This window comes from Equus quagga, chromosome 1, assembly GCF_021613505.1.
Source record: "Equus quagga isolate Etosha38 chromosome 1, UCLA_HA_Equagga_1.0, whole genome shotgun sequence".
NCBI lineage: Eukaryota > Metazoa > Chordata > Mammalia > Perissodactyla > Equidae > Equus > Equus quagga.
In genome coordinates, this window is record NC_060267.1 from 178,172,745 (window position 1) to 178,244,833 (window position 72,089).

The 72,089-nt window shown below is 37.6% G+C and overlaps 1 long non-coding RNA gene across 1 annotated transcript; it reads right to left on the reverse strand.

Moving 5' to 3' along the window:
- Positions 1 to 35,277: 35,277 nt before the first annotated feature.
- LOC124249865 (uncharacterized) lies at positions 35,278 to 51,952 on the reverse strand. The gene is made up of 4 exons (XR_006891476.1): positions 51,806 to 51,952; positions 41,295 to 41,361; positions 40,788 to 40,886; positions 35,278 to 37,011 (listed from the first exon to the last, which is right to left on the reverse strand). It is a non-coding gene; the product is annotated as an uncharacterized LOC124249865 (long non-coding RNA).
- Between the last annotated feature and the right edge of the window lie 20,137 nt (positions 51,953 to 72,089).

Genomic DNA, 72,089 nt, shown 5'->3' on the forward strand with positions numbered 1-72,089 from the left:
CATATTTCAATAAAATAATTATGGTCCTTTTATGTAAATTTAGTATTACTTGATATCACCGTCCTTTCCTCTCAATTTTTGTCTAAAAGATGTTTATATATTTAACACATCTGTTGGCATAGAGTTATAGTATCAGCATTTTCCCAATTAATTTACCATGTCAATAAAGAATTGAATTAGTTGAAGTGCATAGACAGACATGTTAGTACAAATATTCCAATATGTTTAAAATGGAGAAGCATCTTCAATTTTTTTTAAAAAGCTGAAATCTATAGGAACGTGGTTGTAATTCACCAAGGCCCTTGCAAAATCATTTGTTTGGTGTCACTGCTTCTTCTCTGCTGTTCCAAGTAAATGCAACTTTTTTAAAATTCACAATTGGCGTTCTGTGAAATTATTCATTCTGAGAATCGAGAGTCAGCCTTTGTCAGATGCTTGGTTTCTCAGGAAATGAGACGCTCGAGTTTTTTGATGTTGCCGTCTCTAATTTTCTAAAGTGGAACAGATGTTCTCTGGATATAATAGATATGTATGTACATGAATCCTTCATTTCTAAAAACAAACTTCCAGAAGTATTTGTCTTCATGTGGAAAAAAAACCACCACTCTTCCTGTAATTGTTCCTCATAAGCACTACGATGAAACTTACTCAACAAAAGGACATTTGTTTAGAAAAAGATTTAGTTAAGATAATTACTGTTGATATTGTTTTTGCTATGGTTACTTGGAGCTTGTATCTCTAGATAATCATCACTGTATCAAAGAGACGATACTCAGTGTACTAGGTGATTTATTAGAAGCCCTTGGAGACAGTAGGCAATGTGGCAAATACACAGGATCAAGTCTCTGAGGGAACTGCTACTTCAGAGATAGTTATTTTGTCACTAAGTGCTGTCAGTTCGTTTGACATCATTCACAATGCCCCTTTCATTTGTTTACTCCCTGTCTGACTGAACTGCCACCCCTATAGGTTGTCAGACTTTTTCCATTTCACTGTCATTACTGCCACCGCATCCTCATTACTCTCTCTGCTTCTCTTCTCACTGTGGTCCAGCCTATCCTGAATACTGCAGTTGAATTCATCTTCCCAAAATACTGGTTTAATTGAGTAAACTTTGCCACCAACTGCTATATTTCTAAAAGCACAAATTATAACTAATTTACAAAGCCTAGCACAGTGCTTTCAAAATTTTCCTCCTACCTCTCTAAAATGTGTCCATTTGTCGCCTCTAAAAGATACTTCTCCTTTTCCAGTGTTTTCTCCTTCCTTATTCTTTCCTTCTGCTGCTCAACTGCTATCCACATATTACACATCCATCATCCTTCAGAGTCTGTAGAAGTACAAATCTTCTGCAGGACACTTAATCTCCTTCTCAACTTTCCAGCTTTTATTGGCCGTAGCTTTCTCATTCCAGGCATTTTTACATCTTATAAACATTTGTGTAAATATCTCCTATTGTACAGTAAAATTTTGCATAATTCATTATAATTTCAATGGTGCTATCACTTGTATTACAAATAGATTGAATTATTGAAAAAGATGAAAAATAAATACATGTTCTTTTAATCTATGTATTAAACTATGGGGGAAAAGGAATAAAAAGTTTCAAAGCTAAAGGTCACAATTTGAATCCCAGTTAGCTTGAAAATTTTGCTTTCAATAATTTCCAGAGTGTACACGTGTAATTTACCTTTTTAACTAGGACAAATATCAGTTTACTTTATCACCATCATTGAAGAACCTATACCACACATCCCGTGCACATTTTTGAAATTGCGCACAGAAAAAGGAAAGTCAGAATGCACTGATTTTGGCAGGTATGCCAGAAAAAGCACTTTTTAAGGTCTTAGACACGTGTAATGTCTTTGACTATTTCATTCCATTTGTGTGTCCCCATTTCAACTCTATGACTCAGAGAGCTTGTTTAATCTATTTGGTATTTCTTTCCCTTCTTTTAATTCAGATATAAATTACCAGATACTTCACAAGGACCTGAATAGTATTATCCAAATAACATAAATGTGAGTTTCATATTCAAAACACTATTGTTTAGATGTCAACTCAATTTTACATCCCCTCATCTCAGTAACTTAGAATTTCAGTTTTCCATTCTTAAAAGCTCCTTTAGTTTACCCATCACTGGAGACCTGGCATCTGGCTGCAATGAAGGAACATTGGTAACATTGACAAAAATGGCTTCCAACAGCTAATAGAAAAGTCACGATGGAAAAGATCCTTTTAAAGTCATTATAAAGCTGTTTTAATCCTTTCTGGGACAAGGCAGGATATAAGTGAAGTCATCTTCTTTCTTTCCTTAGGAAAGAAATATATGCAGATCTTTTTCTCATAATTTGGGAAGGAAATTTCTTCACTAGTTTTCCATGAAAGGCTTCAGATTTCTTTGCTTACAAAAATAGTTGGAGGTACAACTTTCTCTGTAGCATCCAAATTTTGAAATCCTTCCTGCTTCCTACAAACAGTAAAGTATGCCCTTATATCACCATAACACAAAGATAAAAATATAAGTCATCGAGATGTCAGAGAATGTGAAATTCCCAGACAGGTGCTAACAGCCTCCATGAAGCTCAAACTCAATTGAGCAAACCCTCTTTCCAATCCCCACCAAATTTTCCTCCTGTGAATTGATTATGATAGTTCTTTTCACCTGTGGCCCAAGAGTACTCGCTCCCAACAAAATGGATCCAGACTAGAATGTAAACATTATCTCCTCTTTCCTAAAGGTGATGTAGAGAAAAAGCTGTCTTCCCAATCATTTTCTCAAACCAGAAGACATGTGCCTTTGGCTGAGGAAAGATTTCCCCTAAAGAACCTGGAAATTAACATGCGAAATGAATACTAAAAAAAATTAATATTGAGGGATCTTTTTTCAATATTTTATTTTTTTAAAGATTGACACCTAAGCTAACATCTGTTGCCAGTCTTTTATTTTTTTATTTTTTTCTCCTTCTCCTCCCCAAAGCCCCCCAGGACATAGTTGTATATTCCGGTTGTAGGTCCTTCTTGTTGTGGCATGTGGGATGCACCTCAGCATGGCCTGATGAGCGGTGCCATGTCTGCGCCCAGGATCTGAACCAGCTAAGCATTGGGCTGCTGAAGCAGAGGAGGTGAACTTAACCACTGGGCCAAGGGGCCGGCCCCTTGAGGAATCTTAATAAGGAAATTGGTTGATATCTGCAACCCATCACCAATATTTAACCTTAGTTAAAGCATTTAATCCCTTAGGTTCCAACTGTCCAACAGGAATTTATAACCATTCATTCAATAAATACTTATTGAATGCTTAAAATGTTTCAGGCAATATGCTGTGGATAAAGCGGAAGTTGATTCCTGGTGACACAGAGCTCAGTACTTCTCAGGGAAGCTATATTTCCCATATTAACACATCATCCCCTCCATTTTCTGGGCCTCCTCCCCACATCTCAGATATTGACCTTTCTCCTTGCCAGACACCTTGGACCCATTAACATACTCTCCCTTTTCTCTCACTCGGACATCCTCTTAGTAACCAACTTTTGCAGATCCTAGCTCCTAAGGCTGTTATCTGTGCAAACCAATGACTCTTGGGAATCTCCGCCTTCCCAGGTGAGATTGGTGCTGCCTGGAACTAAATGTAAGACTGAATGGTCTGTTTTTTCATTACATGTACACATTTTTACTTGCGTTCTCGTCAAGGAAGGACAACTTATGATGAGTTTATTTTAACTTTTAGTATACCTCACGGCAATAGTTCTGTGTTTTCCTTATTTCTTCCCTCTCAATTTTGACTAAGGTCTCATTTATTTTCTGTAATTGCCTCAGCATTCTTTCCATTTTCCTTTGGTTATAGAAGTGTTCATTCCTCTGCCTCAGCAGGCACGCCAAGTAAGATAAAGAGAAGGAATGATTTCCAGATGGAAAATGTGATGGGTCATGTTTCCTGCTTGTTGCCCAATCCCACCTTTTTGGTAGCTAAATATATCCAATGCCTCTTTTAGTTTTCCTGAAAATTTAAAGCTAAATAAAACAGACCCAACTCTAAAGTGAGCTTCAGCTTAAAAGCCTACCACCTTGCAAATTACATTCCCATATTTCAGGAAGAATTCTACAGAAATATCCTCGCAACTTTTGATGGGAATATGTGAAATGAAGGGGGTGGAAGAGAACAGAATATATCAGAGGATTGAAAAGGACCTTTCAGCTCTCAGCCCAAGAACTCCCCAAAATGAGGATGAGATTTGACTGAAGAGGGAAACTTAGGAGTTGCATAGCTATATCCTAAAAGGTAGGCCCTCTTTTTTATTACACAAATGCACTATTGATTTGGGTAGCCCTACATGCCAGGCAGTGTTCCAAGCACTATCAATGAAGAGGTAAAAATTCTTGTGCTTTCATATTCCAGTCTAGGAAACAACTGATAAACATGTTGCCATACCAAAATGTCTATATTATTTGTCCCCAGTTTTAAAGTGCTTTCAATTTTTAATTTTTATATACTCCACAAAATGTGATCTTCGGATAAGAAATCAAAGAAGAATTTATCATGCACAACAAAAGAATCAACAACATGAAAAGGCAACCCATGGAATGGGAGAAAATATTTGTAAGTCACATATCTGAAAAGGGATTAATTTCCAAAATATATAAAGAATTCATACAACTCAATAGAAAAAAAAATCCAACTTAAAAATGGGCAGAGGACCTTCATAGACATTTTTCCAAAGAAGAAAGACAAATGGTCAATAGGTATGTGATAAAGTGATTGATATCTCTAATCATCAGGGAAATGCAAATCCAAACCACAATGAGATATCGCTTCACACCCGTTAAAATGGCTATCATCAAAAAGACAAGAGATTGAGAAGCGTTGGCGAGAATGTGGACGAAAGGGAACATTTGTGCACTGTTGATGGGAACGTCGATTGGTACAGCCGCCAATGAAAACAGTATGAAGGTTCGTCAAAAAATTAAAAATAGAACTACCATGTAATCCAGTAATTTCACCTCTGGGTATTTATCCAAAGTAAGCAAAATCACTATTTCAAAAAGATATCTGCACTCCTTTGTTCATTGCGACACTATTCACAATAGCCAAGATATGGAAACAATCTAAATGTCCATCAACAGACGAATCACTGAAGAAATGTAGTCTCTATATACAGTGGAAGACTTTTAAGTCATGAGAGACAAGGGAATCCTGCCATTTGCAACAGCATGGATGGACCTTGAGGGCACTATACTAAGCGAGTAAGTCAGACAGAGAAAGACAAATACTGTCTGATATCACTTATACGTAGAATCTCAAAAAGCTGAACTCATAGAAACAAAGAGAAAAGTGGTGGTTACCAGGGGCTAGGTGGTAGTCACTGATGGGGGAGCTAGGGAGATGTTGGTTAAAGGGTACAAACTTCTAGTTATAAAATTAAAGAGTTCTGGGGATCTAATTGCCGTATGGTGATGATAGTTAATAATACAGTGTTATCTAATTGGAAGCTGCTAAGAGAGTAGATCTTAAGTGTTTTCACCACAAAAAAGAAATGGTAATTATATGATGTGATGGAGGTGTTAACTAACACTATGGTGGTAATCATTTCACAATATATATCAAATCAACACGTTGTACGTCTTAAACTTACACAATGTTGTATGTCAACTACATCTCAATAAAGCTGGGGAAGAAAAGAATTTATCAAAGTGTAGCTTGAATATTTCTAACAGAGGAACAGAAACAAAAGGACAAAAAGTTAACTTTACATATCTACTCTGCACCTGCATTTGGTGTTTCATTTAATCTTCTCATCAATCTTCTGAATAGTAATGATAATAATAATCCCTACAGATAAACTATATATCTGTTCTTTGAACTTTATTGAAACTTGTGTTAAGACCTACAGCATGACTAACTTTTGTAAATGTTCTATATATTAACATGAGATTGAGCTTGTTAATGTTCTTGTCAATGATTTGTATTATTGATAATATAATTTATATTTATTATATTATATCCTTATTAAGATATACTTTATAGTATAATATATAACATTATATCATACCCTTAATTTTTTATGTATTGATATATTAATGTGAACAATAAAAAATGTTGTCAAACATGAAGTTAAATCAATCATCTTATCTTTCAGTTTTGTCAATTTTTGCTTTATGTATTTTGAGGCTATGTTCTATTCACCCAAGTTTAGAATTGTCATGTGTTATCTTGGTTAAGTTAACTAATTCCATTTGTCTTGGTTTCTTCCTTTGTAAAACAGAAACATTTCTTTCTGCCAGGTGCCCAGGGCCACTAACACCCTAGATTCACGTTAAACTAAATTTTAGATTATAATTCTCCAGACAATAATCCTCTGATTTCTATTATTTAAGAGAAACCAGACAACCAAGTTTATATGAATTATAAATAAACAAGAGTAAACAAAGTATTTAGTGAGAAAAAGCAAATTCTCCTTTGAGTATAGTACCTAAGTTTTCTTGCATGGCATATGTGAGCATATCTTCATTTACACAAAGCCCTCTCTTACTTGAGCTGTCCTTATTGGGAAAACTTATACCGGAGAAAAATTATATTTACCCCACAAGTTTCTTAAATTCAATAGTTGTTTGAAAATCACTATGCTTCCTCAAGCAGCAAATGGAACATGGGCTAAGCAATAGAGCAACAAAATACATTTGTCACTTTAAATCAGCAAACTTTTCTATGTTAACCAATAATTCATTGCCAGAAATAAAAATCTCCCTTGAAAATTAAGAGAATAGAAGTAAGTAGATGATAGAATTGTGTACTCTCATTACCATTGCTCAACCTTCAGCTAAAAGTCAACCAAATGGCCTTTTGGTCATTTATTATATCAGAATGAAGAAAAAAAGCCATGGGAATTGTGTAAGACATGCTTTGAAATGGCACATTTCCCAGTTTCGATTCCAAGGTATCAGAGGAGTGATCATTATTTTCCTCAATTGAGACGTGTTTTAATGCATTAAAGAGTTTTCCACAGCAATAACTGATTGCAGAGTATTGAGAATATAGCTCCACATATAATTAGTGAAGGCAAAAACCAGAAAAGCCTGAAAATATTCAGAGAGGTTGGAGATATAACTTTTATAAATTTAGAAGAATAGTGCAATTCTGGAGGGTAGAATATTTGCTCATGAATTCTGAGCAATTCTAACTTCTTACGTGTTGATATTCAAGAAAATGTCAAGAAGAGAAAGCCGAAGATTTATGTACATTTCATTTTAGATATCACAAATTTTATCCATTTTTATGAGGTATGCGTCATAAAGTTTATCTTTTCATAACATTTAAAGCTCTCAATATAACTTTTCCTTGACTCACGCAGAGGTAATAAAGTTATACTTAAAAATGTCTCCTCGCCTCCCTCCAGAAAACCATGATGAAAAAGGAGAGGAAGGGATTTTACGAAGTTTCTAGGAATTGTATCTAAAGTCAAAATTGAAGGAAACAAATCTATTTGCCAGTCAACATTCTTCTAAGACGTCCTAATTAATAAATAATAATCCTATTCATCAATAAATGCAACAAACTGCCCAAATGAATGATTTGTAGATCTTCTGTCATCTTTGGATATAAGGAAGGAATTATACATGTTACTTGAGCCATGTTCAAATGATAATAATTACATGTAATTACATTAGTTCAACATTGTAAGAATTTTTGAAGAAATTCTTCTAAAACCATTAGAGATATTTGGTTTTTCTGCACCATGTCTTAGCAGACTTCCTCTGAGACTGGAAGCTCAGAGTCTATTCTATAGGATAGAACACATTTGGCTGAAAATAACAGAAAACTCAGCTAATTGGTTTAAGCAATAAAATCACTAAATCATGACACACATCAACAGGCTGAAGGTATGCAGTTCTTTGTCTGGTTCAGCAGTTCAATGCTTTCGCCAAGAACTCAGGCTTTTCTATCCTTCTGCTCCACTCTCCTTATGGCATTGATTTTGGACCTATTGATGCTTCTTACTTTAGGGTCACAATGATTGCTGCAGAGGGACAACATGAGTTAGCTTTCCTCAATCTAGAATCCTTTATCAGAAAGCAAAACATTTCCCTCATTTGCATCTCATTTGCCAGACCTTGTCCTACAGCTGTACAGGGCAGCTGGGAAAGCAAGTACCTCAAGAGGGAAATGGGATTGCCATGTCTGCTTTGCCCAATCATGATTGCTCTCCACAATGTTAAGTGAAAAAAATCCTGGTTCTCTTAGAAAGGAAGAAAAGGAGTAACGTGCACTGGCTAGCCGGTCATCTCCTCTACCTCATCAACTTTCTTGAAGGTGAGAAATTCATCGTTTTAATATTAGAAATTCACTGCATTCAGAAGCAGAGGTTTTTCAAAGCTTCCAGAATATTGAGGAGACTTGAGAAGCAGCGGTCTTCTAATTTTGCAGTCTTATTCATCTATTAATTTTTAAATGTGTATAAAATTATAGCTGCATATGAAAAGATCACTCCCCTCTCTCCCTCAAAGGTTGAAAAGATCTTATAATAAGTTAGATATTTCTGCTAATCTACCAAGAAAACTGATAGCAAAACATTTTGTAGCCAATGTATCTTGTTTCATCAGAAACACGTTTTCACAGCTGCCTATCAGAAAAACAGTGAGGCGACGTGGAAATATACAGAGCATTGGCTACAAAACAAAAAAGCCAAGAAAATTTAATAGAGTTATAGTGGTTTAAAAAATACAAAAATGCAAAAAAATATGAAAAAATTACATTCTCGTTTGTATACTATATTACGCAGAACAATATAGATCATGCTGTGGTAACAAACACTAAAGTCTCAGCAGCTTAGTGAAATAAAAATTTATTTCTCACTCATATGAAGTCTCTTTTAGGTCCAAGCAACTTTACAGGGCCTCTGTCCTGTAAGTGGGTACTTGCCATTAAAAGCTGTTTCAAGCTTGTGGCACTTCCATATGAGCTCATGCTTCTAAGATCATAGTGGCAGAAGAAGACAGCATGGGGAAATGAACACCAGAACTTAGATGCTTCTTCCTAGAAGTTTTGTGACATTTAATTCATCAAAGCAAATCACATGACTGCGAAATTTCAAGCGGATGTGTGCACAGAAGTGTAGATTAAGAAATCTTCATGAACTCCAGTCTTATCTAGGACATTTGATGGAAAATATTTTTAAATCACATTGCAAAACTTTCTATGACTTCTTTTCCACCTGACGTTATTAATTTGAACCCCATAGATGCCATGTTTGGCTGGAGACCTATGCATTATTTAATCCAGCACACCTTTATAGAGCACGTCCTAAGGGCCAGCCAGTGGAAAATCATATGTAGGTTTAGACCTCTCTGAAGTCTTCTTGTCTCATTTTCCTAAGTTCCATTCATCCTTCAAGTTCCTATCTGGGTCTCACATGCTTGAAGTTTGTCATAGCACAAGAATAAGAAGTGTAGACTCTGAGATTGGAAGAGCCTGGGTCTGAATCCAAGTGCTACTTACTAACTTACTAACTGAATCACCTTTTAAAACTCGCTTAAATGGGCTGGGCCTCAAAATCCTCATCTATGCAATGAGTGTAATTATAACCTACCTCACAGGATTGTTCTCAGGATCAAACAATATAAAACAGAACTTCAGAGACGACATTTATTCAATGTTTGCTTTCTTTCAGATCACATAAGAGCAATACCATCAGCATTAATGTCTAATAATTGTTAGCTACTATTTTCATTAAGATCATTTTTGATGATTCTCATCTTCTCAACAGGCTTGGGGCTACTGACTATGGACCACAAGTGCCTCCTCCATTGTCAGCATGCCATAAATCTGAAATCGAAGAAAAGGATCCCAAGAGATTCTGTTCCCACAAATTTTGTCATTCATAAGTGAAAATGTTGTTGCAAGTTTAAAGTGAAGATGATAAAGCTTCTGTGACTTATCCAAAGTTAACCACGTAATAAATGTTTGTGTGTAAATGTATAATGGGATTTCACCCACTATATGATGGAACCAATATTCCTTTAGACCAATACTATCCTGCATTGTTTCCAAATTTTCTCAAGATTTTTAACCTCGTGTTGAAAATTCAGATAAAGTTACTAAAAGATGAAGACAATGTTTTGTTATGCCTCTTTCAGCACCAAAACTAGGTACATAAATATTTGACTGAGGATTTCGTCTATGTTTAAGTCAATAGCAGACATTTTAGGACTTCTGTCTCAGTATGGCCTCCCTATAATCAGGCTGTGCTGGCTCCGTAGAGCTATACAGAATCCTTAAAGTCCATACTTGGTGAAGTCTACTAAAATAATTGATGTAGAGGAGAAGAACATTCCCCACAGGGTGTCATTGGCTGATTCCAGACAAAGCCAGGGCTCAACAGGTGCTCTGAGGGCAGGAGAGAGTTCTCTGCCCTCCGAAACGGGGACGATGGCCATCATCTCCACCCTCCCAAGCTCAAGGAGATGACTGAACTGAATTGGAACTGAATAACTGCACCATATTAAAATATTTTACTCCATTTAGTGAAAGATAATAACTTATACCTAGTAGGTGATTAAAAAGAAATCAGAATATTTCATTGTTTAGATTCCCCAGGAAGTAATTAATCTGATTTAGGAAATCAAGATTACTGTAGTATTCATATATGGGTTACTTGAAGTAGAAGAACATGTTTCTTAACCATATTTGAACTAGTGTCTATCAGTTAGTGATCTTTAGGCACAAGCAACAAAAAACAACTCTGGTTCAATTAGGCAAAGAGAAATTTATTGGATGTTTATTGGGTTTTCAGATAATCAATGAGAATCTGAAGAACCAAGTTGAAGGACAAGCTGCAAATAAGGCAGTTTTGGGGGCTAGAAAGCAGGAAGCATCATCGACAAGAACAGGAAGTCAGATTGCTTGGATGGATTGGGTCTCCAATTACTTCAGGCTCTTTTTTTCTTGGATCTTGATTCAAACCTTGGAGAGGAAGGAAAAAAAGGAGCCAGAAAAAGTCACCCGCACCTGCTGTGGCAAGGGAAAGGGAAGTCCTAGTTTCATCCCAAGAAACAGTGACATGGAAGAGGGTAGCTCTCAAGGGGAAAGTGAGGGTGCTGTTAAAAAGACCAAATGAATGAGAGGCAGCCAAACACCAGGCAATGTCCACCTCTGTCTGTGTTTTGACTTTGAATTTCTTCTTGAATAGCTATCAAAATAAAAGCACGAGGAAGAATTACCATTCTAATACAGTTGCTAGTGCTACTTTTCAAATCATTTTGCTATTTTTGGCTTGAACTCTCCAGAGCTTCCACTGTGGGTAAAATAATTACATTTATTTTAATGTCTCTAACCCTCCTATGCTAAGTCTGTCAATCAGGCTCTTTCCTGATGATATTGCTCAGACTCTACAAGCCCAGTGAATTGTAATTCTATGCCATTTACCTGGATTTGAAACAAACCCAATACCTTTCCAGTCAACCTTCTCCTAGGAGGAGGACTAACTCTGTAATTCCAGAAGGATTTAAACACTACAGTGAGGAGGACAAGAGTTTCAGGATGCGAGGAGAACGTGCAGGTTCTTTCAAATAGATGGGGAATATTTTCAAGCATGTTTTAAACTTAATAGATTTCCTATGCAAATGCAACAAAAACCATTTATGACTATTGGGCTGAATTCTAACATTATTACTTCTGCAAACAAATCCAACCCAATTTAGTGAAGGGGGTAGGGCTTACTAGGAAAATTTTAAATAGGTCAGCCTTTGCTGTAATGACTGGAAAAATACTGAATGGACTAATCTGACATTGCTATTCAACACCAGTGCTTAGACATAACCAAAATGGCTTTATGAAGGACAACATATTCAGTCTAATGTGTCTCCTTATGTTTGCCCAAGAAACTGGAAAATCTTCAGTAAAAACAGAAACAGCAGAAAACACCCAATGGATGCATTATATGATGTGGTTGTGGACATCTCCACTAACCAAGGACATCTAATTATTCACCCTCACAGAAGAGTAACCAAAGGCATTATTCCATATTTGTTTTATACCAGAGATGAACTATTTTAGTGTGTCTATCATAAACATTGCTTTTCTTAAAGCACACACACACATACACACATTATATTTGGGAAAGGTAGCTTGTCTAGTAACTAAATGTAGTAAACCTGTGTAGGGGAGGAAGACATTTCCTCTACCCTCTCTGGGTTTGTCTGGCTGGAGAATGAATTTAATTCACATGAGACAGAATAGCAGGAGAAAATTAAACAAAGCTTTATAACATGTATACATGGGAGGGGTCAGGCAAGCTGAGCAACTCACCAAAATGGCTGAAGCCCCCACCTTAAATATCATCTCAGCTAACAACAAAGGAGGATGTTGGGGGTGGAGGGGGAGTCGATCATGGGAGATGACCACACAAGTACAGTAAACAAAATGCAGATTTAAGTCCTTGCCTTTGGCATTGATTAAGAGTTTCTAGAGAGAAGGTCATCCCCCTCTTCTTCCTGGTAGAGAGGGAGATATCTTTACAGATGGAGATTTTCTTACAAATGTAAATATCTCTTACAAAGGGTAAGTAAATTCTACTTTTCAGTTGCTTTCCTGTCTGCAAGGTAACCAGCGCTAAATAATCATGCCAAAGAGGCATATGTTGGGGTGGTCGATTCCAGGTCCCCACACCTGATAAAGACCAAAATAATTTGTTTTATCCAATTTGTAGTTTGTGATATGTTTACTTATCTTTGCAATCTAAATATATCAAAAATTGTTTCCTATTTCCTTGAAGATACAGGTTATGGATAACGCACAATTGTGAGATTGGATTATCACCCCAAATCCTATGGTGTAGGTTAGTGCACCACTTATAATAACTTTTAACTCATTTCTCTCCAAACATCTGTGTAAAGTTTATATAACTACCTAACAATTCACATAAATCGCATTTAGGCCTTCACATAAAATTAATTATTGAATCAATGGATATGTTTCAAATTCTTCTTCTCTCTCTGGTACTTGAGATTATTACTCACTCTCTTCTTTCAGTTTTTTCTCCTGGCTACCTCTTAACCACCTGGACCCTGTTCGTCCCATCCACTCTCTTCTCACTCTATGCAGATTCTATGACAGTTCTTATGTTCTCCTGTGGAATGATGACTCTTAAATCAAGCATTCTGATCTTCACACCTCAAGAGCCACTGCCTACCAGATGTTTCCATTTAGGTGTCTCCCAAACACCTCTGGTCTCAGCCTGTGTACATTGGGCTTCTCACCTGCTTTCCCCATGCCACTCTCACCTGACAACAGCATCACCAGCTAATCAGGAACTCAATTAATCTTTTATGCTCTCCCTATTTTATCCCACATCTGATTTATCCTGAAGTCCTTTCAATTCTATCTTCCTAGTGTCTTTTATCCCCTCTCCTATGACCTTCTTCGTTATGACCCCTCCTTTACTTAGGCTTCATCATTTTTCACGTTCAATATTGCCTTTCCCTGATTAAAACTCTTAAACAGCTCCTTGAAGTCTTTGAGAATCATTTGTGTTCCTACGGTTGGCTCACAACCTTTCCATAAGCTAGACTCTACTTGCATTTCTAGCTTTAACTTGAGGTAGCCCACTCCACCTATTCGTCCCACTTGCTGATCCCCTAAAAGGTAAGTTCTGTCTTTCCCCTCCTTTTGCCTGTGCTGTCATCTCTTCATCTGGCTCAGTCATCAAAAAGCAGCTTTGTATTAGGCACCCTCAAATCATGTATTTGCTGGTCTTTTCTGACTAGAATTTTATGTGTTTGCTTTCATTTTTTTAATCTACAGCACCTACCCCAGCAACTGGTATGTGATAAATATATTTCTTTCAATACTAAAAACTTCTACCTAAGTGGCCTGCCTTGGGAAAATTATTTAAACTCTCTTTTCATCAGTTTCTTCACTGGCAAATAAGGATATATAATAATACCTACCTTATAGTGTGTTTGGGAGGCAGAAGTTAATATATGTAAAGCATTTATAACCATACTTCATACATAATAAGTTCAAAACAGAGATATCAGATATTATTCTCATCAGTACTAGGTATGATTATTATTCCTCTGCTGGTCCTTTTCAGCCACCTCTTCTGGATTTTTCTCAGTGAATATTTCAAGCATTGTTTTCCTGCAACATCTCCAACAACACTCGCCTGCGTGCCATTCCTCTTTACGGCAGTCTAAACACCCAGCAGCATTCAGAACATCTCCTTTTCCAGAATCGGTAACCGTTTTCAACTTCCTTTTCTCTGTCGACACACCACTTGTTTGAATGAACCCTTTGGCACTAAGGCATAGACGGTAGGACAGCAGCTGCTACAACCAGATGGCTTGGGTTTGAGTCCTGGCTCTCCATTTGTGACTGGGTACTGTAGGGAAACAGACTTCGTTTCTCTAGGCCTCAGGTTCCATAGCCGTCCAATAGGGTTGAGAATACTACTTACCTCATAAGACCACTGGAAAATTAAATGAATTAGTAGTTTTAGCATACTTAGAATCTCATGTGGGAATAGTATGCTTTGAATAAATGTTAGTATGAACACATCCATTCAAGTGGCACAGCACGCTCTGTTAGGAAGCATCATTGCGTCAAGTCTTTTTAGAATATGGTCATTTATGCCAAATTGGGCTTTCACAATCACATGCAAAAATTTTGTCAGCACATGAGACCTAGAAAAGACATTAAAAATAGTACTTCCAGAACCCTTGTTTGACAAATGAGGAAATAAAGGCCCAGATACATTAAATGGTTTGTCGTCTTCAACTGGGCTAGTTCATAGGCTTCTGCACCAACCTCCAATGTCTGATATTTGGCTAGTGCTGGCAACAGAGCGTTGTTGCACACAGAGAGAGCACTGGCCTTCTGGTGTGTCCCACATCATCATTGTACACAGGGAAATGTCTGGACTATCACAACGCACAGGTAATGCTGGCCTTCCGCTGCACCAAACTGACATAGCACCAGGGAGAAAGGCAGAATACAGGGCAGTAAAAAGCACAGAGCCTGAAGCTGACTGCTTGGGTTCAAATCCACCTTTGGCCATTTAGTAACCATCTGCCCATGGGTAACTTACTAAGTTCTCCATGCCTCTATTTCTTTACATATAAAACAGGGGATATTGGAAGTGCCACACCAATCATTTGTTCAGAGTTAAAACGAATTAGTGTATACATACAAAAAACTTGGACCGTGCTCAGCGTGTAGTAGCACCATGTAAGTTCTGCTGGTTTTTATTGCAAACACACACAGCTACATGAACATTGCTGAAATCTTTTTGTTATTGCTTCAAAGTCAGCACTGTGCATCCTGTACTAAAATTCAGCAAGCTTCCTATCTTTCCCTCAAGGGTCATTGGCTGCTGGGAACTAATGACTTTTTTATTTTAAATAATTTAAAAATAAATCTTATCACATTCATGCTTTATTAAAATGAAGCTTAGTTTTTACCTAGGTAGTTCACTTGGCTTAAGATTCTGTAAGACAGTAGGTCATTTTCCAAGGTGGTGGTACCAGTGGTAGAATCACCAAGAAGTGAAGGAAGCTTACATTTCAGAACCCCTCAGCTTCCCAGGCTCCTCCAAGTCTGCGGGACAGGGGAGGAATGTGTTCACTGAGTAAATATTTTAGTTTCCAAAAGTTGTATATGTTTATGTTCTTTTTTAAAAAGAAGACACCCCAAATTGTATAAGCTTCATGTAGCACAAAGTGTAGATTCGCCCTTGGGTAGTATTGACATCATTGGCATATCTGTATGCAAATGGGACAGAAGAACTATCACATGACAGTGGTCCCTTCTGTACTGGTATCTGGGAAGATTTCTGTTCTTTGATTTGAAATACAGCCATTATTTGCAGGAAATTCCTGTCTGAAGGCCTCAGACTGAACCCCATCATCCCTGACATAGTCAGGAGCCTTGTGTTTTATGTATTATTTTCCTGCAGCCCATAGATTTGGTGCATCAATTGAAATGTGCCTTAGGTCAACTGCATTGCAATTCTTTTTTCCACTGCCACCAGTAGGCCCATCATAGCTGCTGTTTGATTGCCTTGTTTTCCTGGTGATTTTGGAGTCTTCAGATATGTTCCCATCACTACTAGGATTTTCACAAAGCAGTACATCCCTGAGACCAAGAATTCTATAATACACAAGCATGTACACATGTACACATGCATTCACACAGAATTCACTTCATTTTCCATTGCCTTCCTTTGAATTCTTTGTACTCTGTCGAAAAGTATTCATGTGCCCAAGATATTGCTACTTCTGCTTCTGACACCAACACCGCAATCTTTGAGCTGTAAAATTCAAGACACTAACCACAAAACATTCGGTATATTTGCAATGGAAAATAAGAGAATTCTTAGTCTGCAAGCTGTTGTGTATTAAACTGGAGCTACAGCTGTTTTTCTCTTGCTTATACCAGGCTTTGGGGAAGTCAGAACCAGCTGGAGGCTGCCACTGCATTGTGAAGGATGATTCTCTTCTGGTTATTATTACTCAGATACTGTCGCTCACACTGTTGAAATAATCTTGCATCTGCAAAACGTGCTCCAGGGGAACATCAGCAGTTCCATTACTGGGAAAGGTGCTGGAGATTGTTTGTGGTTAGCTGCTGGCTCCTGTTCAGCTGGTTATGTGCTTGATTCTACAAACCTCACAGAGTGAGTTCTTACTGCCGAATAAAAAGCACGGAATTTTGTTGTAAAATAGGAAGTGGAAGAGAAGGAACTTCCTTGACTGACAATTCCAATTCTGCCATTTCTTTAATGCTAGCCTATTGGCGATGTTATAATACAGAATCTAGCCCTGCAACTTCACCTTGTCCTACGGAGCATTTCCTGACTGTGGACCTGAACGCTCTGATATGTTCTCCTAATCCAAGTAGCCACAAGTTAGACAATTCATTATCCTCAGTGTACCAGAACTATCTGTAAACCAATCATGTCCACAGCTCTACTTAACAGAAAGAATTAGTCATGAAATATTTTAAGGACTTAAATTTTCCTTTATATTAGTATTCACATTTCGGTCATTATCAGACTTTACTAATTCCTTGTAACACAAGAAACCTTGTAGACTTACAAAGAGAAAGACTAATGTGATGGATTGGCACAATGGGTCTTATCTACCTTCCTTCATGTGTTCCCTCAGGCTGCCTTTTCCAGGTCTAAATATCTGGAGGCCTCATTGCTACTACACGCGTCCTCCGCCATGGTAGCCTCTTGGCATTGCTGGAGTCGTATCTTTGCAAAATCATAAACATGCCAAAGTGGAACTATGAGGGCACACATACGTTCTAAATTGTTTCTGAATCACAGTTGCTAGGAGGGGTGTCCTTTGCATATTAAAACACGTGAAATAGTTAACTGTCCTTTAAACATTTACTAAGGTTTTTTCCCTCTCATCTGAAGAACAATTATTTTCATGATAAAAACAATAATGTCCAGGATTTACCAAGACCAATTGAAGGAGAATGGAGGTAGAGGTAGGGGAAAGGATTAGTAATTATCCTGTGCAGCCAGGTTGAAAATCCTAATCAATATTTGTGGCCAATATGTAACCTGGGAAGGCAAAGCTTTGCTTCCACAGTAACATTTAATGAGACTTAATGAGATCCATAATACACTTTTATTTTGTCCCCCAAAAAGTCCTATTAAGCTGTTCAAAAAGCAATACCTTGAATTTTACATGTTTATTATATTGTAATCAAGCTTCACAATTCATGATTGTATTTATATTGATAGAAGAATAGGATAAAAGTAAAATGTTAATTGACTCTAGCATACATTAAATATATGGGCAGAGGCAAATTCTACGATCATTCATCAAGGTTACTGTTTATGTCCCTAAACTTAAGACCTGCTAATGCTCTTAAAGTAGCCCCACAATTTTCCTAAATAATTTGGCCCCGTGCCTTAGATGTTTCCCTCGGACAGTGTCAACAAGACCCCAAACATGGGAAAGCTCATACTGATTCCTCATCGAGAGAGAGAAAAGCTCTGCTGACTTTGGAAGTGCTTCATTATAGACACTCTAAGCTTGTCAAAGAATCCTGGTTTCTATAGCAAACAGAGCCCTCTTTCCGTCCTTTCCATTTAAAAAGTAAAGATGGATTAGAATATGCAAATACAGAAAGATATGCAGGTCATTTTTTCTTTTCTTTACCTTTGTCACGGTAAATTAAAATTTAATTTTTTTAAATGCTGAGAGTAAGCACTCTTTCATTTACTTTTGGCTTTATTTTGCTAGAAGCTTGACTTTATCACTACCTATTTAATGATAATATTATTTATTTTCATCTAGGGTTTTTATATTAAAGAGAGGTCTGTGGCACTTAGCTACCCACACCCACACCAGCCTTGGGAGGAAACCACCAATGTGTTCTAAAATAGATGACCTCTCTTTCTTGACAACTGACTGGACAGGGGGAGGAGGCTGACCCACAGGCAGTTATTCACAGGGCATTAACTCACCTATGACCAGGTGTGCCCACAAGAGATCTATTATACTAGATAAAACCAACACACCCAATCAGAATCTGAAAGGCACTTTGTAAAACCATTTGAACGCTTTCATTGTGTTTCTCACTCACTAAGCCATCTTCCAATAGGTTGCCTTTTTGTGATTTTCCATATTACAAAGAAATTTGCTCGCCCTGATGTACTGGTCTGACTCTGTACTTTTGTATATTTCACTGTGAATTAATAAACTGTCATGCACCGAGGTAAGCAAGTCTGTCTTCTGGGAGATAGATCAAAACTTACTGCTAACGGAAAGTCAGGTTGCAGAGCATACAATACTTAACACCCACCAACCTCGAGAGCAGTACTTCTCAATCTTTAAATCTACACAGAAATCACCAAATGCTGCCACTTATTCCACAAGCTATGCAAGACTCTACAGAACCTTGCTATTCAAAGTGTAGTCTTCAGTCCAGTAGCATCACATGGGAGCTTGTTAGAAATGCAAAATCTTAGGCCTTACCCCAGATGGACTGATCAGAATCTTTATCTTGACTTCAGTGATTTTCTGCACAGTAATAATTGAGAAGCACTGCTCTAAGACCAGCCGTTGTCAAAGGACTGCCAACATCCATCAGCATCACCTGGGAACTTACTAGAAATGCAAATTCTCAGACTCCAGCTGAGATCTAGTGAATCAAAATCTATGGGACAGGGCCCAGTAATCTGTTCTAAGAAGCCTTTCAGGCAATTCTGTGGCAGGTGAAAGTCTGAGAATCCCTGCACTAGAACAGTGGTTCCCAAGCTTTGCTGCACCAGGAGAGAATCACCTTTTGAATGACCGGGAGAGCTTTTAAAATCCCTGATGGCTGTATCATGTCTTACAAATTCAGTCAGAGTTCCTGGGGATGAGAGACAGACATTGTTCTTTTTTAAAGTTCCCAGGTGATTTCAGTGGGCAATAAAGTTCAGGAACCAATGCTTATACTATAGTAAATTCACCAACACAAATGGCAATTCCAGCAGAGGGTCTCTACTTTAAAATCCATACTGGAATCACCTGCTTGATGCCAAAGCCCCATGCCCAGATATGCTGATTTAATTATTCTGAAAATCAGGATTCTTTTCTCCTTTTAATTTTTTTTTAATTTACAAAAAGAAAACCTCATTATTTGTGTCATACTATTCTATGGGTCTTCACAAGTGCATAAAGTCATATTTCCACCTCCAAAGTCATTGATTCAGAACAGTTTCATCATCCACACAACTTCTCCTGCTGTCCTTTTCTGCTCAACCCTTCCTCTGACCTTCAGCCCCTGCAGCTACTGGGTTTGTGTGTGTTTCAGTTAGGGTAATTTCTGTTGGTCTAACTTCAAGTTAATTGATTCTTTCTTCATCTGTGTCGAGTCTACTGATGAGCCAGTCAAAGGCATTTTTGATCTCTGTTACTGAGTGCCCACTATCTAGTATTTCCATTTGTTAAACATCTCTGCTGAAAGTTTGCATCTGACATTACATGCTGTCCAACTTCTCCCTTAGAGCTTTTAATGCAGCACACGTTATTATTCTAGGTTCTGGGTCAGATAGTTTCAGTATCTATGTCATACTTAACAAGGGGCAATTCTGTTTCTCAGCAGTGTGTTTTTTCTTCTTACCTATTTTATGCATCGTGATTTTTTGTTAAAAATGGCCTGCTGTGAAAGATAACACAGGCTGAGGTAAATAGGTTTTATACCTGGAAATGAGCACTCCTTTCCTTCCACTAGGCCTTTAGTGTGGGGTTTGTTTTAATCATCAGATGTTGGTCTGGCTGTAGGGTTTGTGGAAGCCATGCTTGCCCTCAGTGAACCATATGTTTTAAATTCCTCTAATACTAGCTTGGCAGTGTAAGAGCTGGTTTGCCAGAAGGTTTTTTCGTTATCATCCCCTGTGTGTTACCTCTCAGAGTGGGTCTGTCTTCACGTTCTTGCAACAGTCCCCGCAGGATTCCAGTCTTACTTCTTACTTGACCTTGTTGACCTGATGGTGGAGGGCATGCAGGAGATGTTCTATTTTGTTCTAGTTAAGACTCAGTCTTAGGAAGGCACTGTGCCACTGGGTCTTAGAGATGTGGACTTCCCAATGCTCCTGATTCACTCCCAGCTATTATTGCCCCTTTTTCCAGTGATAACATTTTTTTCCTGTTTTCCTCCCCTATCTGCAACGGGCTTACACCAGTGATATAAGGCAGATTAAGGCTCTGTCTCATAAGAGATATAGGAGAGAAGAGTCCGGGTGGAAATTTGTGCCATCACACAGCAGCTGTTGTCCCTCTTCCCCAGCCTTGGGCCATCAAGAATGCCTTGTCAGAATTCTCACCAATCTCTTTGGATCTGTTGGGATCTGTGGATAAAAATATGCAAGGGAGCCAGACTGTCCCCACATCTGTGGCCCCCAGGGGCTCCACAATGTCTTGCCAGCCTACATTCATCCTCCACCAATTTGTTACCTATGCTAGCTGAATTCTCCTTTCTTGTATCTTCTTACTATATCTGCCCCAAGGAAGCAAATGCTCAGGTCTTGTGTATCCCTGCACGCACCTGTCTTTTCTTAATATTTTGGACTAGTTGGTTGCCCTGCAACCTCAACTCTCTGATAGGTTCAAGAAAAGCCATGAACTTGCAGTATGTTCATCTCTTTTTGTTGTAAGAGTGTGTGTGACACCCTTCTCTCTGCATTCTAAAACAGAAACCGGAAGGCTGGCAATCAGAATTTTAAAAGCATCCCAGGGGATTTTAATGTGCACTCAAGGTTGGGGACCACTGCCTTTCAAGAATGAGCTTTGAAGCCTGCTAGATTCCTCCAATCAGAACATTTCTGCCTTGCCTTTTACTGGTCATGCTGTACCGCTCAAAATAGTTATAGGAGATGCTTTTTAGGCCAAAATCAGGTTAATTAATGGCACTAAGTTAATCTGCTTCCTCGTGTTTCCTCCCCAATTTATAATATAGCACTTTCCATAAGGCTATTAGCTTAATTTTTTTAAAACATTTTTACTGAGTTTATGATAGTTTACAACCTTGTGAAGTTTCAGTTGTACATTATTGTTTGTCAGTAGTGTTATAGGTGCACCACTTCACCCTTTGTGCCCACCCCCCAACCCCTTTCCCCTGGTAGCCACTAATCTGTTCTCTTTGTCTACATGTTTAACTTCCACATGTGAGTGGAGTCATACAGACATTGTCTTTCTCTATCTGGCTTATTTCACTTAACATAATTCCCTCAAGGTCCATCCACGTTGTTGTGAATGGGACTATTTCATTCTTTTTTAAGGCTGAGTAGTATTCCATTGTATATATATATACCATATCTTCCTTATCCAATCATCACTCAATGGGCACTTTGGTTGCTTCTACGTCTTGGCTATTGTAAATAATGCTGTAATGAACATAGGGGTGCATGGGACTTTTGGAATTGCTGATTTCAAGTTCTTTGGATAGATACCCAGTAGTGGGATGGCTGGGTCATATGGTAGTTCTATTTTTAATTTTTTGAGAAATCCCCATACTGCTTTCCATAGTGGTTGCACCAGTTTGCATTCCCACCAGTAGTGTATGAGGGTTCCTTTTTCTCCACAACCTCTCCAACATTTGTTACTTTTTGCTTGGTCATTTTTGCCATTATAATGGGTGTTGGGTGACATCTTAGTGTAGTGTTGATTTGCATTTCTCTGATGATCAGTGATGATGAACATCTTTTCATGTGCCTACTGGCCATCCGGATATCTTCTTTAGAGATATTTTTTTGGAGAAATATCTTCTTTGGAGAAACCCCATTTTTTGATGGGGTTGTTTGATTTTCTGTTGTTGAGTTGTGTGAGTTATTTATATATGATGGAGATTAACCCTTTGTCAGATATATGACTTGCAAGTATTTTTTCCCAATTAATAGGGTTTTTTTTTGTTTGTTTCAATCTGGTTTTCCCTTGCCTTGAAGAAGCTCTTTAGTCTGATGAAGTCCCATTTGTTTATTCTTTCTATTGCTTCCCTTGTCTGAGAAGATATGGTGTCCCAAAATATCCTTTTAATACTGATGTCAAAGAGTGTACTGCCTCTGTTTTCTTCTAGAAGCCTTATGGTTTCAGGTCTTATCTTTAGGTCTTTGATCTGTTTTGAGTTTATTTTTGTGAATGGTAAAAAAGAATGGTCAATTTTCATTCTTTTACATGTGGCTGTCCAGTTTTCCCAGCACCATTTGTTGAAAAGACTTTCTTTTCTTCATTGTATGCCCTCAGCTCCTTTGTCGAAGATTAGCTGTCCATAGATGTGTGGTTTTATTTCTGGGATTTCAATTATGTTCCATTCATCTGTGCACATGTTTTTGTACCAGTATCATGCTGTTTTGATTACTGTAGCTTTGTAGTATGTTTTGAAGTCAGGGGTTGTGATGCCTCCAGCTTTGTTCTTTTTTCTCAGGATTGCTTTAGCAATTCAGGGTCTTTTGTTGCCCCATATGAATTTTAGGATTCTTTGTTGTATTTCTGTAAAGAACGTCATTGGGATTCTGATTGGGATTGCATTGAATCTATAGATTGCTTTAGGTAGTATGGACATTTTAACTATGTTTATTCTTCCAATCCATGTGCATGGAATGTCTTTCCATCTCTTTATGTCATCATCCATTTGCTTTAGGAAAGTCTTATAGTTTTTCGTTGTATAGGTCTTTCACTTCCTTAGTTAAATTCACCCCAAGGTATTTTATTCTTTTTGTTGCAATTGTGAATGGTATTGTGTTCTTGAGTTCTTTTTCTGTTAGGTCATTATTAGAGTATAGAAATGCTACTGATTTATGTAAGTTGATTTTGTACTCTCTAACTTTGCTGTAGTTGTTCATTATTACTAAAAGCTTTCCAATGGATTCTTTGGTGTTTTCTATATATAAGATCATGTCGTCTGCAAACAACAAGAGTTTCACTTCTTCCCTCCCTATTTGGGTTCCTTTTATTCCTTTCTCTTGCCTAATTGCTCTGTTCAAAACCTCCAGTACTATGTTGAATAAGAGGGGTGATAGAGGGCATCCTTGTCTCATTCCTGTTCTCAGGGGCATGGCACTCAGTTTTTGCCCATTAAGTATGATGTTGGCTGTGGGTTTGTCATATATGGCCTATATTATGTTGAGGTTATTTCCTTCTATCCCCATTTTGTTCAGAGTTTTTATCATAAATGGCTGTTGGATCTTATCAAATGCTTTCTCTGCATCTATTGAGAAGATCATGTGTTTTTATTCCTCAATTTTGTTGATGTGGTGTATCACATTGATTGATTTGCAGATGTTGAACCATTCCTATGTCCCTTGTATGAGTCCCACTTGATTATGATGTATGATCTTTTTGATGTATTGCTGAATTCTGGTTGCCAAAACTTTTTTGAGAATTTTTGCATCTATTTTCATCATTGATATTGGCCTGTAGTTCTCCTTTTTCATGCTGTCCTTGTCAGGCTTTGGTATCAGAGTGATGTTGGCCTTGTAGAATGTGTTAGGAAGTGTTCCATCCTCCCTAATGTTTTGGAATAGCTTAATAAGTACAGGTATTAAATCCTCTCTGAAAGTCTGGTGGAATTCCCCAAGAGAGCCGTCTGGTCCTGGGGTTTTATTCTTTGGGATGCTTTTGATTGCTGTTTCAATCTCTTTCCTTGTGATTGGTCTGTTCAGATTGTCTGTTTCTTCTTGACTTAGCTTTGTGAGATTGTAAGAGTCTAAGAATTTATCCATTTCCTCTAGGTTATCCATGTTGTTGGCCTATAGTTTTTCGTAGTATTCTCTTATAATCCGTTGTATTTCTGTGGAGTCTGTTGTTATTTCTTCTCTTTCATTTCTGGCTTTGTTTATTTGAGCTTTCTCTCTTTTTTTCTTTGTAAGTCTGGCTAGGGGTTTGTCAATTTTATTTATCTTCTCAAAGAACCAGCTCTTTGTTTCATTGATCCTGTCTACTGCCTTTTTTGTTTCAATAGCATTTATTTCTGCTCTGATTTTTATTATTTCTCTCCTTCTGCTGACTTTGGGCTTTGTTTGTTCTTCTTTCTCTAATTCAGTTAAGTGTAATTTGAGATTGCTTATTTGGGATTTTTCTTGTTTGTTAAGGTATGCCTGTATTGTGATGAATTTCCCTCTTAATACAGCTTTTGCTGTATCCCATATGAGTTGGTATGGCATGTTATTGTTTTCATTTGTCTCCAGATATTTTTTTATTTCTTCTTTAATTTCTTCAGTGATCCATTGCTTGTTCGATAGTAAATTGTTTAGTCTCCACATCTTTGTCCATTGCTCAGCTTTTTTCTTGTAATTAATTTCTAGCTTTATGGCATTATGATCGGAGAAGATGCTTGTTACTATTTCAATTTTTTAAATTTATAGAGGCTTCCCTTGTTTCCCAACATATGGTCTATCCTAGAGAATGTACCATGTGCACTTGAGAAAAATGTGTATTCTGCTGTTTTTGGATGCAGTGTTCTATATATGTCTATTAAGTCCAACTATTTTAGGTTTTCATTTAATTCCACTGTTTCCTGTTGATTTTCTGTCTGTGTGATCTGTCCATTGATGTGAGTGGGGTGTTGAGGTCCCCTGCTATTATTGTGTTATTTTTGATGTCTTCTTTTAGGTTTGTTAATAGTTGCTTTATGAACTTTGGTGCTCCTGTGTTGGGTGCATAGACATTTATAAGCATTATTTCTTCTTGATGTAGTGTCCCTTTGATCATCATATACTGCCCCTCTTTGTCTCTCTTTACCTGCTTTATCTTGAAATCTACTTTGTCTGGTATGAGTATTGCGACACCTGCTTTCTTTTGTTTGCCATTAACTTGGCATATCATCTTCTACCCCTTCACTCTGAGCCTGTATTTGTCATTGGAGCTGAGATGTGTTTCCTGGAGGGAACAAATGGTTGGATCTTGTTCTTTAATCCATCTTGCCACTCTGTCTTTTTATTGGAGAGTTCAATCCTTTTACATTGAGGGTGATTATTGATGAATGCGGGCTTAATGCTGTCATTCTGTCACTCATTTTCCAGTTTTCCCAAGTTTCCTTTGTTTCTCCTCCAGTGTGTTTTGGTCTACCCATTGACTTCTGCAGTTTCTTATGCTGTGTTTCTTAGTTTTTTCCTTGTTTATTTTTTGTGTCTCTGTTCTGCTTTTTAGTTTAGCGGCTACCCAGAAGTTTGTATTCAGAATCTCGTGCGTAACATAGTCCATTTTCTGATGGCCTCTCATTTCCTTAATCTAAGCTGACTCAGTCCCTTTCCTTCTCCCCTCCTAAGTTATTATTCATATCTTATTCCAACTTGTGTTGTGAGTTTGTGGTTAAAGTGACAAGATTGTCTTTGTTTTTGGTGTTTTCCTTCCCTTTATGCTAATGCTATAGTTGAATATTTGCTATCCTATTCTGATTCTATCTGTTTGTCTACTTACTCTGTGTTTTGTGACCCTTTCCTCCCTTTTTTTCTCTTTTCAGGTATGAGGGCCTTCTTGAGGATTTCTTGTGGGGGGGGTGTCTCATGGCTATGAAGTGCCTTAGCTTTTGTTTGTCTGGGAAAATTTAATTTCTCCTTCATATCTGAAGGATATTTTTGCTGGATAGAGTATTCTTGGCTGAAGATTTTTATCTTTTAAAGATTTGAATATGTCATTGCATTCTCTCCTAGCTTATAAGGTTTCTGCAAAGAAATCTGCTGAAAGTCTGATAGGGGTTCCTTTGTAGGTTATTTTCTTCTGCCTTGCTGCCCTGAGTATTCTTTCTTCATCATTCATTTTTGCCAGTTTTACTACTATATGTCTTGCAGTAGGTCTTTTTACATTGACAAATCTAGGAGATCTGAAAACTTCCTCCACACACGTTTCTCTCTCACTCCCTAGATTTGGCAAGTTCTCTGCTATTATTTCCTTTTTTTTCTTAAAGATTGGCACCTGAGCTAACAACTGTGGCCAATCTTTTTTTTTTCTTTTTCTGCTTTATCTCCCCAAATCCCCCCTGGTACATAGTTGTACATCTTAGTTGCAGGTCCTTCTAGTTGTGGCATATGGGATGCTGCCTCAACATGGCCTGACAAGTGGTGCCATGTCTGCGCCCAGGATCTGAACCCCGGGCCACTGCAGCGGAGTGCACAAACTTAACCACTCGGCCACGGGGCCGGCCCTTCTGCTATTATTTCTTTGAGCACGCTTTCTGCTCCATTCTCCTTCTCTTCCCCTTCTTGGATACCTATAATTCTTATCTTGCATTTCCTCATTGAGTCAGCTATTTCTCAGAGATTTTCTTCATTTGTTTTTAGTCTTAGTTCTCTCTCCTCTGTCTGGAACCATTCAACATGTCTACCTTCAATTATGCTGATTCACTCCTCTATTTTGTCCACATGAGCATTCAGGGAATCGGTATTTTGTTTTATCTCTTCCATTGTGTTTTTCATCTCTAGTATTTCTGATTGATTCTTCTTTATAGTTTCAATCTCTTCTGTGAAGTAGCTCCAGAACTCGTTGAATTGTTTCTCTATATTTTATTTTACCTCATTGAGTTTTTTGATGATAGCTATTCTGAATTCGTTGTTATTTAGTTTACTTATTTCTGAGTCTTCAGTACATAATTCTGGTTATTTATTGTTTTCCCTCTGGTCTGGAGATTTAATGAATTGCCGGATGCCAGAAGTACACTATTTCCCCTTTGTGATATTATTTGGTTGCAGCAGTTACAGCTTATTGCCACTAGATGGGGGTTGAAGCTGTGTATTCTGAGCCCTCTCCCTTCAGCTGAGATGGCAGGGCACAGTGTGGATTAGAGGGGGGAGACACTTTCTCTTGCGTGCAGACCTGGGTTTCCTGATCAGCTCTCGTTATCTCATCTCCTGGGGTCTTGGCTTGATGAGGTCACCCCACATGAAAGCTTTCACCCCATTAGAGGGCTTCCCTCTAAGCTGCAAGGGCACTAGGGAGTCCTGGGTGATCCTGCAGATGTGCAATCCCCCACTCCTTCCCTTACAGAGCCTCCTCTGGCAGTGATCCCAGTCTCTAGGGGAGGAAGCAAAATTCTCTCTTACCCCATTCCAGCTCCACCGAGGGGGGCTCCAGCCTTCCTGCCCCCCATTGTTTGGCTGCTGTGAGTCTCTGAGGATTCCTGTGCTATTAGGATATTTTTTGTTGGAATATGGTTGCTCCTTTTTGTTGTATGTTGGAGGGGAGAGAGTCCCAGGCAAGCTCACTCCACCCTGACGCTGACGTCACTCTAGCTACTCCTATTAGCTTACTTTTTGATGTTCCTAGAGTTGTTGCCAAACTAAGTGGATAGATTTCTAGCTTTTTGGGGAAAAAAAGAGCAAAAAAGGAAAAAGAAGAAGGTAAAGAAAGGGTAATAGCTCCACAAATAAATTTACTTATGCATTTTTCAAACAAGAGCATAATCAAGCATGAAAAGTCAATGGATCCTGAAGGGAAAAGAAAGAGAGGAAACGAGGAGCACCTATGTGAATCAGCTGAGCACATGCTACAACTGAAGAAGGAGTATGTACAGGGATATGTGACTTTTTCAAATCAAACTATTTGGGGAAAAATGAGAAATGGCCAATTACATAAAATTATACGTTTCTTTTCCATTGTAACAAGACTGAAAGAAAAGCTAAAGGCTAGTCAGAATTCTATTACTTGAGGGAAAAAAATAAGACTCAAAAGAATAAATGATCCCTTAAAACATTTCTTAAATTCTTCTGCACTGTCACTTTTACAGAATTTCCAATGTTTGTGTTTCTTGTTTCTTTGAAAATGGAAACTTTTTAGTTAATTGTCCATAGAGATGTTTTTGGGAAATTACTAAAGTTTCCCTTATCTTTCTCCTTTCAGTGTTTATATTACTGTCTTATGGGTACAAGTTCGTAATATACTGACGTTCTTCTGTGTCAGAAATTTCCCAGATTCTCCAAGCTTCCCATGTCTAACTTGAACTCAGAAGAGACAATTCTCACACAAATGTCTGACAGTAATATGGGAGCATCTAAGAGTACTAAAGAATAACAAAAGGAAGGATATTGGGCCTATTCTGACTTTTTTATTCACTTTGCTTCTACCCTTACTTCTCTTAATCCAACACAGAAACACATACACACACACATATGCAAACACATGGTTACACCCATTCAATTACAGATAACTGATTCATATCCTTGAAAACACTCAAAAGTAAAATGTAACTTCTAGTTTTATATCCAATGCACTTGCTGATTCTTGTATACTATCCTATTTCATATCCCAGATATATATCCAATGATGTGTATCTATGTATATCCAAAACAAAGAGGAAGAGTTAAGTTCTGAAACACGTTTTCTTTAGTTTCAGTTTCAACAAGCCTCATTTTCACCTGACAATCTAGTCATATGCTGGCTATTCAAAAATCTAAATTCAGTAATTGGTGTAAAATTTAATCTAGGCTTGTTTAATACCAGGAGTCACTGATGTTGTAACAGCTTAAAATAGGCTCCCCCATTAAGGAAACACTGCTTAAGTTATATTTGTTAAAAACAGTACAGTTAAGGGCTGGCCTGGCAGTGCAGTAGTTGAGTTTGCATGATCTGCTTGGGCAGCCCGGGGTTCACCAGTTTGGATCCTGGATGCAGACATGGCACTGCTTGTTAAGCCATGCTGTGGTAGGCGTCCCACATATAAAGTAGAGGATTATGGGCATGGATGTTAGCTCAGGGCCAGTCTTCCTCGGCAAAAAGAGGAGCATTGACAGCAGATGTTAGCTCAGGGAAAATCTTACTCAAAAAAAAAAAGTACAGTTAGTATGTTCACATTTTAACTGATACCAACGATAGAGAATGCAGGAGTCAATGAACCAAAAAAGGAGCATTACCAATTAGTACTTTTATAATCTGGGAGCAATTTGGAAACAGGTTTCAAATGTAGATAAGAACACCAAAAACATTCAAGAAACTACCAATGAATAAACCCCAGGATGTGTAGGCTGCAGTTAGGGATTTTCCACTTATATCTGATAGCCTTAGCTCACCTAATCCACAGAAGATTGACCTTTCATGTGAAGATACATACATTTTATTTTTGTTGATTAAAATCTCAGTAGTTTGTATTAAGGAGTATTTATTAGGTGGTAAATAATAAAAATATATTTACCCCAAAGATCCATACCTGGACAGACATAGTTCTCTTTCTCATGCAAGCCAGTCATTTGGGGCTGGCTAACTGCATCCTGGAAATCAGAGGAGATCTAAAGGTCCCCAGGCCTCCACAGAAGTGTGAGCAAAAAGACACTCCAATCTAGCCTCAAGTTAGTAGATTGAGGTCACTTCTAAGTTTTCTCAGAGATTCACAGAAGAGAGAGATTGTAAGGATTGAGCTCTGAAGAAACAATGCTAAGAATAGATAGAATAGTGTTCTGTAGCTCACTCGTACTGCCTCCAGATAAGCAATTTTGTACTTCTTCCCAATACTGCATTGGTAGCTTGAAATCAGCTGTGATAGAAATGTTTAGAACATGGAAATTGACAAATGCTACAAATAAGATTTATTTGTTTGGGTTTTTTTTTTTTTTTTTTTTTTGCCCAGAGAGCTAGTTTACCAGCACACTTCAAGAATATAAGTTTGTAGTCAAAATGAAATGAAGGTCAATAAAAATTTTATAGGAGTGCTATGCAATTGTGTTAAAATTATGGAGGACCTTATAATATGAAAGACTCAATCCCACTTGTGTCTTTTTAAGCTGATATCCAGAGACCAAATCTTATTCACCCAATTTAACACAGTTCCCATGGATGAAAGTGTTTGATAAAATTGCCATTCTGCTAGTCAACAGGTAGGTAACTGCAATGATCTGAATGTTTATATCCCCCCAAAATTCATATGTTCAAATCCTAACCTCCAAAGGTGATGGTAGTTGGAGGCGGGGCTTTTGAGAGGTGCTTAGGTCATGAGGGAGGAGCTACATGAGTGAGATTAGTGTTCTTATAAAAGAGACCCCACAGAGCTCCCTAGCCCCTTGGACTGTGTGAGGACACAGTGAGGAAGTGTAGGCTAGAACCAGAACAAAGGCCCTCACCTGCCCACGCTGGCACCCTGGTCTTAGACTTCCAGCCTCTAGAACTGTAAGAAATAAATTTCTGTTGTTTATAAACTACCTTATCTGTGGCATTTTGTTATAGCAGCCTGAACAGACTAAGATAGGAACAATTTGAAATGAAAAACATGAAAGTACCTAAAATGAGAGTAGAATTCAGTCCATTTTAGTTGCTCTCTTTTTCCTACATCGTGAAGCACATTTTCTGCTTTCAAAATAAATATACTGTTCTTTGGCTGGAAGTACTAAACCATAAACCAGAATGCCAAAAAGTCTGTGGTTCAGATGAGAAAGTCTGGAAAAGAAGCCTAAGTGAGCACAGTGTATTTTCTTTGCATGTGATGATAGAAACTTTATGTTGTTTATCCTCAGATTTTCACTTTCTAGGCCAATGCAATCTTGTAAGCTCTATTTTTCTTTGATTCTTATCCTAAGTTGACTTCAAGGTGACTAAAGAAATTTTGGTAGCCTATCATAGTAGAAGTTATATGTGAGGTTCAGAACTGGAAAATATTCTGGTAGCATTTGTAAACGTTACCTTGTGTTCAATCTTTCCAATAGTGTACCAGATGTAATACTGGAAAATGAATCCAGACACTACAAAAACCTGCTAGAAAAATTCAACCTTAATCTCAGAGAAGTTCACAAGTGCTTCAACCAAGTAACAGTGGAAATTAAAGTGCAGTGGAAATGAAAGATGCCAGACCTCTTTTCTCAGCCTCTAGAATGGTTTCAAATGTTCATTTGGAAGGCTGCAATTAATCAAGATTAAATTGGATGATCTCAGTTCATTAAGGCTGCATGAAAAAAATAAAAATCATTGCTAAATAACAAGGAATGCTTTTGGAAGTTTAAATTTTGCCCTTAAAATATAATTAGCAATGTTATTTATTACATATTGTGACACAATTTTTGAAACCACGTCATTCAAAATATTATTTTACTTATTCTAAATATTTACCACACCTAAAGTTATTAGATGATGATAACACCCCCTAATAACTTGTTTGCGTATCAGAAACATAGCATGTTTAGATAAGTCATAAAGTGATAAATTCAATTTTTGCCTCCTACTGTCAAAATAAACACCTATCTTAGACAAAGTGCTAGAAATTAAGTAAATTGTTAGCTTCATAAAAGCATGTGAAATTTTGGGGGTTGTATAATATAAAAAAACCTTACCAGACTGACAGTGTGCTGCTATACAACATAGGAGTAGGGAAAGATAAAGGAGGGCTCCATTTTACACTCACAATGGATAATATGGTGCATTTACTACTCCCAGAAATTCCTGCTTATTGATGCCAAAAGTTGTAAAGGAGTCCATGTAAAGTTTCTTTTAAAATTCAGTCACTATCACTTGTGGACCAGCCTCCCTACAGGACCACTCTGGAGCTGCACATGCCTGTCCGTGTAGACGTACTTGAGTCCAGGAATGACACTGGCAGCAAGGATCCTAGTGTATGCATGGATGAAGAAGAGACTGCAAAATATAGTGTGGATTGGTAGTGGAGAATGGAAGAAAATCTATGATTTTTTTAAAAAAAACGGCCATTAAGATACTATTCCCTAGGGCTGATATCTAGATGGTTTTAATCATACACAGTCACAGGCTCCTCTTTTAGTTTTTCCATATTGATTCCCATGTTAGAAACAGTGAAAATTTATACTACCATAAAATTTATTTTAGAGAGATGAAATCAGTGAAAATGATGGTGTAAGACCTCTGAAAATTCTCTCCTTCATAAAAGGAAGGAGGAACCAGCAAGAATTTTTCAGAACTCTGGAAATTAATCAAAAACTTACAGCAATCGAGAGAGTATTTATTCAAGATGTGTGGCTGAATGTCAACAAAAAGAGCAAGTTTTGTGGCATTTTAACTTGCCCTATTCTCATCCCACTCTCCAGCTCCATGGTAGCCTGAAAAACCAACAGCTCATAATCACAGTGAAAACTAGCAGTTGGGAAGCCACCAGAGGGGGCAGAATGGGATTTGAATTCTTTCAGAATCTCATTCTCAGAGAACCGTGTCTCCTTAGAAGACTCCACTTGCAAAGCTGTCTTTATTTGACCTGCCTCTGAGCTCACACACTCCAGAGGTTCTTTTCCCCAAGGGATTTTGCCAAAAAAGTTGAGAGGCAATCATTTAACTTTGTGGCTGCCTGAGGCAATAAATGAAAGTTGGGGCAAATATAAGCTACTCAGAAAGCTTGAAAGGAAAATCTGGAGAATAAGCTGTTCATAAGAGCTTTGAAAAGCTGTGAGATATTCTTGGGAATCTAGAAGTCCACACCTATGTGGAGAGTTGGGAGTATGCCCAGGGCTGTGCACATGCTTAGGAAAGCCCTAAAGCCCTAAGCTCTCACATCAGGTTGAACCTGAGGCTCTGAAAAGGCAGTGAGTAAAGGCTAAGACAGAGTTGTCAAATTCCTGGCTGAATATGGAGGGTATGCCCTAATAAGCACAAAAGGCCCTTAGCAATAACTGGGAGACTTATTGGTTGCAGGCATTAAGGAAATCTTTGTCCAATCATTAGCTGACAACTGATCTAACTGATCAGGAACTTCAGTGGTCAAAAATGATGAAGAATATAGACCTCACAGAATTAGTTCAGAAAAGTCACTAAACAAACAGATAACAACAAAAAATAGTAACAGCAACACACCCTGGGTATAGGGGAGAATGTGATTTCCAGAGTTGAAATGTTATACCATTTAAAATGTTAAATTTTCACAAAAAATTTCAAGGCATGCAAGAAACAAGAAAATATGACCCATACACATGAAAAAACAATCAATAGAAACTGTCCCTGATGAAGCTCAAATGTTGTGTGTATGATATAAAGACTTTAAATCAGTTTTTAAAAATTTATTCAAGGAAGTAAAGGAAAGTACATCTGAAGAATTAAAGGAAAGTAGAGAATGATGTCTTGAAAAATAGATGGTATCAATAAAGAGACAGAAATTACAAAAAAGAAACACATAGAAATTCTAGAGTTGAAAAGGACAGTAACTGAAACGAAAAATTCATGAGAGGTGCTCAACATCAGATCTAAGGAGATGAAAGAAAGAATCATCAAACATTAAGACAAGTCAATTGATATTATCCAGTTTGAATGAAAAAAGAATGAACAGAACCTCAGAGACATGGGAAAAACCATCAAGTATATTAACATATGTACAATGGGAGCCTCAGAAGGAGAGGAGAGAAAGAGAAAGGGGCAAAAAAATACTTGAAGAAATAATGGCAGAAAACTTCCAAAATTGGATGAAAAACATTAATCTACACATCCAAGAAGCTCAACAAACTCCAAAGAAGCCCACACTTAGGTATATTAAAATATAACTGTTGAGAGATTTCAAGAGAGAATCTTGAAATCAACAAGAGAGAAGCAACTCATCACATACAAAGTATCTTCAATATGATTTACAGCTGATTTATCATCAGAATCCTTGGAGGCCAGAAAACAATTGGATGACATATTCAAAGTGCTGAAAGAAAATGTCGATCAACCAAGAATTGTATATTCAGCAAAGTTATCCTTCAAAAATGACAAAGACATTAAGACATTCTCATATTTAAGAAAATGAGACAATTTGTCACTAGCTAACTTGCTCCACAAAACTACAAAAAGGATACCTTTAGACTTTAATGAAAGAACAGTATATAGTGATCCAAATCCATATGAATAATTAAAGAGCACTGGTAACTGTAACCACAGAGCTAAATGGAAAAGAAAGTATAAATACACTTTATGTTTATAACTTTTTTCTCCCATGTCATTTAAAAGACAATTGCAAAGGCCGTAATTGTAAGTCTGTGTTGTTGGGCATACAATGTATAAAGATGTAATTTGTATGAGAGTATCAGCACATAAAAAGGGAGAGAGGAACATAGCAATATAAAAGCAAAGGTTTCATAAACTCTTGAAATTAAGTTGGTGTTAATCCAGACTGTTATAAATTAAATGTCAACTATAACCCCCAGGCAACCACTAAAAATAGCAACTCAAAATATAGTAAAATAAATGACAAAGGAATTAAAATGGTACATCAAAAAATATCTAAGACAAAAAAAGACAGCAATGCAGGAAGAGTGGAACAAAAACACATAAGACACAAAAAATAAATAGCCAAATGGCAGATATAAATCCTATCTTATCAGTAATCATGTTAAATTTAACCATTTAAATTAAACACTCCAATAAAAGGCAAAGGTGGCAGAATGGACAAAATAACATGATTTAACTATATGCTGTCTATAAAAGACACGTTAGATTCAGAGACACAAATAAGTTGAAAGTAAAAGGATAGAAAAAGATATACAATGTACCATATACCAAAAAGTAACCAAAAGTGAGCTAAAGTGACTATAATCACACCAGTCAAATAGATTTTAAAACAAAAAATTGTGATAGAGACAAAAGGGACATTTATAATGATAAAAAGATCAATCCACTTGGGAACTATAACAGTTATAAATATATATGAATCTAACAATAGAGTCCTAAAACGCATGAAGCAAAAACAGAATTAACGGGAGAAATAGACAATTCAAAAATACTAGCTGCAGGGGGCTGGCCCCGTGGCCGAGTGGTTAAGTTCGCGCGCTCCGCTGCAGGCGGCCCAGTGTTCCGTTAGTTCGAATCCTGGGCGCGGACATGGCACTGCTCATCAGACCACGCTGAGGCAGCATCCCACATGCCACAACTAGAGGAACCCACAACGAAGAATACACAACTATGTACCGGGGGACTTTGGGGAGAAAAAGGAAAAAAATAAAATCTTTAAAAAAAAAAAATACTAGCTGCAGACTAAATTATCTCACTTTCAACAATGGATACAGTGGGTAGAGAGAAGATCAATGGTGAAACAGAAGACTTGAACAACGCTGTAAACCAGTTAAACCCAACGGATACGAACAGTACAGTCTACCCAGCAACATCACAATGTGCATTCTTTTCTAGTATTTGTGGGTCATTACCCAGGATAGATCACGTGTTAGGCCATAAAACAAGCCTCAATGAATTGAAAAGGGTTGAAATCACAAATGAATGTTCCCCAACCACTATGGAATTAAATTAGAAATCAATAACAGAAGGAAATTTGAGGAATTTAAAATATGAGGAAATTAAATAATACATTCCATTGTGCCAAAGAAGAAATCACAAGGAAATTACAAAATACTTTGAGGTGAACAAAACAAAAACACTGCATACCAAAACTTACAAGAAGCAGCAAAAGTAGTTCCTAGAGGGAAATGTATACTTGTAAATGCCTATATTAAGAAAAGAAGGAAGATTGCAAGTCAATAAACCAATCTTCCATCCCTTCAAGGGTAAATACTTTCCATTAGCCCTGCTGGATATTTTGAGAATTTCTCAGACCTTCTATGGATATACCCACTCCGTGCTTCTTGTTCCCTCTTATGGCAGAATTCTTAAGCCTGTATGCCTTCTCTGGATTCTGCAATGCACCAGGCCAAGTGCTGATAGTCTCTCTTTTGTTTTCCCAAAGGATGGCACTACAGCTCAAGTGTGTGATCTCTCTCCGGTCTGCAGTTTTGGGTCTGCTTTCTGCATGTGGTCGCCAGCTATCTTCCATGGCTGGTTTTCACCATGGCCCTCAGGAAGGCACACAGGGAGCCTGCCATTGGGCATAGAGGGAAAGCAGGTGAGGCACATAGGGCGTTGGTAGTGCCTGTGGGCCAGTTTGGGTGATCCATTGGTGATCCCAACAGCTTATGGGCAAGCTTCTTCATGGAGTCCATGGCACAGTTGGTAGGATCCATGTCCCTTTAATGCCCTCTGTGAGTCCTATCTATTGCTCTCCCAGACTCTTCCTACCCCCAACTCATGGAGCTCCCAATGTAGTATTCTGGATGGGAAATGCACCTTTTTGGCAGTGTCTCACACAACTGGGGAAGCCAAATGCTCACTCATAGGCTCTTCCTTTCTCCTAGAGAAGAAATCACAGGCCAAGAAGGTTTCCTTTGGTCTGAAGCTGTGCTGGCTTGATTAGGGGGTGATGCAGGTAAAGTCAAGCTATTTCTCTTACCCACTCCATGCAAACCTATCTTTTTGCCCTCGCAGATTGCTGGAACTTCTCCTCTGGAAACCTGGACTTCCACAAAGGCTCTCTCATCCATCAGTGATTGTCAAAGTCAGTGTTCTCCAGGAGCTCCCAGACCAGACTTGAGAGGTACTGGAGCTGGCTCATGGGTCACTATAGGGCTAATAGCCAGGACCAAGGTCTGTCTGCCTATTACCAGTGCACATGTGGGCGAGACTCCTCCCAGGTCCCTTGGAGATCAGTGCTGGATCCCACAACTCCTACAAAGGCTTTTGTTCATGGATGGATGATGAAGTGTTCTTGTTAGGGGTGGGGGACAAAAATGAGAAACATCTTATGCCACCATGATACTGATGTCACTCCTCCTTGGCAGCCAAAACAATCTGGATAAAGAAAAACAAATTTAGACTATACTACAAAGCTGCAGTAATCTAGACAGTATGACGCTTGCATAAAGATAGACATATGAATCAGTGGAATAGAAACGAGGGTCCAGAAATAAACCAATACCTTTATTGGCAATTGATTTTGGACAATTGCGCCAAGACAACTCAATGAACAAAGAAAAGTCCTTTCAATGAATGCTGCTGGGACAACTGGATATTCACATGCAAAAGAAAGTAATTTAATCTCCACCTCACACTCTATACAAAAGTTAACCCTAAATGAGTTAGAAACCAAAAGGTAAGTGCTAAAACTATAAAAATCATAGAAGAAAAGAGAAGTATAAATCTTCATAATCTTGGATAAGGCAGTAATCTGTTAGCAATGACAAATAAAGCATAGAGACAAAAGGAAAAACAGATAAATTTGACTTCACCAAAACTGAAATCCTTTGAGCACAAAAGGACTCTATCAAAAAATTGAAAAGACAATCCACAGAATGGGACAAAAGATTTGCAAATATATATTTGATAAGAGTCTAGTTCCAGATTATATGAAGAACTCTTACAAATCATCGATAAAAAGAAATATAATCTGATTTAAAAATGAGCAAAGAATTTTAATAGACCTCTCTTCAAAGAAAATATACAAATGGGCAATAAGCTCATGAAATATGCTCACATCATTAGTGATCAGGGAAATGCAATTCCAAACCACAATGAGATACCATTTTATACCCACTGGGGTGGCTATAATTTTAAAAAACAAGAAAAGATGAGCCAACTCTGTTGCCAAGTGGTTAAGTTCATGGACTCCTCTTTGGCTGCCCAGGGTTCACTAGTTGGGATCCTGGGTGCAGACCTACACACTGTTCATCAAGCGATGCTGTGGCGGCATCCCACATAGGAAAACTAGAATGATGTACAACTAGGATATACAACTATTACTGGAGCTTTGGGGAGAAAAAAAAAGAGGAAGATTGGCAACAGATGTTAGTTCAGGGCCAATCTTCCTCAACAAAAAAGCACACCTTTAAAAAACTGAACAAGAAAAGAAAATAACAAGCTTGGATGAGAATGTAGAGAGATAGGGACTCTTATATACTGCTGATGGGAATGTAAATTGTATAGCTTCTTTAGAAAATAGTTTGGCAGTTCCTCAAAAAGTTAGACATGGATTTACCTTATGACCCAGCAATTCCATTCTTAGGTTTATATCCAGGAGAATTGAAGACACATGCCCACACAAAAATATGCACATAAATGTTCATGGTAGCATTATTTATAATAGCCCAAAAGTGTGAAGAACCCAAATGTCCATCAACTGATGAATAGATAACAAAATGTGATATATCAACAGAATGGAATAATATTTGGTCATAAAAATAATGAAGAACTGATACTTTGCTACAACATGGATGAACCTTGAAAACATGACATAAGAGGAAGGTGTCAGACGCAAAAGGTCGCGTAGTTTATGATTCTATTTATAAGAAATGTACAGAAAAAGCAAATCAGAAAAATAGAAAGTAAATCAGCAGTTGCTCGGATGGGTGAGTTGGGTGGGAGCTTGGAGAGTGGTTGATAATGGGTACAGTGTTTCTTTTAGGAGAAACAAAAATGTTCTAAAATTCGGTTTGGTTATGGTCGCACAAATCTGTGAATATACTAAAAACGGATTCAATTGTATGCTTTAAACGGGTGAATTTTATAGTATGTGAATTGCATGTCAAAAATATAAAGAATTTTAATGAAAGAATTAAAATAATATTTCTAATGTGAAGAGGGAAAATAAATATGAATAAGAAACAAAAGAGAAGATGCTGGAAAGAATCAGTCGACTTAGTCTAGAGTGGAATAAGGATTAGCAAACATTTGGATGGGACCAAACATCCTGCAAGGAGAATAAGAATGGGATTCAAGTAGCTGTCCCTGATACTTAGGTTGAATGCATTCTTGGTCACATAAGGCTCTCTCATTATATTCAAGAGATAATTTTAGGTTTTGTAATCCCTTTTCCAACAAAGGGTTATACGATCTATCAATTTTGATCTCCTTTTGCACTTGGAGTCAAGAACATTGACAATGAGGCAAGCTGTCCAATCAAATTCCAAAATGTACTGCAAGGTCATGGTAATTAAATCCCTGTGGTTTTGGTTAATATATTGATCAATGAAAATCTAAAGAATGGACCCATGTATTTATGCCATTTTAGATCATGATAAAATGGCAACTAAATTAATGGGGAAAAGATGAAGTATTCTTTAAGGGGATTAGGACAACTGACTCTCCATTAAAAGGAAACAGTATGCTTGATTCCCACCTCACATCAAATACAAAAGTATACTCCTATTCCTGATGGCTTAATGATAGAAATGGATTTCTAAAAGAATTTTTAAATTTAAATGTTTGCCTGTTTCTGCAGTCACTCTGATAAGTAGCTCTGGGAAAACAGGAACCAGAAGATTTATGAAAATTCCCTCCTACTCCACACCTTTTCCCTAGGACCTGTAATAATGTGTTTATAGCGAGACTTACATGAGTAAATCGGGGCCCTTGAGTTTTTTCCTAAATAATTAATCCACAGAAGATTTTAGAATTTAAAAGTTTAGGTAAGTTAAATATTAGTTGGAGTGTTTCTTATAGTACTTAATATCAGTAATAACATCCATCTCAATCACTAATCTAAATGATCTTTTAGACTTTTCTTTTTCAAGAAAATAAACAATCTTCTTAAGGGACAACCCACCATAGCTCTCTCCTGAGGTTTTGCCTAAGCATCATTCTACATGATGACATTTTTAAAGAAGTTGCCAAGTTGTAAACCATCTGAAAAATTATATACCGCAAGTTGGACAATGGTTGTTTAAATGTTGATGTCAAAGGCAATCTGTAGAATCTTCTTTTCTCTATTTTTAAATTTACTAAAGTAAATATAAAAATATAAACACCAAAAGTGAAAAGCAGTAAACTTTAAGTGACTGTATGAGAATCTCTGATTTTCAGAGTCAATTTGACAACAACAACTTTAAAAGGGTCTTTATTGATCATTTCTTAGAAATGAAGGAAAATTCTACAAGTCAAGTGTTTTGGGGAAAAGAATATTCAGAGTGAGTAACAAGATGTTTTTTAAAAAAGTGATTTATTATCATTTTTAAAAATCTGTAAATCATTGGTATAAAGTATTTGCACATTTTTCTCAATATCAACACAATGGAACTATTTATTATTATAATATTCTGAAGTAGAAAAAATAAAATTTTATCCACTTCTTTTAATTTATAATTTCACAAACTAAAAGAGAGGTTGATAATGGTAGGTGGTCCTTGCTCTCCTCGGTATTATTTTAAGTGAAACCAGTGCATATTGAACTGGGTGCTTGCTTTGCCCTGTAACCAATCTTGGATGCCACGGAAACATGTGAATCGAGGACAGGTTCCCACACATGCATTTTCATCAGCGTGGTACCGTGCAAAAGTGAGGACTGCCTATACTGGCTTTTTGGGTAGATTCCACAATGATTAAAATTAAAAGACCATCATCAACCATGTGATCTGGGCAAGCTGTTCAAATATTGCTTTCTCATCAGCTATGTTACCTGATTTCTGAGATATTTTTGCTAAAGTGGCTGAAGGGGCTTGAAAAAATTCACACATATTCTAAGATTCACTCCCATGGAAACTTGCACCCATAATCTTGAAAAGTTATATAATTTAAAAAACTACAGGGTGTGTGTGTGTGTGTGTATTGTATGCGCATGCACATGTGTATTTTACCTTATTTCATCTCCTAGGGTCACATGGTGCTCAGAGAAAACTCCTGTTAGGAATTCAGTCATAGCCATTTTTGAGGTAAAGCTTTTCAGGAACCAGGTTCTATAGTTGCATATAAATATTAAAGTTATTTTATGATAATTGATTTTTGAGTGATATGCGTTTAGTAAATTCATACAAGGAGGCAGAGATAGCCAGCTAGTGTTTCTGAGTTCTTGTTATACCAGACACCGACGTCAAAACATGTCAATAACATCAATTAGGACTTACCAAATGTCTGAATTTCACTTTTTAAAACACAAACATTCTCCATAATGAGTTATTAGAATGTCAGCATTCTTTGTCCTTGCAGATTCATGCTATTTAATTCAGCTCTTGGAAGACATTAAACCAAGCAGAATTAACTATAAAAAATTTTCTGAATCATTTAATAATGTAAATTTGAAGTAACAAGGGTAAACAATTGTACACAAACATGATATGAAATACAGACTGCCCCAGGGCTCTCACCTGGTGAAAATCCCCACCAAGGGTTAGAATTATTCTGTCCTTGAGTATTCGTTTGTTTTCAAACTTCCTATAAACAGAATCATATATTATTTACTATTCTTTCGACATGTTTTCATTCATCATTGTATATGTGATATTACGTTCTTGCAAACAGCAGTATTTCTTCATTGCAGTGTAGAATTCCATTGTATGAATGCACAAGAATTTTGGTGTAGGTATTCTACTGTGGATAGGTATTTGTGCTGTTTCCAGTTTTTTATTATTATGAATAACATCACTATAAACATATTTTGTTGGAAACGAGCACTCATCTTGCTTGTTGTATACTCAGTAGTTGCAGTGCTGGGTCATAGGTATCAATATGTTCAGCCTTAGTAGATACTGCCAGCTTTCCAATGCGGTTCTACCTAATTACATTCCCACCAGCATGTGTAAAGCTTCCAGTTGCCCCCCATCTCACTTGTTTTAATCAAGTCCAGTCTATCATTTTATCAGTCTTCTCTGGTTAGTGCTTATTGGATCACTGTTTAAGAAATCTTTGTCTATCCCTGAATATATTCTCCTAGATTTTATTCTAGAAATTGTGTTGTTTTACCTTTCACATTTAGGTCTAGAATCAATCTCAAAATAATTTTTGTGTATATGGTGGTCAAGATTTACTTTTTGCATAAGGATATACAATTGATGCAGCGCCATATACTGACAAGACCGTTCTTTCATCACTACACTGCCATTGCAATTTTGCTTTAGTCAGATTACTGTGTATGTGTAACTCAGTTTCTTGGAATCTATTTTGTTCCATTGGTTAATTTGTCTACCTTGCACCAACAGAACACTGTCTGAATCAATATAGCTTGTAGGAATCTCAACGTCTGGTACTCAAAAAATATTTCTTTGGATATTTCAGATCTTTTGTATTTCTCTGTAAATTTTGGAATCAACTTGCCAGCTTACACATACACAAAAAATTGCTGGGATTTTAATTAAGATTGCATAGAATGTGGACAGAAATGACATCTTAATGAAAATGAGTCTTCTATTCAATGAATACGGTGTTTTATTGTAAATTGAAAAATGGTGTTTTAATTTCCTAATTGTTATTAGTTTATAAACATTCAATGTAATTTATATATTTACCAGTGACCTTACTAAACTCCATTATTTCTTTTAGTAGTTCACAGATTTTTGCACAAATGATTATTATATCTGCAAGTAATGACAGCTTTCTCCTTACTTTCGGACTACGTTTTTCATTTATTTTTCTTCCTTATTGCACTAGCTAGGAACTTCAATAGGATATTGACTAGAAGAGGTTAGGGTGAACACCCTCATCTTGTTTCCAGTTGCAGGAGGAAAGCGTCCAGTATTTTACCATTGTGTTGGATGTTAGCTGCAGACTGTCATTTTTTTAGATGCCCTTTATTAGACCAAGGAAGATACCCTCTATTCCTAGTTTCCTGAGCGTCTTTATACTAAACAGATGTTGGATTTTATCAAATGATTTTTCTGCACCTATGAAGTTAATTGTATGATTTTAGATGATAAGAGTGGTGATGTATACTGATTCACGACCCAATGTTGAACCAATCTTGAATTCCTGGAATAAATCTCGCTTGAATTATTTTGTTGGGGGTTTTTGCCTCTGTGTTCATGAAAGAATTTGGCCTCAGTTTTCTTTTCTTGCAAAGTTGTTGTGTGATCTTGGCATCAGGGTTACCCTGGTCTCATAAAACAAGTCGGAAATTGTCCCCTTCTTTCTCTATTTTCTGAAATAGTTTGTGCAAGATTGACATTATTCGGGTTATTTTGTCCTCAAATATTTGCGAGACTCACCAGGGAGGCTACCTAGGCTGGAAGCTTCTGCATGTGTCTGAGAAGGCTTTAAATTGAGAATTCGATTTCTTTAACAAACATGGCTATTTAAATTTTCTATTTAGTTTTATGCAAGTTGTGTTTTTCCAGAATTTATGTCATTTCTTCAAACATCTTAGCATAAATGTGTTCATAATATGTTCTCTTGTTATTGAGCTATAATTCACATAAATTCACCATTTTAAAGTGTACAATTGAGTGGTCTTTAATATATCTACAAGGTTGTACAACCATCACTGGTACTAATGCCAGAACATTTTCACCAGCCCAAAAAGAAACCCCACACCTGCAGTCACTTTCCATTCCCCCTCCTCCCAGCCCCAGGCAAAGAGTAATCTGCTTTCCGTCTCTATAGATTTGCCTATTCTGGACATTTCACATTAATGGAATCATATACTTTGTGGCCTTTCGTGCCTGGCTTCTTTCACTTAGTGCAATGTTTTCAAGGTTGATCTGTGTTGTAGGATGTATCAATATGTTCTTCTTTTTTATGACTCACTAATATTCCATTTATGGATACACCACATTTTGTTGCACCATTCATCAGTTCATGGAGATTTGAGTTGGTTCCACTTTTTGGTTATTATGAGTGCTGTTGCTATGAACACTTGTGTAGAAGTTTTTGTATGAATACCTGTTTTCAATCCTCTTGGGTATATATACCCATGAGTATAATTGCTAGGTCACATGGTAATACTATGTTTAACGTTTTGAGGAACTGTCAAACGGTCTTCCAAAGCAGCTGCACCAGCAATGTATGAGGGTTCCAATTTCCCTACATTCTCACCAGCACTTGTCATTTTCCATTTTTTTTTTCAATAGCCATTCTAGTGGTTGTAAACTGGTATCTCATTATGGTTTTGATTTGCAGTTCTCTCATGGCTAGTGATGCTGAGCATCATGATATGTTCTTATTGTATTTTCAGTGTCTGTACAATGTAGTGATGTCCCTTTTCATTTCTCAGATGCTTATTTTGTGTTTCCTTCTACTTGTGCATTATCAGTCTTGCTAGAATGTTATCAGTTTTGTGAATCTTTTCAAAGGACACATTTTTAGCTCTGTCAATTTTCTCTGTTATATATTTGCTTTCTCTTTCTTATTTCCTGAATTCTCTTATTTCTTTGGATTCAATTTACCATTTTTATAGTTTCTTGAAATGGAAGTGTAGATCCTTTATTTTCAAGCTTTCTTATGTACTAATATATGCATTAATGCTCAAATTTCCCTCCAAAGCATTGCTTTAGCTGCATCTCCCCAAGATTGATATATTGTATTTTCAATACCATTTAGCTAAAAATATTTTCTAACTTCTATTCTGATTTCTTTTTTGGCCTGTGAGTTATTTGGAAGTTTGTTTCTTAATCCAAATGTTTAGGGATTGTCATTTGTTTTTCTACAGCTGACTTCTAGCTTATTTTCACTTTTGTCAGAGAATATATTTTACATGATTTAAATCCTTGGAAATTTGTTTAGACAACGTAAATGCCAAATGTAAAGAAGTCTCAAAAATACCTAGAAGTTAATAGTCACCCTCTTATAGTTCAAGAGCTGGACCTAAAGAAATGTCTTTTCATTTTTTTCCTTACCTCTTTCTTACATAGTTAAATGAAAAATATCACTTAGAAACATAACCATCATGAAAACTGTGCACACGCTCTGTGTATCTGTATGTATATCACCACTCCATAACAGGTCCTACGGTGTTGGTATCACTTAAGCAAATTGGAATTATTGAAAAGATGAGTGCAGATTACTCTCATTTGACAAAGTAACAAACACATCTGAACTTTGGCAAGTGAGTGGAAATTCTTCCTATGTGATCCATCACTGCCACGATTCTGTCAAACATGGACGTGCATTGGGACACAGATCCCTAATTTGCACTTTGAAATTCCATTTTATTTATAGCTATACTTCCTGGTGTACACTGGCTCACAAAATGTGTCCTCAGGCCATTTGAATTTCTGTCTTGCCCATTTTGTCAACAACTATACTGCTTTTGGAATAAGAAACAATGCATTACTCTTTACATTCTTTGTTTTCACATTGACGCATACGGTGGAAGAGGCCGTAACAACACCATCCAGCACTGTCACTGACAGTATCTCCCAGCTTCAAACAGCGCAGAGCAATGAAAAGAATACAAGTAAAAGAGAAAGGCCACCTACACTCGCTGACTTTTATAACCTTGAACAAGGTAATCAACACTGTAATCCTATTTCCTCATTTGAATGACAAAAAATAAATCACATTGCAAGGTAACAGAATCTTCAAAGGAATAATTTAAGTACTTCCTAGATTGTCTTTCACATGGGTGGTGCTCACAAAACATAAATTACTTCCTCCAAACACATCCTGACTTCTCTTACATGGTATCCTGAGTTCATTGATAGTCGAAGTGTACCCCAATGGGGCAAGCAAGACTGAGAACTGCATTCCACTTTTCAGGTTAGGTTAGGTTATGCTGTAGTAACAAATGACACCAAAATCTCAAAGGCTTAATATAACAAAGGTTATTTCTATGTCTCGCTACATGTTCAGCACAAGTCTGCAGAGGGCCTGTTGTTGACTATGCATGTCTAATATTAAAGCTTAGAGACAAACTAGTGCAATCTTATCATATGTTCAGAAGAGAGGAGATCTGAAATATTTGTGGCAGCCCTAATGACTAGCACAGTGTTCCTCATGGCCTATATTTCAGCTCTGTTAAAAGTAGTCAGAAGCATCCCATTACACAGCCACAAGTATGCCTAAAATGGAACAGACTAACAAAACCATATATTGGAGTGGATTTGAAACAACCAGAACTCTCATACTTTGTGCTGGCGGGAGTATAAAATGACACAACTTTGGAAAGATGTTTGGCAATTGATTAAAAAGTGGAATACACATCTACCTTTTGACCCTGCAATTCCAGACCAAGAGAATTGAAAACGTATGTCCACAGAAACCCTTGTACAAGAATGTTCATTCAGATTTATTCGTAAGAGCCAAAATCAGCCTGGATGTCCATCAACAGGAGTATAGATAAACAAACTGTTGTCGATTCCAACAATGAACACTAACCACAATAAAATGGAACAAACCACTGATACCTCTAACAACGTGGATAAATATGAAAATGTTGCACTGAGTGGAAGAAGCCAGAAACAGAGAGCATTCTGTCCGTTCCATGTATATACAGACCCAGAATAGGCAAAACTAACTCATGATGATAGAAATCAAATCAGCATATGCATCTAGCTTTGAGGGAGGTGGAAACTGACCGCGAAAGGGCACAAAGAAACGTTTTTGATTGACGGAAATGTTCTGCGTCTTAAGTGAATGTGTACACATTTGTCAAAACTAATTGAACCATTCACTTAATACTTGAGCATTTTACATTTTATTCACTTAATACTTGAGCATTATGTGTTAATCACCAGACTTTTTAAAAATTAAAAAGTATTCAGAGAACATTTCAGTCACACAATTTTTAATAGTACTTTATTTGACAAACCTAATACTGTTTGTTAGCCATTTCAGGACATTCTGTTTGACCCAGATTTTTAAAGTAATGTTTTACTGAGAAGCTTTGGGACACAATTTCACTTTAAACTGAAAATTACTAAAAACATCAACATTACTCTGATAATATTCCAAGACAATAACATTTTCAGGTGCCATATTTTAAAGTCTGTTAAATTTAACACATTTTAGACTATTTTGGGTGTTTGTTCAAATTTTTTAAATAAAGAAACTATATTGAAAGAAAAGCATTAAACCCCCTAGACACTGACATCTGGTGGAGCGTTTCCATTCTTTATTTCACCGGTTACACAGCTCTTTAAGTATTTAGCAGCAGCTCTGAGGATAAAGCCCGAGCTTTGGAGAAACATAGACATATCATCTAACTTGCTGTTAAGCAAGATTACTAATTACTCTCAGCTTTTTTCTCGCTTGCTAGTCAATATAAAAAGCATCAAAAATAGTGTCTGGCACGTGATATAAACTTAATAAATGTCAGTTTCATTCTTGCACGTGGAGCACCCTTAATAACTGTGTTTTCTTCCTCCTCCTCCTTCCTGACCTTTTCGTAAAATATGACAAGTAGTGGGTGGGGGGGGGGGGGATGACAAGTAGGAGGGAAGGGCTTATGTATGAGGTTTTTTAAAACCGTCTTTTCCGGTTGTATTCACATCTGTTACCTAATACACTTTAGTATTAACAATAACAACAAATGTAAAAATCATAAAAAAAATTTCTGTTGCATAAATCAGTTCTAAATAATTTTTAAGCTTATAAATTTAAGCCTAGATGAATTTTTAGTCACATAGAGTTTGCGTCTTTTCTATAATTATTGGAGAATTCCAGATACTAATTTCCTGACGAGGGAAAGACCAAGTAAAGAAGCTCAGGGCAGCTGCGGACACGGCCGCTGGGGAAACGTGGCTGCTGCGACCCGTGGCATCTAACCTGACGGATGTACTTTCTCATCTCTCCAGAGCAAGTGGGAGAAGCAAGTCCTTGAGTGCATGCCCGTGACAGCTTTCTTCTTTGTCCAACGTTCTTTCAAGCTGTTTGATCTGATGAAAATTATGCCTGGGATCTAATCAGTTCTTTATGTTTTTAACATGCCTCAATTTGGGATTTTTGTTCTGACATTGCCTTATAATGAGAGCCTAATCTGGGAGAAATTTGACAGAAGAGGTGGTATGTTTCATTATCCTATTAGGTCGTACATGATTTGGAATTTTCCTATTATTGGAGTCGTTAACTTTGATCACTTGATTAAGGGGGCTGCTGTCAGTTTTTTCTTTTATTTTTTTCACTGTACGGTTGTTCTTTTATCCTTATCATTAATAACTATTTTGTGAGGAAATACTTTGTGATATAAATATTCTATTCCTCCTCAAACTTTCACTCATAGTTTTAGCATCCAGTGATATTTTTTGGCTGAATTAATTATTATCATGATTGCTGTTTAATTGTGATTTTTCTACTTCTATTAATTCTTCTACATTTATTAGTTGACATTCTATGAAGGAAAACTTTTGTCTTCTTACTTATTTATTTATGTTAGCATGGACCCATGGATTCTTATTTTATTCCATTGATTATAACCCACTATTGTCAACCTTATCCTCAAATTGTCCCAAATTTGGTCAGTGGGAACCTCGTCAAGCTGACTCCTGTGTCCTTTTGACATGACCCTATCATTCATTGCGACTTCCATGCTTTCTGACACAAAACAATGTTCCAGGCTCATCTTGTGCTTTCCCTTCTCCAGTTCCAGAGTTCCAGCTCATTTAATGAACAGTGTTAGATAGAAATCAACATCTGGGTGATAGATACGCTCATTATTATTGGGGTGTTGTTATTCTATGACAAAGCTGGGGAACATGTATTGTTTATATACATACATTTATAACCACATTTATCTCCACATTGAAAACCATCAATTCTTTTCACATTTGAACCTCAAACCACAGGTGTTATATAATGTTCCCACTTTCCATATTTAAAACTCTCACTTCTGACAATGACAAACCTGACTCATTAATTTAGTTTTGGTTCAATTCCCCCTGTGTGCAAGAAATGTCCCATTGTTACCACTGCCCTTCGTCCCTGTGCCTCTCCTCTCTCTCGTGGATTCTGACACCTCACGTTGAAGCCCTGCATCCACCACTGCCCTCCTCTGCCAACGCGTTGTCACCTGCTCCAATACCCTGCACCAGGCCGAGGCCACCAGCACCCACAGGGCACCCTCCTCACACTGCTCGGGCCCCACCACTCCACTCTAGGAAGAGGATACCCTCACTGAAAAGCCAAGTGATTCCAAGGCACTTATAGTAGTCCAGGTCCTCCAAGAAGCAGACGCTAAGACTGGATTAAATACATAAGGATTTTATTCAAAGAAACGCCTGCGTGAGAGAAAACAGGGAGGTAGCCAGACAAGCCTCAGAGAGCCCCGGAGTACAAACAGGCCTGACTCCAAGTGCAAAGAAAAAGACAAGACAGGTTAGGTGGAAGTGTCTAAGGAAGGTTCAGCAAACCCACGAAGGGGTCCTTGAGCCAAAGTAGACCATCAGAGAGGTCTTGTGAAAAACTCCCAGAAACCTTTCTACCTCAACATCCATCCGTGCCAGTCTCCATCTTTGGGTACAAAGAGCCTGTCAGAAGTGTGGGATGAGCACAAAGGAGTGGATGGAATTCAGAGCCCAGCATCTGAGGGCCCTCAGCAGATTCACCCCTGTAATTGGAGGAGCATGATCTACATCCTCATGGCCACCTGAACACTAAGATTTTTTCCCCTTATTTAATATTACTAGTCAGAACCACAACAGAACGAACTTGCATATACATTGAGTGTACCAGTAAGAAGATATCATTGGCTAAACCACTGGGCCTTTATTTTTCCTTCAAAACTCAGAAACAAAGTACCACATTAAGCTAAGCTCCTTTTGATATAAAGAAGATTTTTGGAAGTGTGTCCTTTAGGAGCTTTCTGTAGAAGAGTTATTGTGTAAGTATAGTTATCGCTTATCAAATCACTTGACCACGTGTCTGGTATTCTGAGGCAATGTTGAAAATGGGCAATGAACAGGTCATTCTAAGAGAATGAACACCTTTTTGGCAAATATATTCCTTATTTGTGGCTCACAGCATTTCAGAACTTTAATTTTTCATTCAGTATGTTTCTACATTTTTTAAAATGTTGAATCAAACTGTCTTAAATAAACAAAGAACATGTAGTTCACATTTGAGAAAATGCAGGATACAAGGAGGGCATCATGGCAATAGAGATCTATTTTCTATTAGACAGTTTTATTGAGCAGTTATAGACATAACTCCTGGCCTTACGGCGACAATTCAGCATTTCATACTCTCCTGGATATTATCTTTGCATTTAATCCTCACATTTGAACATGAGTTTGGGTGGAGGCCATCTGTTTAAACTTCATAAGCTCAGCTTAAATTTGGCATAATGCTGAAAAGACCTGTGGTCCCTAAATACACAAAAATGTTACACAGAGAGTATAGCAAGAAATTGTAGAGAGAGATATAAAACTAGACACCTGCAGCAAATAGATCAAGATGTGAAGAAAAATTACACACTCGTAATGATTTTATGATGAAAGTTTGAAATCTGAGTTTCACAAATATCCCTGAAATTTAGGATACACCTAAAGAAGTGGGAGAAATGCACAGGAGGAAAGAAGTTAAGAAAAGAAAACCCAAGATCCAAGCACTATTAGTGTGATAAAGATGTAAAACTATTTTTTAAAACATATATGGTTGACAATCCTTCAACATTTTACAAATATGTGTGGAATGCTTACTATGTGGTGGACACTGTGTCTACAAGCTCAAAATGCTGCTCAAAATGGCAACCCGTAGTCACACGTATTTACTGAGCACTTGAAATGTGGCTACTTCAAACCGAGGATATACTCTAGCATAAAATACACACCGGGTTTCAGAGATTTAGGATGAAAAGAGTGAAAGCAAATTATCTCATTGCTGATTTTACACTGATTATATGTCAAAATGATAATATTTTGGATATATTGAATTAAATAAAATATATTATTAATATTAATTTAATCTACTTTTTCATGCTTTTCTAATGTGGATACTGGACAATTTTACAATACATATGTACATCTCATTATATTTCTATTGGGAAAAATGTGATATGGACTATTGTGACACATATTCATGACATATACTATCAGTCTATCTTCCCCTCCTTTTTGGCGCCTGGTAGGAAGGCACTACCTCACTCCCTTTGAAGTTAAGTGTGGCCAAGAGGCTTTCTTTGATCAAAGAATTACGAGGAGAAGCGGAAAGTCTTACTTCCCAAAAGAGGCCTTAAGAGTCAGTGTGTGTTTCACTTCCCAGCTGCTGTTGCTACAGAAACAGATGTTGTAACAGGCCTCTGTCTTGCTGGCAGCCAGGTGACTGAGATCAGAGCCCCTCCACCCCCGGTGCAGGCATGTAGCTTGAGTCAGATATAAACTTTTAAAGTTTTAAGCCACTAAAGTCTAGAGTTGCAGCTTAACTTGGCGTCCAGTATTTCCCAATCTTGAGGATACATCAGAATCACCTGGGAGCTTCGTCAGACCACAGACTGCCTGTCAACAAGTTCCACGTGATGCTCAGCCTCCTGGTCTGGAGACCACATTTTGAGAACACTGGCCTGGCCTATCCTGACCGGTAGGTGCTATCAAACTTGGGGCTGAGTACCAGTTTAAAGAACCCCTACACAATCGTTGATAATGATTCCAACATTATTGCTTATCCAAATATATTAGTGAGATAAACGTCAGCACATCTATGTTGTGAGAAATTAAGATCATGGATTACACAAGTTTTTCTTTTTTAATTACAACGTACTTTTACTCACACTATTCTGTCTCATGTACTGTCTACATCAATACAATACATTTTCTACTTATCACTTTCCTTTGACAACCTATTAGAAAACGCGGGAGTTATATTGTATTCTAATAAGACGAGTAACACAATTTATAGCTTGGCTTCTAAAAAGAATTCCTGTTAGATGGTGTCTGACAAACTCTGGAATTTATTTACTGACCAAAAAAGAAGTGAAACTAATTAACTTGTGCTAAAGTAATTTTAATAAAAAACTAACCTGGAATCCAATGAAGCTTCTCTTCACGTCCATAAGGATAATGACATTACTTTCCAGCTATTTTCAAGCTGGGAAATGAGAACAAAGATACTTGAGACTATCCACTGCTTATAATTGACTAATGTGAAAAAACACAGAGGAGGCACAGACACAAATGCTAAACACGCAGGTGTCTCACTCTCAGAGTTGGGGGGCAGGACGATGCCCAATGGAAAACAACCAGCCACATGCAAGTAAAAAGCAACTGCTTAAATGTCATTGTACACCCTGTGCTCATATCTCATTCCTAATACCATTCTCCAATTTCTCCTTGGAGAAACGGCTGATTGTAGGACTGGGGCAAAATGAGTCAGCAGCGTCTCAAAGTGCCAAAAAGTAAGAAAGTGCACAAAAAACAAAACAATGGTGGTGGTGATATGTCAAAAGGACACAGGAGCCAACTGAAAGAGCTCTAAACAGCCAAAGTCGGAATAATTGGAGCAAGAAAAAATAACATGCTATTTCATTATAACTCAAGTAGAAAATCAATATCCCTGAGTCCATAGTGAGATAAATTATTGCATATGTAAATAAATGGGGGTACAAGGCAAGTCTCCTCTACAGGAGAATTCCAAGTCAATTATGTTGATAATTATGTCGGTATTCACCCCTCAAGGAGGTGAATCTTAACTCTTCACCCTTTAACTGTGGGCCATGCTTGGGGGTTTGTCTCCGAACAGTACTGGACGGAAAGTGGAGCGAGGGGAAGAAGTCACTTCACAGTGGAGAAGCCTGGCAGACACGACCTTTTCCAGGTGATCAACATCCTTCACGGTAGGTCACGCTGACACCATGTACCCTAGATATACAATGTCGAGAGTGGCACTTCACCTCTGTGGGTCTTCCTCCAAAAAACCGTAACCTACCTAACCTGAGAAAAGCATCAAATGCAAACATCAGACACTCTACAAATAGTGACCAGTACCCCTCAAAACTGGGCAGGTCATGAAAAGCAAGGGAGGCCCGAGAAACTGCCACAGCCCGGAGGAGCCTAAAGAGACCTGACGACTAGGTGGAACCTGGGATTCCGGATGAGATCTGGGAACACAAAGAGAACATTAGCGAAAAACTAATAAAACCCAAGTAAAGTATGGAGTTTGGTTTATAATAATATCTTAGTATTGGTTCATTAGTTGTGACCCATCTGCAATAGGAATATTAGATTAGTAACAACAGGGGAAACTGGGTGTGCTGTGTGGGGGGACTGTCTGCATTATCTTTGAAACTTTTCAGTCAATCTAAAATTAGTCAAAAATAAAAATTTTATTTAGATATAAAAAAGATTACAGCCACTTAAAAAATATGCTTATCTTTTAATTGTGAGATAGTTGAGGCAAGATTCAGGTCTTTCATGTCCTGCATAACCCCGTGGGAATTTTTCCTGAGCAGCTACCTCCAATGGCAACACTGTCAACCAAAGGAGGCCTCCCGCAGCAAGACAGGACACGAGCCTTCGCTCTGGTGAAATTTTCTGGGTTCACTGTGACACTGGTGATTGTTTCAATTAGGCTTGAAAAGTCACTGAAATCTTGAGTTATTAGAAATTAGGCAAAAATGAGTAAAACTTGAATAGATAAAACTATGTTTGTTACTCTCACCCCTTCAGTTGAGCAGACCCTTTCAGCTTTGAGTGGGCCTGGATTTCATCAAATTTGAACAAGAAATTTACTGACTTCTACCTAGAAGAATGAGCTTCCATCCATACCTCTTGAAATAAATTGGATGATGAAAATGACTCCACTCAAAGTCATTATTAACTGATTTGTATAAACATAAATACAGTGTGGAGGCCAGGAATGGAAATTATTTTATGCTGTGGGGTTAGGATTTTATACATACCTTTTAATCCCTAGTTGTTCTCATATAACCAAATTCAAATTTCAATCTAATAACCTTAAAGTGATATTCCCACCATCTTTCCTTTATTTTTCTCTCTGCCTTCTTCCTCTCTCTTCTTCCCTCCCTCTCTCTCTGTTTCTTAAAAATTTTGGTCATTTTTCCCATATTTCTCCAAGTCCTGGGGAGAAATCTGAGGATGAGAGGTTTCCAGGGAAGTCAAGGTGCCCATTGCTGGGTGGGACGGGATGGCATGTAAACATTATCCTATATCCCCATGCGAGGCAGGGCCAGCCCCATGAAAGCACTACCTCTGCTGTGTAGTCTCACAGCTGCAGAGTCATTGAAATGACCTATAGGCCCTCTTGCTGCACATATTCAATTAGAACCCTTTACTAATGGGCCGAGGATGAACAAGAAAGTGGGGAAATTACTGTGCAAATTGCTTCAATCCATCCAGTCCTCCTTCCCTGATTAGTCTCGGAATTTTTCTCTCTTTACGTATCGTCTTTCTTCAAAGTCTATATTCCTTATTTTGTGTTTTATTCTACATTTATTTTCCTTCCTGTTGTCATGCACACACGCGCACACACCCCCCCCTCCCCCCAGAAGTGCACCGATGTTCCCCTCCCTGTGAAGGGTATCTTTTCTCGGCTAAACTACTTCCTTCTCCCTGTGTGGAATTTCTTGAAAAATACTGCTTTATGTAGAGTTCTAAATCTCATAAGATGAATAAATATTTGCCCTATCTGAGGTGAGCATTTAGTGTTTGACTAGAATTTCACAGGAAAGATATAGTGCTACTTATTTCAAGATAAGAACTGTTAAATTAAAAACGCTTAGTCAAACAGATCTCTCTACATATATGCCAACAATATCCATCCAGAAAATTGCATGAGGTTCAAATTATCATATAATTTTGATGTTCAGAATGGGAAGTCAAAGATCTTTTTTAAAGTAATAACTAGAAAGAAAAACACACCTACTGACCATTGTCTAAAATCCACTTTCTCTGATAAGGTTGACGTGAATCATCCAGACAGTAGTTCAGACACAAACTATTCTTCCTGGTTGCAAATAAGCAGAATAAATCCCCCAAAGATGCTACTCAGACCTAAACTATGGGCTGAAGATTGTGTGTCTGTGGTTTCTGCATTTGACTTTACAGATATCTGCCTTTCAGCCCTGCATACATTTTTTTTGGTTATCACTTATTTATTTTTCCAAATCTACCATATCCGCATATCCATGCTATTGGATTAGGTGCAATGGAGGATACAGAGAATTATAAGAAGCAATTTCCACCCTCCAGAAGATTTTAATCCATTTATCATATTATTATAATATAGAAAGAACAAAAATCTGCCATGAAAAACGTTAAGACGTGCAGGTAGATCAAATGAGTAAATTTTACGGCGATGTTCCCCATTGGCACCCTTGACCATTCCCATCCACTCACATCTACCCGGAAGCACTGCATTAAATAAAAGAAACTGCAGAAATGTTTAAATATTTCCTAACAGTCATATATTCTTCCCCTTTGCTCTGAAATACCATATGCATCACCTCTCCTTATCTTTGATCCACTCTACTGCCATCAGCTGGAAGTGGTGATGAGGAGCCTGGAGTGTGTCTGACTGTCTCTTGGAAGCTTTGTGACCTCGAGCAAGTTATTTACAAACTCTGCAGCTCAGTTTACTCATCTGGTAAATGCTGTTGATAATACAACTTATAGTATTGCTGTGAGGGTTAAATTCATAACAGTATCTGGATAACAGTGTTTGGCATATAGAAAAGCATGAATAAATGTTGGCTATTATTATTCCTGATCCAGGGGTTTGCTGCTTCTATTAATTGCTTCCTTAGACACAGGAACTAAACCATAGACAAGACACACCAAGCTCCTGCAGCCAGATGTGCCCTAGGGCAGCAACAACCAGACCCACATCACTGCGTTCTGGACAATAGGACATATGGACATGCAGAGGAGAGAGAAATTGCTCTTTCAATCTAGAAGTCAGATAAGACTTCACAGCAACACAAAACTTGTCACCTTCCCACACAAACACTAATTCTATTTAAATTCTATCTACAACACTTGCTTCAAAAAATTCAAAATAGACTTGCTTTCAATATAAGTTCAAATGACAGTGTGCTGTATTGGTCCATGACTCCTTTATGAAAATAATTTTGATAAATGACCAAATTTCATACTTTAAAGTTTGGCTGAAATTAATTTTGTCTTGTTCTTTATAACTCACTTTAAACATTGCATTTGGTTCACTCTTTGCTCTGAGAGCCTTGTGGTGGCATTTAAAGGAAACCTCAAGTTCTCACCCAGGAAAGGGCGTCACAGCAGATGAAACATTTGAACTATAAAAATTCTTATCTCTAAGCAGAGTCGTCATCAGCACACCATGCATAAAAATATGAAAGAATAGCATTCTGTTTGTAAAGAATTCAAGCTATTCCAAGAGCTAAAATCAAGAAAAGCTCCACAAAGGAGAAGATAGCCTTCTCCAAAGGGACAGCAAGGATTTGGCTTTGAGTGACAAGGATAATTGACATCAATTTACAAATTAACTTCCAGTATGACAAACATGAAGCCAGTCGGTATTCGACGTGGGGATATTATTAAATAACTGTCATCTTGTAGTATGTTTAAATTAGTTAATTTGTTTCAATTCATTAATTTTAAAATTAATCAGTTCTATATGTTCTTTTGCAAAAAACTGCAAGGATTTTCCTGCAGCTCAACATTGCCCTCCTATGGGTAAAAGCCATAACATGGTATTTCGGATATTTAAACAGAAATAGGAAAATTATCTTCCTATAGCCTAGGTTTTAAGCTAAGCAGTCAGCTCTCAGCTCTGATCAGCAGCACACTCGGCTGCACCCAGCTTCCCTGACAGGAACAAATCCTGGTTGAACTTCTCACTCCATGGATCAACTCTGCCCTGAAGAGACCTCCAAGTTTTAGACCACCTGTGGTCTTGTGGGTGGGTAAGCATTACAGAAAGATGAGCAGCAATGTGATGAGGTAGTTATTTATTTCACTGAGCCTGGCCAGTCCTTACAGGGACATTCCAAGGTGATTTTGCTTACTGGGCATCAGGGATTATCTAAGTCGAAAATTCATAGAGTCTGGTAGATTTCCAGGAGGTATGGTAAGCTTAAAAATAAGAGCAACTTTCCCTTAATTGAGAAGAATAAAGCACTTGTGAGTTTTATAGTTGAGTCCACATAGAAACAAGCCCGATTCTGCAAGGAATTCAGCTGGACCTCTGGACTGAGCCTGTGTAAGTGAAAGTCAAGCAGTTGGGCAGGATAGAAATAAACAGTGAGTCATAGGACAGGACCCAGCTGAATCGAGCAAAAAGAAAATGGGAGGGAGCTGGAGAGATGATTTTTTTAAAATATGAATGCCACTGGAGAATTTCACTGTCCTTCTTTGAAATTATAATGTTAAGAAAATGTTCTGTATATGTGCAATGATCTGAAAAACAATAAGTGGCTCGATAGCAGTCACTTTCATACAATGTGCATGACAATAATATTCCTCAATCATTAGAAAATAATTATGAGTAAGTATGAGGTAAGTTGTTTTAACTTCTATGAGCCTCAGTTTCCTCATCTGTAAAACAGTATTATCATTCCTGTTTTGCAAGCTTGAGAGTACAGATGAGAAATAACCCAGGCAAAGTCCCTTTCTTATCACATGTCTTGGTAGAGTGTGACAGGTCTATAAAACGTGGCTGATTATCTGTAACCGTAATTAGCACCTTAGATTTTAGAGTTTACATGCCCTATCACATATATTATTTCATTTCATTTTATTAAATATAGTGCCATTATTGGGGTCACTGCTCAGGGGTATGGCTTTGCTAGAGTCTTTAGAGAGACCCATCTGGCTTGGAAAGTTTTAAGGAACTTAACGAGAGTAAGCAACAAATTCACCGTCTCAACATCAACTCACAAGAGCATAAACCTTCATCGAGGCTTTATTATAAAACCCCACGTCCATAATCAAACATAGTTTCAATTGCCTCTCACCTTGGTCCCTTCTAATCACATAAAAAATCTGCATTTCAAAAAAAGGTTGGAAGCCATTTGCAAGAGAAGCTGGAGAAATGAGTTCAAGAACTTCACCTCCAGGGCAAAGTGTTTGTCCCTGGGAATCTTTTCTGCAAATAGCATCTTTTTTCTGAGGGTTCTTGGTGGGCCAGGAAATGTAGCTCCAGGCACTCACTCTACAAAGCCTTCCTTGGGCTTCACAGGCTCCAGCCACTTTGGCCCCAAAGATACCACAGATGACGTGTGTCCTCTTCAACATCCAGCACGTTCAGGATGGTCAAACATGAGCTGCAAGCAAAGATGGGGAAGGTAAAGATTCCAACTATTTAATTATGCTTCAATCACAGAAAGAAGCCAAGCAAGTTTCTGAGGCAAAAGAGAATGCAGGATGTTACCTGTAGCTTTTAGCACAGATAAATTCAAAATATTAGTGGGTGGTAGTAACCAACCAAAAGGACACTATCCAAGAAAACAGAAGGAGAACATAAGCCAAAGCTACTTATGATGAGTGGAGTCTTCATGAAAGCAATATGGAAGGCATGGTCCTGAGTCACAGACCAGGGTTGCTATGGATGGCTTTACACTGTCCCTGAGTAGATGCTGCCAAGAGATCCAAATCTGCTCTGCTCTTTGAGACATGGAAAGGTCACCCTATGTGCCTGAGCCACAGTGAGGAGGAGCCACTATCAGCAGCTACAGAGATGACATTTGTCCTAAGGGAAAGAATGCCTGCACCCTAAAATTAACCTATGCTAGGATAAAAGCAATGAGAAGAGCATGGTCAATGGCATTTTCTTCCTTGTTTATAATACCCAAATAAGTAGGCCTCTTTTCCTTTAGTAAGTGGCTGATGAAAAAAAAAATAATTAGTTTAGTTGATTCATTTGTTTGGGCATGGAACAATTTACATGAGCTGCTGGAAAACTCGTCAAGCTGGTCTGGAAAGTGTTCTGGAAGAGCCCCTTAAACTGAGTCTCTCTAACCAAATGCTAGAAGACTTGAGCAGAGTGGAGCATGACAGAGGTCAGACTAGTGAATTTTAGAGCTAATTTTCCACAAGTAGAAAGTTTCAAGTCAGTTACAGCATCCATAAGTGAGAATAAAATGAGAATCAAGTTGGTTTAAAAAAATGAGTAAGCATCAGAGGAAAGCCTTTCAAAGTCTTGTTAGATACGGCTTTTATGAATAAACTCCAAACTTTATCAAAAATTAATCCATTTTAATGTAAAATTGTTATTAAAACCATTATTGATGTCAGAATAGTAATGAGGATTTATCAACTGTAATCAAGAATTCTATTCAGGAAGAGAGCACATTGCCAGGGATGGAAACAAAGCAGTAAATTAGATAATAGTAAAATTCAGGTCCTGTTAGCTTGGAAGAAGTCACATCCCTTTCAAAGATTAGCAAAGGATTGCACAGTAAAGAGGAGGGAGAATTCACCGCAGCCGGTATCACAGGCGAGCCCTGCGTCGTAATGAAGAAGGACGCTGATCGTAGTCATTGATCTCAGAAGGGAAATGGTCAATTTTGCAATGCTTCAAAGTATCCCCATTCAGAAACACAGAAAAGCCACTCAGAGGGTGTGAGCATCAGACAGATTTGGCAGAAAAATTCCCACAAGATTCATGGCCCCAACACCAATCCTCCTCCAGAGACAAACTCTACCTCATGCTGGCGCAGATTCCTCCCACAAGGGGCATTTGCAAAACGTTAACAGAAAACTTCCCACCTTCTATAATACTCTATACAGCTCCAATTTCAATTAGATATATAATGTGGCAGGATGCACTGTCTGGTTAAAAAAAAAATTAAAACAAGTTAAATATTCCGGTGGCCCTGCATTTAACAGAAAGCTATCTGGACACACCCCAGGTTGCTGCCATGCATCCTTGTTTCCTTTCTCATTGTCACTTGGGAAGATGCGAAGGCAGAAGGAAAGAAGAGAGGCAGATAGGGCTTAGGGAGGGGGAGAGGAGGAAGACATTCGTGGGAATAAGAGGAAGGGAGAAGAAGAAAAGGAAGGAGAGAACTGTGTACTGGGATGAAAACCGGGGAAGAAGGGGGAGAGGAGAAGGTGGAAGTGGAATGGAGTAAGAAAAAAGCCTATTGATCTCTTTATTATTTCCCTAAAAAATTCAGAGATCATTTCAGGAGCCAACTGAGCTGGAGTTGGTTAAATTTTCAAGCTATGACACGGTGAGTTTTAATGTTGCATACTTTGTAGTTCAAAAAAAGAATCAGTTCTAAAAGAGGGCAGGAAGCCAATTCTTCTTTTTTTGGCGGACTATATCGTCTGATTATGGGGACATGATGGTTAAAGGGCAAGTCAGTGCCTTCAAAGGAAGATGGAGAAAGATACATGATATAGAAAGTCGGCCACCTACAGGGAAAATTTGGAGAAGAAAACATTTCTGGTTACGTTAATTAAATCTGGTCTTGTACTAAGGTTTTCCAGCTTATTTGTCAGGCTGCTGAAACGGCAATATAAATAAGACGTAATTATTGGTTTGCCCAGTGAGAATTACAGACTTTTTGAGGTGAAAGGAAAGCATCAGAGAGATCACAAGCCTAAACTCCCTTAGGTCACACACCAAAGAGCTGCTGAGGTCAGGGATGTGACTGTAGGAAGCGGCTCAGTGGGCCCTGTGGCAATTGGGGGAGCCAGCACCTACGTAATGGGGGCAGGCAGTCCCCCTTAGGTCCAGCTGGTTCTGCCATGGGAGAACCGAGGCTCTGCATCACCAGATCTCCTAATTTCTCATGAGAAACTGCAAACATAGATTTGTACATAAAATAACTTAGTTTTGTTTTAATTTTTATTATTTATTTATTTTTGTCATTATTATTATCATTATTTTTTGGTGAGGAAGATTGTCCTTGAGCTAACATCCGTGCCAATCTTCCTCCACATTGTACATGGGACACTGGCACGGCATGGCCCAGTGAGTGGTGTGCAGGTCGACACCCAGGATCCGAATCCACAAACCCCAGGCAGCTGAAATGGAGCCCGTGTACCCAACTGCTTATACAACCAGGCTGGCCAGCTCCTTATTTGTTTATTTTTAATAGGGTTTTTTTTTTTTTAGAGCAGTTTTAGGTTCACAGCAAAATTGAACAGAAAGTACAGCGATTTCCATATACCCCTGCCTCCACACATGTGCAGGCTCAAATAATGGCTGTCTGATTCCAAAGGCGGTATTATTTCCAATGCGTCAAATGGCTTCTGAATTCCAAATGCTCACCAACATTTTTTTTAATTAACAAATTTTATTTTTTAGAGCAAGTTTAGATTCATGGCAAAACTGAGCAGAAAGTGCCAAATTCCTGTGTACCCCGTACCCCAACATGTGCAGCCTCCCCCACTGGCAACATCACCCACCAGAGTAGGCTGTTTGTTATAACTGACAAACCTACATTAACACATCGCTATCCCCCAGAGCCCATTGTTTACATAAAGGTTCACTCTTGACATTGTACATTCTATGGGTTTGGAGAAACGTATAATGATATATCATTAGGTATCATACAGAGTACTTTTGCTGCCCTAAAAATCCTCCATGCCCCACTTATTCATCACTCACTCCTCCCCAACACTGGTAACCACTGATCTTTTTATTGTCTCCACAGTTCTGCCTTTTCCAGAATGTCATATAGTTGGAATCGTCCAGTATGCAGCCTTTTCAGATTGGCTTCTTTCACTTAGTAATATGCATTTAAGTTTCCTCCATGTCTTTTCATGGCTTAATAGCTTGTTTCTTTTTAGTACTGAATAATATTCCTTAGTCTGGATGTACCACCATTTATCCATTCACCTACTAAATGAAATCTTGGTTGCTTCCAAGTTTTGGCAATTATGAATAAAGCTGCTATCAACATCCACGTGCATTATCTATGTGGACATAAATTTTCAGCTTCTTTGGGTAAATATCAAGGAGCCCAGTTAGTGGATGTTATGGTAAGAGTATGTTTAGTTTTGTAAGAAATTAAACTTTCTTTTGGAAGAAACCGTCTTCCAAAATAGCTGTACTATTTTGCATTCTCACCAGCAATAAGTGACAGTTCCTGATGCTCCATATCTTTGTCAGCATTTGGTGTTGTCTGGATTTTGGCCATTCTCATGGGTGTGCAGCAGTATCTCCTTGTTGTTATAAGGAGTTTTTAAATGCTCAAGAATCGTTGATTAAAAGCAAGCGGAAGGGAAAGAAGTGGGGGAGAGAGGAAAGAAGCAAGGAAGAGCACTGCGTGGATCAAATAAATTATATCTATGGGCTCCCAGAGTTCTGGTCCCATGCAACATTTCAGAGGCAAGGATCTTGGCCCAGGCACAGGGAAGGGCTTGGCAGAGACCACAGTTAGTTCGTGGTGGAGCAAAGATTATGCTAGCATGCAGGTTTCTCCTTTCCCAGCTCAGCGCTCGCCTGGCTTGTGCAGATTCAGACATTTTCACAAACTCACACTGAGATTCTTACTTTTCTCCAGAGCTTGGCAGCAGCCTTGCATGTGTGCCTCCCTCCCCTGAGCAGCTTGGTTGAAGTCTCCAGACGAACTCCAGCTCCACAGACAATGCTGCTCTTATCCCTCCAGTAAATCCTCCCACCTGGGAGGCAAGTTGGAAAAGAAGGTTGAACACTGATCTCCTGTGGAGGTTCTAAGAGTTGGAGTCAGTGCAGTTGACATCTTCACTCCGTGCGGGGCCTCAAGTTTGGGAGTCGATGTCTTTTCTTTCCATTAAGCATTTCCAAAGTGTTGGTGCTGAGCTGAATATAAAAGCTGCTCCAAGAATAAGAATTGAACAAAGGTCTTAGTTTTTTTTCAGTACTCTGACTTCATTTATGCAGGTAAAACGGAGTCAAAGATTTCCTGACGGAAGCAAAGTTCTATGTAGTCAGAGGCACAAAGATGCTGCATAAAATTAAGATTATAAAAGGTCAAAGGGAGAAAGGTGATAAAAGATGAAGGAAAAGTCATGTGCCCAGAATAAATAGGAAGTTAACACTATTAAGGAGTGATATTATTTTATTAAATTATAAATATGGCTCAAAAGGAATTTTTTGGAAAGCGATCCCTCAATACACCTTCAATCACACCCAGGAAAAAGAAGTTCTCAAACAGTGTTTGAAAAGTAACTACATAAAATAAGCATCTACAGCTTACAGCTCCTTCAGTGTCAAAACTCACTCTTATAATCACCCAGCACACGTGTCTGGTTTTTGCTCTAAAATTGGCTCCTACATGATCCTCGGCCTGGTGGATTTCTACAGATTCTCACACAACCATCATTATTCTAAGAATCATGACTACTGTGAGTTATAAATATTTATACTATGCCTGCTTTTATACCAAATATGTTTACTATTAAAACGCATGAGAGAATTGGAGAGGGCAATAGTCTGTAATGCTAGAAAAGACTTGGGGAGGCCTGGAAGCCCAGAACACCGTTTTCCTCTTGGGAGCTGATGTGGTGATTGTCATCACAGTCTCCTTCAAAGATTTGAAGATTTTGATAAAAACAATATGGAGCTATAAATAAAGGGAAAATTCTTTCACATGCTTTCAAACAATGGAATTTGATTTCAACCAATGGAATTTAAACATGGTTCATATGTTTTGTATTTTTTAAGTCCAATCTTCAGAGTTATCTGCTGATATTGACAGCTTCAGCCAACGAGACAAACACTTTGGATGGGGGAGAACATATCTGTAGTATTTACTATTAAAATTGAAGAAGGGAAGAAAATAAAGGACAAGGTAATTTGGGTTTGGATTATTTTTCTCTACCAGTATTAGTAAAGACACAACTTTCCAATAATCATATTCCTTTCCAGAAATGTCGTTATTACAGAAGAAACAATATGTGAATGTATTTCACAATTCAGAATACCTTTAATATACGCGCTAGCGTAGTCTTCTCTTTTTGCCCTGCTTTCCTACAGAGGTGGCTGAGGTCAGCCTGCGTGGGAGGAGCAGAACCTCCCGGGCCCTACCCTCACTTGGTCCACCGCCAACTGAGCACCAGTTAGATGTATTAGTCAGAGCAGACGTAGTTGTCTGGCTTAATCACACCCTGAAATTAAACTGTGTGAGGATGACGACCTGGGTTTTTTTGTTTTTAAATGCTAAATTCCTATGCTTAGCATATACCTAGTACAGAGTAGGTATTTAATAAGTAATTGTTATTTGATTAATGAATGTATAAATGAATTTCTAGTTTCTTGATCTGAAGAAGACCTGGGGAATTTTTGGTGATTTCCGAGCCACCACCAATGATTCTGTGATTTCATATATTTAAAAAGAAACAATGGGAATAGGGAATGAGGAATTGTTCTCTTTGACAAAGTGCCCTCCGATACATTATCAACAAGACAGAACAATTCTTTTTCACTGGATAAACCAGTTGGGGGACTGTTTACTTGGCAAATTTCATCTGGTCAAGGTCTAAGTGTCCATAGCCTTGAATCCAAGAGATGCTTAATGGGCTTTGTTTGCAGCGTCCACCCTATGATGGCCTCATCATTTCTTCCTTGTAACTATAACGAAATAGAGACAAGTGCCTCCAGTCAGCAGTCACTGCCAAGTCTAGGCAGGAGTTTGCAAACTGCCCTCAAGATCGAGATCCGAGTTCATTCAGCGTTGGCCTACAGAGTGATAAAAGAGAATTCACTGCCAACAGATAAATAATGAAAAAAAGTTACTTATTTTGGATTTCTACTTCTTTAAAAATAACAGAAATTATAATATTGAGCAACACTGGGCCAGCTTTCTGGCAATGCATTAACCAGCTGGCACTGAGTGGCTGCTGTGCCTCTAGGATGGCTGTGCACTCTCCCACGACCCCACCTTCAGCAAGTGATCTAATTAGCACTATATTAGACAGAGATTGTAGACAATCCAGAAATTCTCTTTCTTAAAAATCAGTAGTTAAAAGAAAAAGAATCAGTGTTGTCTGGGGAAAAAAATGAGCCTCAAACCATCGCTTATACCGCACAGAAAAGTTAGAGATGGATCGTAGACCTAAATGTAAAAACTAAAATTACAGAGTTTCTAGAAAAACGCATAAGAGAATATTTTCATAAACTTGAGGTAGTCAAAGATTTCCTAGACAGGATCTAGAATTAATGATTCTAAACTACTAAAAATGAACTATTTTTCACTGTCAACTATTAAACTATTAAAAATTGGCATAATGGACTTCATCAACATTTTAAATTTCTGCTCATTAAAATATACTATTAAGAAATTAAATAGGAAAGTCATGGACTGAGAGGAAATATTTACTTTATATATGAGTAATTCCAACAACTCCATAATAAGAAGAAAACAACTCTATTGAAAAATGGGCGAAATACTTACACAGGCACTTCTCAAAGGAAAAAGCACAAATGACCAATGAACGCGTGAAAAAACGGGTAACACCTTTAGCCAGTGGGGGAATGCAAATTAAAGTCACAATGAGATACCGTTACACACTCAGAAAGACTGACACCACCAAGTGTTGTTGAGGACGTGGACCAACTGGGACTGTCATGCATTGCTGGAGCAGAAATTAGTAAACTTAGTTGCAAAGTTGATCTGGCAATTCCTCATAAAATTGAACATGTACCTGTTCTATGATTCAAAAATTCTATCCCTGACTATTTACCCAAGAAAAATGAAAATATATGTCCACAAAACAAGGTATACAAGAATGTTTATAGCAGCTTTATTCGTAGTAGCCAAAAACTGAAGATAATCAAATGTCCGTTAGCTATGAACAGATTAAACAAATTCTAGTGTATTCATAGAGTAGAATAGTATTCAGTAGTTAGTAATATTCAGTGATTGACTAAGAAGAGTTTCTAGAGTGATGAAAATGTTTTATGTCTTGATATAGTGCAGATTAAATGGACATATATAAATATTCAAACTCTACAAACTTTACCTTTAAAAGCCACGCATTTCACTGTATGTTAATTGTACCTCAATTAAAGCTTTTCCTTTTTTTATTGTCAGAAACTATGCTATAAAATTAACTAAATACAATTATCTCTACCAAGCACCAAATTAAACATGAACACCCAGTTAGCCAACGTTTAAAGAAAACAACACAGTTGCTTTTTTCACTTATTATTACTGTCTCAGTTATCAATTTATTTTAACTAATAAACCCCTCAGTGAACTTTGATTAAACTATTTTGTTTTAATGAGCTTATATTTTGTACATCTTAGCTGTGTAAGAAAACCAAACTCTGACAGGTCCAGGGGTTACTGCAGCTACACACGGCTTCAAAAAGGCCCCAGCAGAATTCCTCCTTCAGCAACAGAGGCCCCAAGGAGCAAGTGGTAGCACAAACTTTTGCTAAACATCAGAAATTCTGCCTCCATTAGTATTTCTAATCTTCAGCTCCCCACCCCTCCCTTCCCAATTGGCAGAAATTGACAGAAGATAATTAGGATCACTCAGTGACTCTATAAAAAATCCACAAAGTAAACTTCCCCCAGTGTCTTAATCCATTCAGTCTAATAAATACTATTGACTAGGTGGCTTATACACAAAAAAAATTATTTCTCACCGTTCTGGAGGCTGAGAAGTTGGAGATCAGGATGTCAGCAGATTCCCGTTTATGAGGACCCCATCCTCATGCCCTAATCACCTCCAAAGCCCACCCTCCTAAGACCATCGCATTGGGGGTTATGTTTCAACACATGAATTTTGAGAACACACAAATATTCAGTTTATAGCACCAACTTAGAGATTTCCTTGAGATTTTGCTGCTGTTTCCTAAAAATGGCCTAGGCTAATCCAGCGTCACTTTTCTGCTTTCTTAGGAACTTCTGAAATCAACTAAACTTGAAGTGCAATAGACTTTGCATCTGCTGCCCTGAGAGTGAATTTAACAACCTGAAACTCTTAACGGCTTGCTCTCTGATGCAGGCGCTTTCTGAAACAGTTTCTTTCTCTTATCACAGATGATTACCTTTTGAACAAAAATTCGAACTAAAACTAAATGAGATTTTGAAAACAGATATAAGGTAGTTTTGTAAAAAAAAAAACTTATTGCTCTATTGACTATCCAAAGAAAATACAGTACCACTTTTTCTTGCTTACTTTAGTCCTGAGAGTCTAAAACCCCATCTATTTTGTTCCATTATACAGAAGTACAATTTTACTGGTATCCAGGGCTGCTCCACAATCTTTTTGTTGGGGCCCAAAGCAGTCCACCCCAAAGTATCCCACAATGGCATAGTGATTATTTTGAATTAAAGTTACTTGTTTGATTTAAAGTTTTCACCCTTCTCTCAGTTCTCCCGGAAAGCAGTAATCCCCCATGTGGAACGTACACTTCTTGCACCAGGAGATAGACACATCCTTATCACCAGAGCTGGGGAATTCAGGAAGAGAAGCCTGTATAAACAAACCTTGTTACTTTTACTAATTTTACCACCTCAAACCTAAACTCTGCTCAAATTCCTCACTGATTAGGTACCCCAAACCTAGGTGTCTTTGTCCTGTCAAATCCTAACAAATTTATTGTTTCTCTGTGTAAAAAGATACATGCACTGCCTGCTTTGTTCTCTCTCTGAGCATCATTTTATGATCTCCCATATGTACGTATTGAATTGGGTTTTCTCCACTTAATCTGGCCTTATAAGAATGTCGTTATTAGTCCAACCAGAAGAACTCAAGACAGGTACAGGGGGAATTTCCTGTTCTTCTACGGTTTTTGTGAGCCAGCCAGGAGAATCACTGGCTGGAAATATGCTTTCTCTCTGGGACTGCCACAGATAAGAGATCCTGGGTTGTCTGACTGAAGCCAGCAAAAAAGGTAAGCATCTCTCACCATGTCAGCCTCCCAGATCTCTGTCTGCAGGGTCTAGTAGGGACAAAAATGGTGAGAGTCTTTTTGTCTCTCACTTTCTAAATTTAGGCTAGAAGAAGGAAATATTTATGAAATTAGTTTTTGTCACAAAAGCCAAAACTTTACTCTGGTAAAGATTTGGAACAAGAACTCTTGTTTTCTGTTGATCTCATTTCTCCTAGAGATGGTCATTGTTTCCTTTTGTCCCCACCAGCCAGAGGATGTTTATGCATCTGGAGGGCAGCCAAGTAGGCTATGGATTCCAGCCTAGGCACTCTAAAAAATATTGGGTGAACTTTGGCTTGGTAAGTCCCCCTAGTCCATTCAGAAAAGGAGGGAAACATGTGATTCCCTGTGTTTTGGAACAGCTATTTAAAAACAGGGCTCCTTATGGTTACCACCTTTACTTTCCTAGCCTGACTCTGGCAGAGAAACTTTCGGATCTTGTGACGGCTGCATCCTTTGCACTTGCCTTTGGGGACACCTCTCATGTCCATGGTTAAGCCATTAAAAGGCTTATTGGTTTAAGTCACTAATAAGATCCTACTTGTCAATGGCTAGACAATGGATCCCTTGAATTGGAAAAACTTCTAAATTGGAAACATTTTTAGAGAGCTCTCATATTGATATAATGGCGAGCCATTGAGACTTCCTTAATAAGACAGAAGGATAGAAATTAGAACAAAAAATCAAAGGCCACTCAGACCCTCCTATTTGCCTTCAGATATTTGTAGATGTTGTAAAAAAAAAAAAAAAACAAAATCAGGACATTGGAAATACAATTGTCCTACACTTAAGAAAAGAAGGTAAATTTAAATAGAAATTACCCCAAAATTCCTAGGAAATAACTTGCATTTTTTCTCTCTGTCCTTTGAAATTGTAAAGTTTACCATGTCTTTAAAATGTGAACACCCCATGAGAGAGCAGCCCACATTGCCTGAGACTGAGCCTGGCTAGCTCAATCAGTAGAACCCGAAACTAAAGGGGAAAAAAGGAGAAAGAGGCTTTTTTAAAAATACAAATTGCAAAAAATTCTCTCTTACTCAAAATCTAATTCATAGCCTACTTAAGATCACTTATCTAAGGTAAATATTCATCCACAAAGTCTTCTCCATAAATAATAGAAAGCTTTAGCTATCTGAACAGATAAACTTAACTTATTCCAACTACTAATTATAAACTAGTAAGTTTTGTATTGTGTTTGATTCATGGCTGAAGTTTTAAAATAAAAGCTAAGATCTCTGTTTGTGTCTGTTTGTATATATGCACATACATTATAGATATGGTGTTTTTCTACCTCTGAATGGTATTCTCAAAATTAATTTCTAAAAGGAATGGAGATGCATTTTTGTTGAAAGAAAGAAGAACAATTTTTTCCCCAAATAATGCTGGTTATTTTTGAAAGAAAATGAGAATGAGGGATAAGATAAAATGGACATAGAAAGTTATAGAATGTTTATGGAAAAGAAATATTTGGAAAGGAATTTTATGCATGGTCAGAGCTGGCTTAGATTGGAATAAACATAAATGAATAAGTTTTAATATCAAAAGTAAGCTGGTACAAAATTAAAATTTGATTTTTTTCTCTCTGTTAAAAGGACAAATTAAGTAAAAGTAGGGAAGAAATAAAAAGAGAAAATCTTACCTTGTGTGGTAAAGTTAGCTAAAATTAAATTATTATAAGAGTTTTAAAAATAAGCTATAATATAAATTGTGTACTCATTTTAAAAAACTGGAACTTAATTTTCTTTTTATCTCTTAAAAGAACACAATTCTCTTGGAATATTGGTCTGTGCCTGATAAGAGGTTATAAAAAGAAAGCAAAGATTTTATATTTTATCAAAATAATTTTCTGTGCTTTATTAGATCTTTGATTACTTAAGAAAATTGACTCTTTTCAATTAGTAAGAGCTAAGTTTTGCTAGCAGCTATGTAACCTTCTGTATTTGCTTTTAAAATTTTTTATTATCACTTTGGTTAAATAGATATTATTGTTTCACAGTGACCTATGATCCTATTTGACTAGTGTTTTAAAACATTTCTGATATTTTTGACGAATTTTCCAAAATCAAATTTGAAATTAATTCTTTTTACCTCAACTAACTTTGAAGTTTTTCAGAGGGCCCCCTTAACATTTCAAAGGATGTGCTCTTTCTCCTTATAAAAAGGGAGATATTAAACTAATTAGTCTTATTTGACATTTTAAGTTACATGGGAAACATTGCTAAATAAGAAATAACATTAAGCTTTCTTTATGTTGTGTCTGTATATGAGTTCTAGAAATTGTGTAAATTTCCTTGGAAGTCTGATATGTCCAAGTATAAAATGTTGTCTGTCATCAAAATTGAGGCTCACACTAAAAGGACTGACTTTGAGTATCAGGGAAGTTCCCTAGCTGATTTTCATGCAAAGGCAGCAGCAAGAGAATTTATAAAGACTGAGGCACATATGGATGAAGTCCTTCTGCTTCTCTAAAAAAAAAAAAAAAAAGATCCCTTATTACTAGATTTTTGCCATCCCAATGTCCTTGTAACATAGCAACAGTCTGCTCCTGAATCAGAGAAATTTAGATGGGTAAACAATGGTTTGTAAGTTAAACAAATGGTCCAGGCTATCAGAAACCCAAGGTGGCTGCTTGGTTCTTTCTGGCTCCCTGGAAAATCTCAATTTTCAGCTTTTGCATTCTTTTACCCACCATAGGAAAAACTGGTTGTCCCCAGAGGCCTCAGAATTCTTCCTTCTGTGTCCTTTGAGCACCTGCAATTGGACTTCATTCAACTGCCACTTAGTATGGGTTACCAAGAAGTTCTTTTTATTGCATGTATGTTTTCTGAATGGGTTGAAGCTTTTTCTTGCCACAAAGCTGATGCCCTCACAGTGGCATAGAAACTTAGAAATGTATTTCCCACTTGAGGTGTTTTTTCCACAATCTCAAATGATCCAGGCACCCACTTCACTGGGCAAGTCATATGAGCCTTAACAAAAATCTTGCAAACTTATTAGAATTATTACTGTTCCTATAACCCTCAATCATCAGGATATGTCAAGAGAACTAACGAAAAGAAAACTGGATTCAAGCAGGACAAGAATTAATAACATGGAACTGAATGAACTAATGTGGATGAGTATAATTTTTAATTATAATTTTTATGACTTTGTGTTTAAAATATTTTTGATCCTTTAATATTTTTCCAGATTAGATTAAAGAACTCTTTTTCTTTTAAGCTAACAACAATTTGGTAAATATACCTTTGCAAACAAAGATGAAACATTTATTTTTTCTCCCTACCTAATCCTTCCAGAATTCAGAGACTCTCAGTGAGTATTCCTATTTCCATGACAGTATGTTTATTTGCATAAGTTCAATAAGAATCTCTTCTCTTTGTAAAAGGACACAATTGGAAACCTTGGTTATATTACCAAAGCTTTGATTGAAATGTCATGTTTGAGAGAGACATGCATAAACTCAGATATGACCAAGTAGCCTTAAGGAACTAAGATTGACTCTGTGAAGCCAACAAAACCCCTTGGAAAAATAGCCTGGAACCTTACTTACAGGGTTCCCAATGACCTACCAAGGTGAACAAATAATGTCAATTCCTGGCAGGTGCAGGAACCTCAAAAAAAGAGGAATTCACCCAAACCTATAGATATTACAGGCAACCATTTGGCTTGGCTTCTTAGCCTCAAGAGGCTCTTAAAAATTCAGTGTGGAGATTCCCAATGAAAAGTTCCAGCAAAGCAAATTTAAAGAGATTATATGATCAATTGCTACCTTGCTATATTTATGTAAATAACTAAGTCAAGTTTGTTGAAACTAGACTTACTTTGCAAACAAATTAGTCTTAATTTGACTATCTTTGGTAAAAAAAAATGAGGGTAATTTAGAGAGAAAAATTATGTTTCAGTAGAAACTATAATAAACACTTGTAGATATTAGATTCTAGTGCTCTTAACTTTCCTTGACATATTGTTATTTACCTATTAAATGGGACTAGATCCTAAATTCTTCTAGTTTCCCCCAATATTTGGCTACAACTCTCCAAACTAACATTTACAATTTTTCTCCTACTTTTGACTTGGAATCATTGAGAACTAAGCTTCCCTTTTCCTTGAAGCCCTGCAAACTGAAACTGAACAACTTGATACGAACTTAAGAAAGATCACCGCAATAGCCAGTGTTTAGACAATCTTCATGCTTCTTGCAGTATAAGCCACTCAGAAAGTTTACCCGAACACTCAACGATATCACCAGAGACATTTAAAACTGCAAAAAATGCTGCAACCCTGACATCTAGAAATCTTCTTGACTGGCTGCCCCCTAAGCTCAGAATCTGGTTTATAATTTGCTCCATTAACCTTTGTTTTTCTTTGTTTTCACCAAAATTCCTCTTATTAAACAACTGATTGCTTGCACCATAAACCTAACTTTGTGGTCCACCTGCAAGACTCACCTTCTGAAATAAGGCACAACTGTTCAGTTGAACTGACCTATT